Here is a 72,089-nt window from a genome sequence, read left to right as displayed (position 1 = left end):
TGAAAAAACGTATATGTTCTGTAGTACTCAAGTGTTTCTAATGGCATTAAATCGGTTCGCACCATGTGCTTGTTTTTAACATGTTATCAGTAGGCAATACATACGAACTGGTTGATGAGGTCATTGGAAAACACTTATCTTCCTCGATCTTCTACTACAAACATCTTCTGTGGAATAAGTCAGACATAACTGTAAGGAATTAAGTCCTTGTTCTACCCCAGCTGGCACGAGAGGAATATTGACTTTGTTCTTGATGTTTTTGACAACAGGGGTAATATTCTCACATGTGAACCATTTATAAACATTGAAAGAGTTTCCGATACCTTTCAGAGAGTTTATTTCTGTGATCAAAGTCGTTCCCAGTGGTCTAACTACACTAATGAAAACTCATCTTAGCTTTGGTAATGATCACAAAGTTTATATTGTTTAGTTTGTTCCAGTATGTTCTCATTAATACCCGTGTTCTGTTTTGTATGATGTAAGAATGTAAATTGTTGATCTGTATTTTTATTTTATCTATAATAATAAATTAAATACATAAAATTAAATAAATCTATATATAATAAATTAAATAAATTAAATGTCTGTCTCTGAACACGACATGTGTACAACGTCATCTAATATTTACAACGTCATATTCATCATCTCCAGCAGCTCCCCAACATCAATGTACTGTGTGTTAAAATGGCACGTTTCTATATTTGTAGTAGAATATATATATACCAATGTACTGTTTGTAGTAGAATATATATATCAATGTACTGTTTGTAGTAGAAAATATATATATCAATGTACTGTTTGTAGTAGAATATATATATTTCAATGTACTGTTTGTAGTAGAATATATATATATATATATCAATGTACTGTTTGTAGTAGAATATATATATATATATATATATATATATCAATGTACTGTTTGTAGTAGAATATATATATCAATGTACTGTTTGTAGTAGAATATATATATCAACTGTGTGTTAAAATGGCATGTTTCTATATTTGTAGTAGAAATATATATATATATTCTACTACAAACAGTACATTGATATATATATATATATATATATATATATATATATATTACTACAAACATAGAAACGTGCCATTATAACACACAGTACATTGATGTTGGGGAGCTGCTGGAGATGATGAATATGAAGGTGTAAAACATGTAGTGTTTAGAGACAGACACACTTTCCCCAAATTACACGATTAGAGGTCTATTGGTCCTGGCCAAAAGTAGTGCACTAAATAGGGAGTGATTTTGGACACACAATGCATGTCCAGTTCATAGAGATTACATGTTGATGACTACAGTAATATTAATTCATATCACGGCAACACAGACAGCAGTTCAATTATTTTCAGTGGATTTTTTAAAACATTTTTACCTTCATTAACTAGGCAAGTCATTGAAGAACAAATTCTTGTTTTCAATGACTGCCTAGAAAACAGGCTAATATTTCTTCCTTCTGCTACTGAGCAGTTTACAGGCAATTATGGGGACATCTGTCCTTAACAGCATTAGAGGGACAGCCAGACGGACGGACAGCCAGCCAGACGGACAGCCAGACGGCATCTCGATGGAACTATAGAGCCCCATTGTGAGCACAGCTTCCTCTGCAGGCCAGTTAAATATAGTCTCAGTAAGAACATACATTAATGAATACAGTTGGTTTAGGGAACACATTAACATTTACGTCATCTAGCAGATGCTCCGATCCAGAGCGATTTACAGAAGCAATTAGGGAAGGGACTCTTTTTTTTTTTAGCGGGGGGCAGTTGGGGTCTCAACTCACTGTTGACAGTTATAGTAATAGAATACACGAGGTAGAATTTCAACATTTTTATTGTGTATCAGTAGTCACTTAAATTAGCCCATGGCAGCAAAATGTTTTTGTTTGTCAAATTAGTCTAGGGGTCAGCTATCCAAATTTGTAGTACCGGTGGGGGCCCCTTGATCATCAGTAATCATATTGCAGACGCTTGCCTTAACCCTATGGCAAAATGTGTAGAATGGCAGGAAAATACATTCTAAAACTTTAAATGTTTTGTCTTCACTGTTGAAAGGAGGGCGGCTAAAAATGTTTTGGTAAAAAGGTGTGACCCACGACCCACGAGCCACTGCGGCCCCTCCTGATGAGTTCAGTCTTTACGTGGTCCCCCCCATCCCCACCAAAGTTGCCCATCCCTGAATTAGGGAAAAGTGCCTTACTGGCTAAACAGAGGAAGCAGTATCAGAGGAGTCTCAGACACGGAGGAGGAAATTGGAGGCAACATGTAACTCTCTAGGGTAGTTGTATGCACCTGTTTAGAAATACAAAACAACCCACAAAACAGTCTCTCTCTCGCCCTCTCACTGTATACATGCCAGCTAAAGTGGGTGGACAGACACAGACAACGGTCAGAAAACAACGGTCAGTCGTATCATAGCCTATTGAGGTCAATACAGGCTGTTGAGGGGGGAAAGTGCGCAAAAAGTAGGATCATTTAATTCTATATTACTTACATATCGCCTCAGTTTCTTCTCTGGTGGGGACTTTCTCAGCCAGCCTTGGAAGATGATTTCTCCTCCACCGCTCATGCTGAACAAACAACCGCTTCTTCAAAAATCCTGTTCCGGTCTCTAAACCGCTACTGGTGTAATATACTTTCTTTAGTACATAACGAGCCCCGTCCAGTTATTTTAGTCAATGTGGAATGGTCCTATCGGTGCCGGACACTGTTTGGTGCAGTCTGCTGCCCATTTATCTCGTTGGTCTATAGCGCAAGCCCGGCTGGGAGAGAGAGAGAGAGGACGAGATGCTGCCTGACTGCTATTCGTCCTTGGTGTCACGCTCTGTCACCATAACGCACATAACTGAATCCCACCTCTAGCCGGTTCACGGAACCCGGAGCGCATCCACCGATCTCTCGTCCCTCTCTTATCCGGAGTTATTATGCGGCTGTGCTGAGCGGTTAACTAGCATCGATCCCGGCGAGCGGCGGGTGAACTCAACGGCTCCCGGTGATGTAGGAAGTAGTGAAGGGTGTCTCTGCACTTTGTTTTCCAATTCACACCACGCCCACTGAACTACAGGGATGGGCTCCGGGCAAGTAGAGCCGCGCTGGGATGAACAGACAGGAGCTGCGCCTTGGCTTGACGCAGACACAGCTCCTCTCTCTGATCAGCCCAGCGCTGCTGTTCTTGCCCGGAGTCCATTATGCGCTGAAGCAGTCAGACGCTACATAGTGTAGTATAAACGACACACCCACTGGTTGAATCAACAGCGTTTCCACGTCATTTCAACCCCCCCAAAAAATTCTACGCGACGATGTTGAATCAACGTGAACAACTGATTGGATTGAAAAACACATTTTACATCAACATGTGGGAATGTCATATTTTTCTCACTCAACTTTTAACCTAAATCCTGTGACGTTTTTTTTTTTTTTGTTGATTTCACGTTAATTCACTTTAGTCGACAACTCAACCAAATGTAAATCAGAACTAAATGTTGAACTGGTGTCCGTGCCCAGTGGGCAGAGGCAAATTAAATTGCGAACATGTAAACGGGAGTAAACTATAGCAGAAAGACTACGTGTTTGCTTAGAGAAACCGTAATGTAAAAAATTGTCGGTGAATGGAAAGTATGATCTGAGCTGCAATTAATAGGAGTGTAAATAGTACAATTGGTTTCTTCCAACTTTTTATGCATGAAAGTCAAATTAATTAGTAGGCTAATATATGTTACTAAGATAAAATTTGATTCTACTTATAAGTTGAGTTGAGAAACTTGTGGGTTGATTAACTGAGAATCTTTCGTCAGTGACAGAAAGACAAAGATACAGGAAATACAGATTAAGAAAATGAGGAAGAGGTGTGAAAACGCACCATCTAGTGGATAAAAGAGACACTACATAGCTTTGGTCCAGGGCCCGGTTTCCCAAAAGCATCTTAAGGCTAGGTTCATCTGGGCGTTAGTGCATTCCTCTACTAGTGAAGGGACGGGCACTAACGCCCCAGACCAGAACTACCATTCGTCTGGACACAATTACCTAAGAAGGGCCATCATCACATAACTACAGGAACTGGCTGTGAAGTCAAAAGTTAATCGTTCTTCAGCCTTGTTTCGTCATTATAATACAAACAGTAGTGACCTTGTCTGTGCACCTGAAGGACTCTTGGAAACAGTAGTGACCTTGTCTGTGCACCTGAAGGACTCTTGGAAACAGTAGTGACCTTGTCTGTGCACCTGAAGGACTCTTGGAAACAGTAGTGACCTTGTCTGTGCACCTGAAGGACTCTTGGAAACAGTAGTGACCTTGTCTGTGCACCTGAAGGACTCTTGGAAACAGTAGTGACCTTGTCTGTGCACCTGAAGGACTCTTGGAAACAGTAGTGACCTTGTCTGTGCACCTGAAGGACTCTTGGAAACAGTAGTGACCTTGTCTGTGCACCTGAAGGACTCTTGGAAACAGACGTGACCTTGTCTGTGCATCTGAAGGACTCTTGGAAACAGTAGTGACCTTGTCTGTGCACCTGAAGGACTCTTGGAAACAGTAGTGACCTTGTCTGTGCACCTGAAGGACTCTTGGAAACTGTACTAGACTCAATCAACAATACATTGGTCCAACCAACAATATATTGGTCCAATTTACATCAAATCGAATTTGATTTGTCACATACATGTTTAGCAGATGTTATTTGTGGGTTTAGCGAAAAACATTTAAACATATTAGCAGTAGTTTGCAGCGCCCTCAGCTGCAACACACTCGGCACCCCTACTTCCTGCAACGCACTCGGCACCCCTACTTCCTGCAACACACTCGGCACCCCTACTTCCTGCAACACACTCGGCACCCCTACTTCCTGCAACACACTCGGCACCCCTACTTCCTGCAACGCACTCGGCACCCCTACTTCCTGCAACGCACTCGGCACCCCTACTTCTTGCAACGCACTCGGCACCCCTACTTCCTGCAACACACTCGGCACCCCTACTTCCTGCAACGCACTCGGCACCCCTACTTCCTGCAACACACTCGGCACCCCTACTTCTTGCAACGCACTCGGCACCCCTACTTCCTGCAACACACTCGGCACCCCTACTTCCTGCAACGCACTCGGCACCCCTACTTCCTGCAACGCACTCGGCACCCCTACTTCCTGCAACGCACTCGGCACCCCTACTTCCTGCAACGCACTCGGCACCCCTACTTCCTGCAACGCACTCGGCACCCCTACTTCCTGCAACGCACTCGGCACCCCTACTTCCTGCAACGCACTCGGCACCCCTACTTCCTGCAACGCACTCGGCACCCCTACTTCCTGCAACCCACTCGGCACCCCTACTTCCTGCAACCCACTCGGCACCCCTACTTCCTGCAACGCACTCGGCACCCCTACTTCCTGCAACGCACTCGGCACCCCTACTTCCTGCAACGCACTCGGCACCCCTACTTCCTGCAACGCACTCGGCACCCCTACTTCCTGCAACGCACTCGGCACCCCTACTTCCTGCAACGCACTCGGCACCCCTACTTCCTGCAACGCACTCGGCACCCCTACTTCCTGCAACGCACTCGGCACCCCTACTTCCTGCAACGCACTCGGCACCCCTACTTCCTGCAACACACTCGGCACCCCTACTTCCTGCAACACACTCGGCACCCCTACTTCCTGCAACACACTCGGCACCCCTACTTCCTGCAACGCACTCGGCACCCCTACTTCCTGCAACGCACTCGGCACCCCTACTTCCTGCAACGCACTCGGCACCCCTACTTCCTGCAACGCACTCGGCACCCCTACTTCCTGCAACGCACTCGGCACCCCTACTTCCTGCAACGCACTCGGCACCCCTACTTCCTGCAACGCACTCGGCACCCCTACTTCCTGCAACGCACTCGGCACCCCTACTTCCTGCAACGCACTCGGCACCCCTACTTCCTGCAACGCACTCGGCACCCCTACTTCCTGCAACGCACTCGGCACCCCTACTTCCTGCAACGCACTCGGCACCCCTACTTCCTGCAACGCACTCGGCACCCCACCCCTACTTCCTGCAACGCACTCGGCACCCCTACTTCCTGCAACGCACTCGGCACCCCTACTTCCTGCAACGCACTCGGCACCCCTACTTCCTGCAACGCACTCGGCACCCCTACTTCCTGCAACGCACTCGGCACCCCTACTTCCTGCAACGCACTCGGCACCCCTACTTCCTGCAACGCACTCGGCACCCCTACTTCCTGCAACGCACTCGGCACCCCTACTTCCTGCAACGCACTTCCTGCAACGCACCACCCCTACTTCCTGCAACGCACTCGGCACCCCTACTTCCTGCAACGCACTCGGCACCCCTACTTCCTGCAACGCACTCGGCACCCCTACTTCCTGCAACGCACTCGGCACCCCTACTTCCTGCAACGCACTCGGCACCCCTACTTCCTGCAACGCACTCGGCACCCCTACTTCCTGCAACGCACTCGGCACCCCTACTTCCTGCAACGCACTCGGCACCCCTACTTCCTGCAACGCACTCGGCACCCCTACTTCCTGCAACGCACTCGGCACCCCTACTTCCTGCAACGCACTCGGCACCCCTACTTCCTGCAACGCACTCGGCACCCCTACTTCCTGCAACGCACTCGGCACCCCTACTTCCTGCAACGCACTCGGCACCCCTACTTCCTGCAACGCACTCGGCACCCCTACTTCCTGCAACGCACTCGGCACCCCTACTTCCTGCAACGCACTCGGCACCCCTACTTCCTGCAACGCACTCGGCACCCCTACTTCCTGCAACGCACTCGGCACCCCTACTTCCTGCAACGCACTCGGCACCCCTACTTCCCGCGGCTATGCATTTAAACACTATTTTTGACAGTTTCTTATATGAACAACAACAGACAACATTTGATCATTTTAACATTTTATAAATCAAAAAACAGTGACATCTTTCCAAAAAGAATCATCTGACCCCTAATGCAACATACATTGACCCCTACTTCCTGCAACACATTATGCACCCTGCTTTTTCCATGCAACACAGACCAGGTGACCCCTATTGATGTCAGTTGTTAAATCCACTTCAATCAGCTGCAACGCACTCGGAGGACATGTAGATGAATGGGAGGAGACATGTAGATGAACCATGTAGATGACGAATGGGAGCACTGAAGCAACGACATGTAGATGAACCCCTAGACATGTCCTGAAGGGGAGGAGACATGTAGATGAAGGGGAGGAGACATGTAGATGAACCCCTACTTCCTGCAACACAGGAGACATGTGCAGATGAAGGGACCCCTACATTCCTGCAACACACATGTAGATGAAGGGGAGGAGACATGTTGCAAGGGGAGGAGACATGTAGATGAAGCAACCCATGTAGATGAACCCCTACTGTCCTGCAACCCAGGAGACCCCTAGATGAATGGGAGGAGACATGTAGATGAATGGGAGGAGACATGTAGATGAAGGGGAGCACCCCTATTCCTGAATGGGAGGAGACATGTAGATGAAGGGGAGGAGACTCGTTAAAGAACCCCTTTTCCTGCAACGAGACATGGCACCCCTCTTCCTCAGAGGATGAATGGACAAGACAAAATATTTAAGTGCCTGCAACGCATGGCACCCCTACTTCCTGCAACACTCGGCACCCCTACTTCCTGCAACACACTGGGGTTTTCACCCCAACTTCCTGCAACACACTGCTAGACAAATAATTAGGTCAACATGCACCCCTACTTCCTGCAACACACTCGGCACCCCTACTTCCTGCAACATCGGCACCCCTACTTCCTGCAACGCACTCAGCACCCCTACTTCCTGCAACACTGGGCACAGCATCCCTGCAACGCACTCGACCCTACTTCCTGAGTCCATGCCCCCTGGACTTCCTGCAAGACCTTGTAGACCCCATGCCTGCAACACACTCGGCACCCCTACTTCCTGCAACCCACTGGAACCCCTAAAGACCTGCAAGTCACATGCACCCCTATTAATTGAGGCTGTTCTGAAGGCAAAGAGGGTGCAACCCAATATTAGGAAGGTGTTCTTAATTCCTGCAATACTCAGTGGACCCCTAGTTTACAGAACAAGAGCGGGACCCCTATTCTTGGGACATGGAACCCCTACTTCCTGCATGTTGTCGACCCCCAAAACACTTCCTGCAGGTAGCGCTCACCATACCAAACCCACCGTGAGGGACACCCCTACTTCCTGGACAGACAGAATATAGTAGATTACAATATAACAGAATCAAACCGAGGCACCCCTAGAATAGAACCTGCGAGTAGAACTAGAACAGTGTACTTCCTAGAACAGTGTAGAGTAGAATATAACAGTGTAGACAGAATAGAACAGTGTAGAGTAGAATGCAACAGTGTAGAGTAGAATAGAACCTGTGTAGCAGATAGAAAAGTGTAGAGCACAACAGACTAGAACAGTATAGAACATTTAGAACACTATTTTTAGAACAGTTTCTTATATGAACAACAACAGACAAACATTTGATCATTTTAACATTTTATAAATCAAAAAACAGAATGACATCTTTCCAAAAACAGAATCATCAGAATATGACAGTATAGATTAGAACAGTGTAGAACAAAAATTAGAACAGTGCTTTTTCCATGACACAGACAGACCAGGTGAATGATATCATCCCTAGATTGATGTCAGTTGTTAAATCCACTTCAATCAGTGTAGATGAAGGGAGAGACATGTAGATGAATGGGAGGAGACATGTAGATGAATGGGAGGAGACATGTAGATGAATGGGAGGTAGACATGTAGATGAAGGGGAGGAGAACATGTAGATGAACGGGAGGAGACATGTAGATGAAGGGGAGTGAGACATGTAGATGAAGGGGAGGAGACATGTAGATGAAGGGGAGGAGACATGAACAGATGAAGGGGAGGAGACATGTAGATGAATGGGAGGAGACATGTAGAGTGAAGGGGAGGAATAGAACATGTAGATGAATGGGAGGAACACATGTAGATGAACAGTATAGAGGAGAACAGTGTAGAGTAAATAGAACATTTTAAACCTTGAGACAATTGAGACATGGATTGTGTCTGTGTAGAATCAGAGGATGAATGGACAAGACAAAATATTTAAGTGCCTTTGAATAGGGAATGGTATTAGGTGCCAGGAACAGGGTTTGAACAGTGTAAGAACTGCAGACAGTGTAGGGTTTCACACTCAACAGTTTCCTGTGTAGAATCCAGAATGGTCCACCACCCAAAGGACATCCAGCTAGACAACAGTACAAATAATTGGAGTCAACATGGGCCAGCATCCCTGTGGAGTAGAATAGACACCTTGTAGAGTCCATGCCCAGTGTGGAACGTAGAAAGACCTTGTAGAGTCCATGCCCAGTGTGGAGAATAGAACAGAATAGACCTTGTAGAGTCCATGCCAGAACAGTGTGGTAGAATAGAACAGTGTAGAATAGAATAGAACAGTGTAGAGTCCATGCCCCAGATTACAGTGAGGCTGTTCTGAACAGGCAAAGAGGGGTGCAACTCAATATTAGGAAGGTGTTCTTAATGTTTAGAATATAACAGTGGATAGTTTAGAAAGGCAGAGCGGGATAGAACAGTGTAGATGGAATAGAACGTCTTTGATGTTGAATAGAACAAAACACACTGTAGGTAGAATAGAACAGTATAGAAACCCAGTGTAGAACACAACAGAATAGAACAGTATAGAATAGAAATGTGGACAGACAGAATATAGTAGATTACAATATAACAGAATCAAACCGAGTAGAATAGAATAGAACAGTGTAGAGTAGAATAGAACAGTGTAGAGTGTAGAATAGAACAGTGTAGAACAGTAGAATAGAACAGTGTAGAGTAGAATAGAACAGTGTAGAATAGAATAGAAGAGTGTAGAGTAGAATAGAACAGTGTAGAGTATAATATAACAGTGTAGAGTATAATATAACAGTGTAGAGTAGAATAGAACAGTGTAGAGTAGAATAGAAAAGTGTAGAGTAGAACACAACAGAATAGAACAGTATAGAATAGAACAGTGTAGAGTAGAACACAACAGAATAGAACAGTATAGAATAGAACAGTGTAGAACAGAATAGAACAGTGTAGAGTAGAATAGAACAGTGTAGAGTAGAATAGAACAGAATAGAACAGTATAGAATAGAACAGTGTAGAGTAGAACACAACAGAATAGAACAGTATAGAATAGAACAGTGTAGAACAGAATAGAACAGTGTAGAGTAGAATATAACAGTGTAGAGTAGAATAGAATAGTGTAGAGTAGAATAGAACAGTGTAGAGTAGAATAGAACAGTGTAGAGTAGAATAGAACAGTGTAGAGTAGAATAGAACAGTGTAGAGTAGAATAGAATAGTGTAGAGTAGAATAGAACAGTGTAGAGTAGAATAGAATAGTGTAGAGTAGAATAGAACAGTGTAGAGTAGAATAGAACAGTGTAGAGTAGAACACAACAGAATAGAACAGTATAGAACAGTGTAGAGTAGAACACAACAGAATAGAACAGTATAGAATAGAACAGTGTGGAGTAGAATAGAACAGTGTAGAGTAGAATAGAACAGTGTAGAGTAGAATAGAACAGTGTAGAGTAGAATAGAACAGAATAGAACAGTGTTGAGTAGAATAGAACAGTGTAATAGAACAGTATAGAATATAACAGTGTAGAGTAGACAGAACAGAATAGAACAGTATAGAATAGAACAGTGTAGAGTAGAATAGAACAGTGTAGAGTAGAATAGAACAGTAGAATAGAACAGTGTAGAGTAGAATAGAACAGTGTAGATAGAACAGTGTAGAGTAGAATAGAACAGAATAGAACAGTGTAGAGTAGAATAGAACAGTGTAGAGTAGAATAGAACAGTGTAATAGAATAGAACAGTATAGAATAGAACAGTGTAGAGTAGAATAGAACAGAATAGAACAGTGTAGAGTAGAATAGAACAGTGTAGAGTAGAATAGAACAGTGTAGAGTAGAATAGAACAGTGTAGAGTAGAATAGAACAGAATAGAACAGTGTAGAATAGAACAGAATAGAACAGTGTAGAATAGAACAGTGTGAGAGACAGAACAGTGTAGAGTAGAATAGAACAGAATAGAACAGTGTAGAGTAGAATAGAACAGAACAGTGTAGTAGTAGAATAGAACAGTGTAGAGTAGAATAGAACAGTAGAATAGAACAGTGTAGAGTAGAATATAACAGTGTAGAGTAGAACCGTAGAATAGAACAGTGTAGAGTAGAATAGAACAGTGTAGAATAGAATAGAACAGTGTAGAGTAGAATAGAACAGAACAGTGTAGAGTAGAATAGAACAGAATAGAACAGTGTAGAGTAGAATAGAACAGAACAGTGTAGAACAGTGTAGAGTAGAATAGAACAGTGTAGAGTAGAATAGAATAGTGTAGAGTAGAATAGAACAGTGTAGAGTAGAATAGAACAGTGTAGAGTAGAACACAACAGAATAGAACAGTATAGAACAGTGTAGAGTAGAACACAACAGAATAGAACAGTATAGAATAGAACAGTGTGGAGTAGAATAGAACAGTGTAGAGTAGAATAGAACAGTGTAGAGTAGAATAGAACAGTGTAGAGTAGAATAGAACAGAATAGAACAGTGTAGAGTAGAATAGAATAGAACAGTATAGAATATAACAGTGTAGAACACAACAGAATAGAACAGTATAGAATAGAACAGTGTAGAGTAGAATAGAACAGTGTAGAGTAGAATAGAACAGAATAGAACAGTGTAGAGTAGAATAGAACAGTGTAGAGTAGAATAGAACAGAATAGAACAGTATAGAATAGAACAGTGTAGAGTAGAATAGAACAGAATAGAACAGTATAGAATAGAACAGTGTAGAGTAGAATAGAACAGAATAGAACAGTATAGAGTAGAATAGAACAGTGTAGAGTAGAATAGAACAGAATAGAACAGTGTAGAGTAGAATAGAACAGTGTAGAGTAGAATAGAACAGTGTAGAGTAGAATAGAACAGTGTAGAGTAGAATAGAACAGTGTAGAGTAGAATAGAACAGAATAGAACAGTGTAGAGTAGAATAGAACAGTGTAGAGTAGAATAGAACAGAATAGAACAGTGTAGAGTAGAATAGAACAGTGTAGAGTAGAATAGAACAGAACAGTGTAGAGTAGAATAGAACAGAACAGTGTAGAGTAGAATAGAACAGTGTAGAGTAGAATAGAACAGTGTAGAGTAGAATAGAACAGTGTAGAGTAGAACAGCATAGAACAGTGTAGAGTAGAATAGAACAGAATAGAACAGTGTAGAGTAGAATAGAACAGAATAGAATAGAACAGTGTAGAATAGAACAGTGTAGAGTAGAATAGAACAGTGTAGAGTAGAATAGAACTGTGTAGAGTAGAATAGAACAGTGTAGAGTGGAATAGAACAGTGTAGAGTAGAATAGAACAGAATAGAACAGTGTAGAGTAGAATAGAACAGAATAGAACAGTGTAGAATAGAACAGTGTAGAATAGAATAGAACAGAATAGAACAGTGTAGAGTAGAATAGAACAGTGTAGAGTAGAATAGAACAGTGTAGAGTAGAATAGAACAGTGTAGAATAGAATAGAACAGTGTAGAGTAGAATAGAACAGTGTAGAGTAGAATAGAACAGAATAGAACAGTGTAGAGTAGAATAGAACAGTGTAGAATAGAACAGTGTAGAGTAGAATAGAACAGTGTAGAGTAGAATAGAACAGTGTAGAGTAGAATAGAACAGTGTAGAATAGAACAGTGTAGAGTAGAATAGAACAGTGTAGAATAGAACAGTGTAGAGTAGAATAGAACAGTGTAGAGTAGAATAGAACAGTGTAGAATAGAACAGTGCAGAATAGAACAGTGTAGAGTAGAATAGAACAGTGTAGAGTAGAATAGAACAGAATAGAACAGTGTAGAGTAGAATAGAACAGAATAGAACAGTGTAGAATAGAACAGTGTAGAGTAGAATAGAACAGTGTAGAGTAGAATATAACAGTGTAGAATAGAACAGTGTAGAGTAGAATAGAACAGAATAGAACAGTGTAGAATAGAACAGTGTAGAGTAGAATAGAACAGTGTAGAATAGAACAGAACAGTGTAGAGTAGAATAGAACAGAATAGAACAGTGTAGAGTAGAATAGAACAGAATAGAACAGTATAGAATAGAACAGTGTAGTAGAATAGAACAGAATAGAACAGTGTAGAACACAACAGAATAGAACAGAACAGTGTGGAGTAGAACACAACAGAATAGAACAGTATAGAATAGAATAGAACAGTGTAGAGTAGAACACAACAGAATAGAACAGTATAGAAAAGAACAGTGTAGAGTAGAACACAACAGAATAGAACAGTATAGTATAGAATAGAACAGTGTAGAGCAGAATAGAACAGTGTAGAGCAGAATAGAACCGTATAGAATAGAACAGTGTAGAGTAGAATAGAACAGTGTAGAGTAGAATAGAACAGTGTAGAGTAGAAAGGAGTAGAAAATAAAGTACTTTATTATAAGCAAACATAGTTACACAATTTGAACACGTATAGAATTAAAATGCTCTTACCATCCGTATGTCTCATCCAAACCAGCCCTAAAGAAGACGCATGTCGTGTGTTTAACAGACGAGCAATTACAAGCAAATTGTGTCGATTCCATGTGTACATATTAATGACTATGTCGTGTAAATATATATACTCAATATTCCACTTTTCAAATGTCTGTCTGTTGTATTGCAAATATATGTATGTAATTTTATAGTTTATATTTATTGGACATGAAATGCGGTTTGTGTATTTCTTAGAAGATGTTTTTGTTTTATCTGAAAGTTGTAAAAGACTTATTTCTGTGTTCCTACTGTGCCAGACGTGTCCTCAGTAGGTCCAGTCTCTCCTCTCTCAGAGAACCTCCACACATCTCTCCTACTCCGGGGACTAATAGGTCTACTGCTGCTGCCTGGGGAGGTACACACACACAGGTACACACACACAGGTACACACACAGAGGTACACACAGGTACACACAGGTACACACAGGTACACACAGGTACACACACACACACACACACACACACACACACACACACACACACACACACACACACACACACACACACACACACACACACACACACACACACACACACACACACACACACACACACACACACACACACACACACACACAACTGGGTGACTAAAGGACTGTCATCTTTTCCACTAAACCGTAAGGAGATGACTGTGCAAATGCAAGTGTGAAAGAAAGAACATTTAAAATTACAGATGACACTGGTTCAACTGACATGACCCGGAACCGGTTCAACTGACATGACCCGGAACCGGTTCAACTGACATGACCAGTTCTACTGACATGACCCGGAACCGGTTCAACTGACATGATTGGTTCAACTGACATGACCAGTTCTACTGACATGACCCGGAACCGGTTCAACTGACATGACCGGTTCAACTGACATGACCCGAACCGGTTCAACTGACATGACCCGGAACCGGTCCAACTGACATGACCGAACCGGTTCAACTGACACGACCGGAACCGGTTCAACTGACATGACCGGAACCGGTTCAACTGACATGACCGGTTCAACTGACATGACCGGGAACCGTTCAACTGACATGACCGGGAACCGGTTCAACTGACATGACCGGGAACCGTTCAACTGACATGACCGGGAACCGTTCAACTGACATGACCGGAACCGGTTCAACTGACATGACCCGGAACCGGTTCAACTGACATGACCGGAACCGGTTCAACTGACATGACCGGAACCGGTTCAACTGACATGACCGGTTCAACTGACAAGACCCGGAACCGGTTCAACTGACATGACCCGGGAACCGGTTCAACTGACATGACCGGTTCAACTGACATGACTGGTTCTACTGACATGACCGGAACCGGTTCAACTGACATGACCGGTTCAACTGACATGACCCGGAACCGGTTCAACTGACATGACCCGGAAACGGTTCAACTGACATGACCCGGAACCGGTTCAACTGACATGACCGGTTCAACTGACATGACACGGAACCGGTTCAACTGACATGACCGGTTCAACTGACATGACCGGAACCGGTTCAACTGACATGACACGGAACCGGTTCATCTGACATGACCAGAACCGGTTCAACTGACATGACACGGAACCGGTTCATCTGACATGACCAGAACCGGTTCAACTGACATGGCCGGAACCGGTTCAACTGACATGACCGAACCGGTTCAACTGACATGACCCGGAACCGGTTCAACTGACATGACCCGGAACCGGTTCAACTGACATGACCCGGAACCGGTTCAACTGACATGACCCGGAACCGGTTCAACTGACATGACCCGGAACCGGTTCAACTGACAGGACCCGGAACCGGTTCAACTGACATGACCGGTTCAACTGACAGGACCGGAACCGGTTCATCTGACATGACCCGGAACCGGTTCAACTGACATGACCCGGAACCGGTTCAACTGACATGACCCGGAACCGGTTCAACTGACATGACCCGGAACCGGTTCAACTGACATGACCCGGAACCGGTTCAACTGACATGACCGGAACCGGTTCATCTGACATGACCGAACCGGTTCTACTGACATGAACGGAACCGGTTCAACTGACATGACCCGGAACCGGTTCAACTGACATGACCGGAACCGGTTCATCTGACATGACCGGAACCGGTTCTACTGACATGAACGGAACCGGTTCAACTGACATGACCGGAACCGGTTCAACTGACATGACCCGGAACCGGTTCAACTGACATGACCGGAACCGGTTCAACTGACATGACCCGGAACTGGTTCAACTGACATGACCGGTTCAACTGACATGACCGGTTCAACTGACATGACCGGAACCGGTTCAACTGACATGACCGGAACCGGTTCAACTGACATGACCCGGAACCGGTTCAACTGACATGACCGGAACCGGTTCAACTGACATGACCGGAACCGGTTCAACTGACATGACCGGAACCGGTTCAACTGACATGACCCGGAACCGGTTCAACTGACATGACCAGTTCTACTGACATGACCGGAACCGGTTCAACTGACATGACAGGTTCTACTGACATGACCGGAACCGGTTCAACTGACATGACCCGGAACTGGTTCAACTGACATGACTGGTTCTACTGACATGACCGAACCGGTTCAACTGACATGACCCGGAACTGGTTCAACTGACATGACCGGTTCAACTGACATGACCGGAACCGGTTCAACTGACATGACTGGTTCTACTGACATGACCGGAACCGGTTCAACTGACATGACCCGGAACTGGTTCAACTGACATGACCGGAACCGGTTCAACTGACATGACCGGAACCGGTTCAACTGACATGACCGGAACCGGTTCAACTGACATGACCGGAACCGGTTCAACTGACATGACACGGAACCGGTTCAACTGACATGACCGGTTCAACTGACATGACACGGAACCGGTTCATCTGACATGACCGGTTCAACTGACATGACACGGAACCGGTTCATCTGACATGACCAGAACCGGTTCAACTGACATGACTGGAACCGGTTCAACTGACATGACCGGAACCGGTTCAACTGACATGACCGGTTCAACTGACATGACCGGAACCGGTTCAACTGACATGACCGGTTCAACTGACATGACCGGTACCGGTTCAACTGACATGACCCGGAACCGGTTCAACTGTCATGACCCGGGAACCAGTTCAACTGTCATGACCCGGGAACCGGTTCAACTGACATGACCGGAACCGGTTCAACTGACATGACCCGGGAACCAGTTCAACTGTCATGACCCGGAACCGGTTCAACTGTCATGACCGGTTCAACTGACATGACCCGGGAACCGGTTCAACTGACATGACCGGAACCGGTTCAACTGACATGACCGGTTCAACTGACAAGACCCGGAACCGGTTCAACTGTCATGACCCGGGAACCGGTTCAACTGACATGACCGGTTCAACTGACACCGAACCGGTTCAACTGACATGACCCGGAACCGGTTCAACTGTCATGACCGGTTCAACTGACATGACCCGGAACCGGTTCAACTGTCATGACCCGTTCTACTGACATGACCCGGAACCGGTTCAACTGTCATGACCGGTTCAACTGACATGACCCGGAACCGGTTCAACTGACATGACCCGGAACCGGTTCAACTGACATGACCCGGAACCGGTTCAACTGACATGACCCGGAACCGGTTCAACTGACATGACCCGGGAACCGGTTCAACTGACATGACCGGAACCGGTTCAACTGACATGACCGGTTCAACTGACATGACCTGGAACCGGTTCAACTGTCATGACCGGTTCAACTGACATGACCCGGGAACCGGTTCAACTGACATGACCGGAACCGGTTCAACTGACATGACCGGTTCAACTGACAAGACCCGGAACCGGTTCAACTGTCATGACCCGGGAACCGGTTCAACTGTCATGACCGGTTCAACTGACATGACCCGGAACCGGTTCAACTGTCATGACCGGTTCAACTGACATGACCCGGAACCGGTTCAACTGTCATGACCGGTTCAACTGACATGACCCGGAACCGGTTCAACTGTCATGACCCGTTCTACTGACATGACCCGGAACCGGTTCAACTGTCATGACCGGTTCAACTGACATGACCCGGAACCGGTTCAACTTCAACTGACATGACCCGGAACCGGTTCAACTGTCATGACCGGTTCAACTGACATGACCCGGAACCGGTTCAACTGACATGACCCGGAACCGGTTCAACTGACATGACCGGTTCAACTGACATGACCGGAACCGGTTCAACTGACCATACAACTTTGATAGGTGAAACAATGTTTTAACTATGGAGTGGAGTTAGTTTTATTTAACCAGGTGACTCATTAACAACACATTCTCTATTATAATAACAACCTGATGTGTTGTTCAGAACTAGACCGATCTCCATGTGCTACATGACCTTACAGTGTGTAGAGGCTGGTCCTGGTTGTCTCGTGTGTAGAAGGGCTTCAGGTCATAGGGATAATCTGTGACGAAGAGAGGAACATCGCCACAATGTTTCACCAGGTACTTCTCATGCTCTGTCTGCAAGTCAGAGCCCCACTGATAAAGGGGGGGAGGGAGGAAAGGAGGAGAGAGGGAGGGAGGGAGGAGAGAGGGAGACAAAAGGGGGAAGAGAATCAGTAAAGAGGGAGGGAGGGAGGGAGGGAGGGAGGGAGGGAGGGAGGGAGGGAGGGAGGGAGGGAGGGAGGGAGGGAGGGAGGGAGAGAGAGGGAGGGAGGGAGAGAGGGAGGGAGGGAGGGAGGGAGGGAGGGAGGGAGGGAGGGAGGGAGGGAGGGAGGGAGGGAGGGAGGGAGGGAGGGAGAGAAAAGGGGGAAGAGAATCAGAAAAAGAGGGAGGGAGAGGAAGGTAGGGAGGGAGGGAGGGAGGGAGGGAGGGAGGGAGGGAGGGAGGGAGGGAGGGAGGGAGGGAGGGAGGGAGGGAGGAGAGACAAAAGGGGAAGAGAATCAGAAAAAGAGGGAGGGAGGAAAGGAGGAGAGAGGGAGGGAGGGAGGGAGGGAGAGAGGGAGGGAGGGAGGGAGACAAAAGGGGAAGAGAATCAGAAAAAGAGGGAGGGAGAGGAAGGTAGGGAGGGAGGGAGAGAGGTGGGGTAGAGTGAGAAGGGGAGAGAGGGAAGGAGTAAGAGGCAGAAAGAGAATGAGAGATTAAAGGTTTGACCCCACACATGCCTGAACATGTAGAATCTCAGGTGTGAAAATAGAATCAGGTTGACACCGTACAGAATACACAGGGTACAACATTCTAGAAAATAGCTCTACTGACCATCTGTTATTAAGAGGCTACAGCTATCTCCTTCTGAAAGAGGCTACAGTTATCTCCTTCTGAAAGAGGCTACAGTTATCTTCTTCTGACAGAGGCTACAGCTATCTTCTTCTGACAGAGGCTACATCTATCTCCTTCTGACAGAGGCTACAGTTATCTCCTTCTGAAAGAGGCTACAGCTATCTCCTTCTGACAGAGGCTACAGCTATCTCCTTCTGAAAGAGGCTACAGCTATCTCCTTCTGAAAGAGGCTACAGCTATCTCCTTCTGACAGAGGCTACAGCTATCTCCTTCTGAAAGAGGCTACAGCTATCTCCTTCTGAAAGAGGCTACAGCTATCTCCTTCTGACAGAGGCTACCGCTATCTCCTTCTGAAAGAGGCTACAGCTATCTCCTTCTGAAAGAGGCTACAGCTATCTCCTTCTGACAGAGGCTACAGCCATCTCCTTCTGAAAGAGGCTACAGCTATCTCCTTCTGAATGAGGCTACAGTTATCTCCTTCTGAAAGAGGCTACAGTTATCTCCTTCTGACAGAAGCTACAGCTATCTCCTTCTGAAAGAGGCTACAGCTATCTCCTTCTGACAGAGGCTACAGCTATCTCCTAAAAGAGGCTACAGCTATCTCCTTCTGAAAGAGGCTACAGTTATCTCCTTCTGACAGAGGCTACAGCTATCTCCTTCTGAAAGAGGCTACAGCTATCTCCTTCTGACGGAGGCTACAGCTATCTCCTTCTGACAGAGGCTACAGCTATCTCCTTCTGACAGAGGCTACAGCTATCTCCTTCTGACAGAGGCTACAGCTATCTCCTTCTGACAGAGGCTACAGTTATCTCCTTCTGAAAGAGGCTACAGCTATCTCCTTCTGAAAGAGGCTACAGTTATCTCCTTCAAACAGATGCTACAGCTATCTCCTTCTGACAGAGGCTACAGCTATCTCCTTCTGACAGAGGCTACAGCTATCTCCTTCTGACAGAGGCTACAGCTATCTCCTTCTGACAGAGGCTAGTTATCTCCTTCTGACAGAGGCTATAGCTATCTCCTTCTGAAAGAGGCTACAGCTATCTCCCTCTGAAAGAAGCTACACTTTAATCATTCTGAAAGAGGCTGCATCATTCTCCTGAAAGAGGCTACAGTTATCTCCTTCTGAAAGAGGCTACAGTTATCTCCTTCTGAAAGAGGCTACAGTTATCTCCTTCAAACAGAGGCTACAGCTATCTCCTTCTGACAGAGGCTACAGCTATCTCCTTCTGACAGAGGCTACAGCTATCTCCTTCTGACAGAGGCTACAGCTATCTCCTTCTGACAGAGGCTACAGCCATCTCCTTCTGAAAGAGGCTACAGCTATCTCCTTCTGAATGAGGCTACAGTTAAATCCTTCTGACAGAGGCTACAGCTATCTCCTTCTGACAGAGAATACAGCCATCTCCTTCTGACAGAGGCTACAGTTATCTCCTTCTGAAAGAGGCTACAGTTATCTCCTTCTGACAGAGGCTACAGCTATCTCCTTCTGAAAGAGGCTACAGTTATCTCCTTCTGACAGAGGCTACAGCTATCTCCTTCTGAAAGAGGCTACAGTTATCTCCTTCTGAAAGAGGCTACAGTTATCTCCTTCTGACAGAAGCTACAGCTATCTCCTTCTGAAAGAGGCTACAGCTATCTCCTTCTGACAGAGGCTATAGCTATCTCCTTCTGAAAGAGGCTACAGCTATCTCCCTCTGAAAGAAGCTACAGTTATCTCCCTCTGAAAGAGGCTACACTTTAATCATTCTGAAAGAGGCTGCATCATTCTCCTGAAAGAGGCTACAGTTATCTCCCTCTGAAAGAGGCTACAGTTATCTCCCTCTGAAAGAGGCCACAGTTATCTCCCTCTGAAAGAGGCTACAGCTATCTCCTTCTGAAAGAGGCTACAGCTATCTCCCTCTGAAAGAGGCTACAGCTATCTCCCTCTGAAAGAAGCTACAGTTATCTCCCTCTGAAAGAGGCTACAGTTATCTCCCTCTGAAAGAGGCTAGAGCTATCTCCTTCTGAAAGAGGCTACAGCTATCTCCTTCTGAAAGAGGCTACAGCTATCTCCTTCTGAAAGAGGCTACATCATTCTCCTGAAAGAGGCTAGTTATCTCCCTCTGAAAGAGGCTACAGTTATCTCCCTCTGAAAGAGGATAGAGCTGTACTCTACTTACATCTGTTTTGAAAGCAAATGTCTTGGAGCTGCTGTTGAGGATGTTTATGGCTTCTGTGTAGGTTATCCTGAAGCAAAGAGATATACCAACAACAGTACTAATGATCATTATGTAATCACTGCATATTAATGATCCTTGTGTAATCGTTAAATATCAATGATCAACATGTTATCGTAAAATAAATTGCTAATTAATTACTTAAAAATCATACAATGTGATTTCCTGGATTTTTGTTTTAGATTCCGTCTCTCACAGTTGAAGTGTACCTATGATAGAAATTACAGACCTCTACATGCTTTGTAAGTAGGAAAACCTGCAAAATCGGCAGTGTATCAAATACTTGTTCTCCCCACTGTATCAGTACATACGATATCAACCCAGAGTATATCAACCCAGAGTATATCAACCCAGAGTATATCATCCCAGAGTATAAACCCAGAGTATAAACCCAGAGTATATCAACCCAGAGTATATCAACCCAGAGTATATCATCCCAGAGTATAAACCCAGAGTATAAACCCAGAGTATATCAACCCAGAGTATATCATCCCAGAGTATAAACCCAGAGTATATCAACCCAGAGTATATCAACCCAGAGTATATCATCCCAGAGTATAAACCCAGAGTATAAACCCAGAGTATATCAACCCAGAGTATATCAACCCAGAGTATATCATCCCAGAGTATAAACCCAGAGTATATCAACCCAGGGTATATCAACCCAGAGTATATCATCCCAGAGTATATCAACCCAGAGCATATCATCGCAGAGTATAAACCCAGAGTATATCAACCCAGAGTATATCATCCCAGAGTATATCAACCCAGAGTATATCAACCCAGAGTATATCAACCCAGAGTATATTAACCTAGAGTATATTAACCTAGAGTATATCAACCCAGAGTATATTAATCTAGAGTATATCATCCTAGAGTATATCAACCCAGAGTATATTAACCTAGAGTATATCATCCTAGAGTATATCAACCCAGAGTATATTAACCTAGAGTATATCATCCTAGAGTATATCAACCTAGAGCATATTAACCTAGAGTATATCAACCTAGAGTATATTAACCCAGAGTATATAATCCCAGAGTATATCGGACTGCTTTTTCTCTATCGCTTCACTGGATTCCTACCGCAAGCTCTGGACCATTACACCGGATCATCGCAGCTAGCTAGCTGCAACCGAGTGGCTACTGCTGGCTAACGCCTCTGTTCCAAAGCTAGCATCAGTTAGCATTGAGCTTGCCTCGAGCTAGGCTCATCTCCCGGCTACCCGAAGAGGTCTATCAGCTAATTCTTGGGCTACAATACCTCTTTTGCCTGGACCCTTTATTGCCGACACGGAGCCCCATCATGACTGGTCTGCCGACGTAATCGTCCGAGGTGGTTTCAACAGGCTCTTCCGTTGCGACGTCCCTGGAGGATCATCTGCCAGCTAGCTGTCTGAATCCCTGTGTCTCCAGCTCGCCTAGCATAGTAGCGACTACCGAACGTCTCCCTGACTTACCTAGTGCTGCTATGATCACTCGGCTACACATGCCTCTCCCTTATGCCAATATTTTTTTAAAATTTATTTTACCTTTATTTAAAAAGGCAAGTCAGTAAAAATTAAGAACAAATTCTTATTTTCAATGACGGCCTAGGAACAGTGGGTCAGGGGCAGAACGACAGTTCGTTGCTAGTCCAACGCTATAACCACTAGGCTACCTGCCGCCCCCCAAGACTTCGGCGATGTCATTTACAAAATAGCCGCCAACACTCTACTAAGCAAATTGGATGCAGTCTATCACAGAGCCATGCGTTTTGTCACCAAAGCCCCATATACTACCCACCACTGAGACCTGTATGCTCTAGTCGGCTGGCTCTCGCTACATATTCGTCTCCAAACCCACTGGCTCCAGGTCATCTATAAGTCTTTGCTAGGTAAATCCCCGCCTTATCTCTGCTCACTGATCACCATAGCAACACCCACCCGTAGCACGCGCTCCAGCAGGTATATCTCACTGGTCATCCCCAAAGTCAACACCTCCTTTGGACGCCTTTCCTTCCAGTTCCCTGCTGCCAATGACTGGAACGAATTGCAATAATCACTGAAGCTGGAGACTTATATCTCCCTCACTAACTTAAAGCATCAGCTGTCAGAGCAGCTTACCGATCACTGTACCTGTAAATAGCCCACTTGTAAATAGCCCATCTGTAAATAGCCCATCTGTAAATAGCCCACTTGTAAATAGCCCATCTGTAAATAGCCCATCTGTAAATAGCCCATCTGTAAATAGCCCACTTGTACTTGTAAATAGCCCATCTGTAAATAGCTCATATTGTTTTTTTTTTGTTTATTTGCTCTTCTGCAACCCAGTATCCCATCTGTCTACTTGCACATCGTCATCTGCAAATCTATTCACTCCAGTGTTAATGCTAAATTGTAATTATTTCACCTCTATGGCCTATTTATTGCCTTACCTCCCTAATCTTACTTCATTTTGCACACACTGTATATACATTTTTCTATTGTATGTTTGTTTGTATGTGTAACTCTGTGTTGTTGTTTGTGTCACACTGCTTTGCTTTATCTTGGCCAGGTAAATAGCCCAGTTATAAATGAGAACTTGGTTAAATAAAAATACACACTAAATATCTGTAGGTCAAATGGGGGAGAGGCGTCTGTGCCGCGAGGTGTTGCTTGATCTGTTTCTTTTAAACCAGGTTTGCTGTTTATTTGAGCAATATGAGATGGAAGGAAGAAGAAGGGAGTTCCATGCAGTCATGGCTCTGTGTAATACTGTATGTTTCCCTGGGGACTGTGATTGAATTTGTTCTGGACCTGGGGACTGTGAAAAGACCCCTGGTGGCATGTCTGGTGGGGTAAGTGTGTTCTGGACCTGGGGACTGTGAAAAGACCCCTGGTGGCATGTCTGGTGGGGTAAGTGTGTTCTGGACCTGGGGACTGTGAAAAGACCCCTGGTGGCATGTCTGGTGGGGTAAGTGTGTTCTGGACCTGGGGACTGTGAAAAGACCCCTGGTGGCATGTCTGGTGGGGTAAGTGTGTGTTTCAGTGCTGTGTGTAAGTTGACTATGCAAACAATTAGGAATTTTTAACACATTAATGTTTCTTATAAAAAAGAGGTACTGATGCAGTCAGTCTCTCCTCAACTCTTAGCCAAGAGAGACTGAGACATGCATAGTATTTATATAAGCCTTCTGATTACCATGAAGAGCAAGACGTGCCGCTCTGTTCTGGACCAGCTGCAGCTTAACTAGGTCTTTCTTTGCAGCACTGGACCACATGCCTGGACGATAATCACGTTTAGACAACACTAGAGCCTGCAGAACTTGCTTTTTGGAGTGTGGTGTCAAAAAAGCAGAGCATCTTTTTGTTACAGACAGATCTCTCCCCATCTTTACAACCATTGAATCTATATGTTTTGACTAGAACAGTTTCCAATCTAAGGTAACACCAAGTCATTTAGTCTCCTCAACTTGTTCAACAGCCACACCATTCATTATCAGATTCAGCTGGGGTCTAGAACTTAGGGAATGATTTGTACCAAATACAATGCTCTTAGTTTTAGAGATGTTCAGGACCAGTTTATTACTGGCCACCCATTCCAAAACAGACTGCAACTCTAAGGGTTTCAGTGACTTCATTAGCTGTGGTTGCTGATGTGTATCTGCTTGAGTCATCAGCATATGTGGACACACAGGCTTTGTTTAATGCCAGTGGCAGGTCATTGGTAAAAATAGAAAAGAGTAGAGGGCCTAGAGAGCTGCCCTGTGGTACACCACACTTTACATGTTTGACATTAGAGAAGCTTCCATTAAAGAAAACCCTTTGAGTTGTATTAGATAGATAGCTCTGAATCCACAATATGGCAGAGGTTGAAAAGCCACAACACAAGTTCTCAACAACAGGTTAAGGTCAATAATATCAAAGGCTGCACTGAAATCTAACCGTATTGCTCCCACGATCTTATTTTTATCAATTTCTTTCAACCAATCATCAGTGATTTGTGTCAGTGCAGTACACGTTGAATGCCCTTCTCTATAAGCATGCTGCAAGTCTGTAGAACAAAGTTCTACAGTATTAGTAAACATGTGATCAATACATGTGAATGATGTTGTTTCTGTAGTGTTTGTAAACACCCTGGTAGGTTGATTAATAACCTGAACCAGATTACAGACACTGGTTACAGTGAGAAGCTTCCTCTTGAGTGGGTTGATTAATAACCTGAACCAGATTACAGACACTGGTTACAGTGAGAAGCTTCCTGTTGAGTGGGTTGATTAATAACCTGAACCAGATTACAGACACTGGTTACAGTGAGAAGCTTCCTGAAAGTAGGTTGATTAATAACCTGAACCAGATTACAGACGCTGGTTACAGTGAGAAGCTTCCTGTTGAGTGGGTTGATTAATAACCTGAACCAGATTACAGACACTGGTTACAGTGAGAAGCTTCCTCTTGAGTGGGTTGATTAATAACCTGAACCAGATTACAGACACTGGTTACAGTGAGAAGCTTCCTGTTGAGTAGGTTGATTAATAACCTGAACCAGATTACAGACACTGGTTACAGTGAGAAGCTTCCTGTTGAGTAGGTTGATTAATAACCTGAACCAGGTTACAGGCACTGGTTACAATGAGAAGCTTCCTGTTGAGTAGGTTGATTAATAACCTGAACCAGATTACAGACGCTGGTTACAGTGAGAAGCTTCCTCTTGAGTGGGTTGATTAACAACCTGAACCAGATTACAGACACTGGTTACAGTGAGAAGCTTCCTGTTGAGTGGGTTGATTAATAACCTGAACCAGATTACAGACACTGGTTACAGTGAGAAAGAAGCTTCCTCTTGAGTGGGTTGATTAATAACCTGAACCAGATTACAGACACTGGTTACAGTGAGAAGCTTCCTGTTGAGTGGGTTGATTAATAACCTGAACCAGATTACAGACACTGGTTACAGTGAGAAGCTTCCTGTTGAGTAGGTTGATTAATAACCTGAACCAGATTACAGACACTGGTTACAGTGAGAAGCTTCCTGTTGAGTAGGTTGATTAATAACCTGAACCAGATTACAGGCACTGGTTACAATGAGAAGCTTCCTGTTGAGTAGGTTGATTAATAACCTGAACCAGATTATAGGCACTGGTTACAATGAGAAGCTTCCTGTTGAGTGGGGTTGATTAACAACCTGAACCAGATTACAGACGCTGGTTACAGTGAGAAGCTTCCTCTTGAGTGGGTTGATTAACAACCTGAACCAGATTACAGACACTGGTTACAGTGAGAAGCTTCCTGTTGAGTGGGTTGATTAACAACCTGAACCAGATTACAGACACTGGTTACAGTGAGAAAGAAGCTTCCTCTTGAGGGGACAGCTTGATGAAAACCAGTCAGCATTCCACTGTTAGTCTACACCTGCTGTTTACCAAGGACCCATCAGTCAGCATTTCACTGTTAGTCTACACCTGTTGTTTACCAAGGACCCATCAGTCAGCATTTCACTGTTAGTCTACACCTGTTGTTTACCAAGGACCCTTCAGTCAGCATTTCACTGTTAGTCTACACCTGTTGTTTACCAACCCATTTCAGCATTTCACTGTTAGTCTACACCTGTTGTTTACCAAGGACCCATCAGTCAGCATTTCACTGTTAGTCTTTCACACCTGTTGTTTACCCATCAGTCAGCATTTCACTGTTAGTCTACACCTGTTGTTTACCAAGGACCCATCAGTCAGCATTTCACTGTTAGTCTACACCTGTTGTTTACCAAGGACCCATCAGTCAGCATTTCACTGTTAGTCTACACCTGTTGTCTACCAAGGACCCATCAGTCAGCATTTCACTACACCTGTTGTTTACCAAGGACCCATCAGTCAGCATTTCACTGTTAGTCTACACCTGTTGTTTACCAAGGACCCATCAGTCAGCATTTCACTAGTCTACACCTGTTGTTTACCAAGGACTACACCTGTTGTTTATTCAGTCAGCATTTCACTGTTAGTCTACACCAGTTGTTTACCAAGCATTTCACTGTTAGTCTACACCTGTTGTTTACCAAGGATTTCACCCTAGTCTAGTCAGCATTTCACTGTTAGTCTACACCTGTTGTTTACCAAGGACCCTTCAGTCAGCATTTCACTGTTGGTCTACACCTGTTGTTTACCAAGGACCCATCAGTCAGCATTTCACTGTTAGTCTACACCTGTTGTTTACCAAGGACCCATCAGTCAGCATTTCACTGTTAGTCTACACCTGTTGTTTACCAAGGACCCATCAGTCAGCATTTCACTGTTAGTCTACACCTGTTGTTTACCAAGCATGTGACATTTGATTTGATTTAGATTGGTAGAGGTGAGACATGACCCATAAGGCATCCTATTCCCTATACAGTGCACTACTACCCTATGGGTCCTGGTCAAAATATGTGCACTATGTAGGGAATAGGGAGACATTTGGGACACATTAAAGCTGGCATAATCATGACACACACTTACACATTAAACCTCTTCTTCATCATTAGATCCACACAGTCCTTGGGAGAAATAGAGGAAACAGAATGATCTCTAGTTTAGGTCAATAGGGTGTGTGGGGGGGGGGGGTTCAAGGTTCATTCAATATGTTCAGAGAATATGCATGGTATTGCGTTTTAGATATTTTCTGGTGTCTCACCCTGTATCCAGGTGACACATGTTTGTGATATAAAGCCACATCTTCAGGACACTGAGATAGGAGATGTTCTGTTGTAGACCTGAACAAGTCTTCCATCACCTGAAGAGGGAAGGACACATGTCATTTAGTCAGGTCTAGAAGGAGTTAATGTCATTTAGTCAGGTCTAGAAGGAGTTAATGTCATTTAGTCAGGTCTAGAAGGAGTTAATGTCATTTAGTCAGGTCTAGAAGGAGTTAATGTCATTTAGTCAGGTCTAGAAGGAGTTAATGTCATTTAGTCAGGTCTAGAAGGAGTTAATGTCATTTAGTCAGGTCTAGAAGGAGTTAATGTCATTTAGTCAGGTCTAGAAGGAGTTAATGTCATTTAGTCAGGTCTAGAAGGAGTTCATGTCATTTAGTCAGATCTAGAAGGAGTTAATGTCATTTAGTCAGGTCTAGAAGGAGTTAATGCAGAGTCATTTAGTCAGGTCTAGGAGTTCATGTCATTTAGTCAGGTCGAGAAGGAGTTAATGTCATTTAGTCAGGTCTAGAAGGAGTTCATGTCATTTAGTCAGGTCGAGAAGGAGTTAATGTCATTTAGTCAGGTCTAGAAGGAGTTAATGTCATTTAGTCAGGTCTAGAAGGAGTTAATGCAGAGTCATTTAGTCAGGTCTAGAAGGAGTTCATGTCATTTAGTCAGGTCGAGAAGGAGTTAATGTCATTTAGTCAGGTCTAGAAGGAGTTAATGCAGAGTCATTTAGTCAGGTCTAGAAGGAGTTAATGTCATTTAGTCAGGTCTAGAAGGAGTTAATGTCATTTAGTCAGGTCTAGAAGGAGTTAATGTCATTTAGTCAGGTCTAAAAGGAGTTAATGTCATTTAGGCAGGTCTAAAAGGAGTTAATGTCATTTAGTCAGGTCTAGAAGGAGTTAATGCAGAGTCATTTAGTCAGGTCTAAAAGGAGTTAATGTCATTTAGTCAGGTCTAGAAGGAGTTAATGCAGAGTCATTTATTCAGGTCTAGAAGGAGTTAATGTCATTTAGTCAGGTCTAGAAGGAGTTAATGTCATTTAGTCAGGTCTAGAAGGAGTTAATGCAGAGTCATTTAGTCAGGTCTAGAAGGAGTTAATGCAGAGTAATTTAGTCAGGTCTAGAAGGAGTTCATGCAGAGTCATTTAGTCAGGTCTAGAAGGAGTTAATGTCATTTAGTCAGGTCTAGAAGGAGTTAATGCAGAGTAATTTAGTCAGGTCTAGAAGGAGTTCATGCAGAGTCATTTAGTCAGGTCTAGAAGGAGTTAATGTCATTTAGTCAGGTCTAGAAGGAGTTAATGCAGAGTCATTTAGTCAGGTCTAAAAGGAGTTAATGTCATTTAGTCAGGTCTAGAAGGAGTTAATGCAGAGTCATTTAGTCAGGTCTAAAAGGAGTTAATGTCATTTAGTCAGGTCTAGAAGGAGTTAATGCAGAGTCATTTAGTCAGGTCTAGAAGGAGTTAATGTCATTTAGTCAGGTCTAGAAGGAGTTAATGTCATTTAGTCAGGTCTAGAAGGAGTTAATGTCATTTAGTCAGGTCTAGAAGGAGTTAATGTCATTTAGTCAGGTCTAGAAGGAGTTAATGTCATTTAGTCAGGTCTAGAAGGAGTTAATGCAGAGTCATTTAGTCAGGTCTAGAAGGAGTTAATGTCATTTAGTCAGGTCTAGAAGGAGTTAATGCAGTCATTTAGTCAGGTCTAGAAGGAGTTAATGCAGTCATTTAGTCAGGTCGAGAAGGAGTTAATGCAGAGTCATTTAGTCAGGTCTAGAAGAAGACCGGGTAATGCTGATGAATTTAGTCAATTGGGACTAGGACACAAGTTAATGCAGAGTCATTTAGTCAATCAGGTCTAGAAGAAGACCATATATCAACAATGGATCAAACTGATGGGAACCCCCAGCCGTATCAAACCTCTCCTCTGGAACCCCAGCCGTATCAAACCTCTCCTCTGGAACCCCAGCCGTATCAAACCTCTCCTCTGGAACCCCAGCCGTATCAAACCTCTCCTCTGGAACCCCAGCCGTATCAAACCTCTCCTCTGGAACCCCAGCCGTATCAAACCTCTCCTCTGGAACCCCAGCCGTATCAAACCTCTCCTCTGGAACCCCAGCCGTATCAAACCTCTCCTCTGGAACCCCAGCCAAACCTCTCCTCTGGAACCCCAGCCGTATCAAACCTCTCCTCTGGAACCCCAGCCAAACCTCTCCTCTGGAACCCCAGCTCAAACCTCTCCTCTGGAACCCCAGCCGTATCAAACCTCTCCTCTGGAACCCCAGCCGTATCAAACCTCTCCTCTGGAACCCCAGCTGTTCAAACCTCTCCTCTGGAACCCCAGCCGTATCAAACCTCTCCTCTGGAACCCCAGCCGTATCAAACCTCTCCTCTGGAACCCCAGCCGTATCAAACCTCTCCTCTGGAACCCCAGCCGTATCAAATCTCTCCTCTGGAACCCCAGCCGTATCAAACCTCTCCTCTGGAACCCCAGCCGTATCAAATCTCTCCTCTGGAACCCCAGCCGTATCAAACCTCTCCTCTGGAACCCCAGCCGTATCAAACCTCTCCTCTGGAAACCCAGCTGTGAGTGAGGAGAGGTTTGGAACAGCTGGGGGTTCCCGAGGAGAGATTTGGAACAGCTGGGGGTTCCAGAGGAGAGGTTTGGAACAGCTGGGGGTTCCAGAGGAGAGGTTTGGAACAGCTGGGGGTTCCAGAGGAGAGGTTTGGAACAGCTGGGGGTTCCAGAGGAGAGGTTTGGAACAGCTGGGGGTTCCAGAGGAGAGGTTTGGAACAGCTGGGGGTTCCAGAGGAGAGGTTTGGAACAGCTGGGGGTTCCAGAGGAGAGATTTGGAACAGCTGGGGGTTCCCGAGGAGAGGTTTGGAACATCTGGGGGTTCCAGAGGAGTTGTTTGAAAACCACTACTCTAGTGACTGTGTGAAGGAGATCTCTGCCTCCACCATGTACTGTAGAGTTTTACAAGTTAGAAAACGTTTTATATAAGGGGACTTATATTCCATACCTTCATTAGATCCTGGAGTGACTGTGTGAAGGAGATCTCTGCCTCCACCATGTAGAACTCAGCCAGGTGACGTCTGCTCTGAGAGTTCTCTGCTCGGAACGTTGGTCCAAAAGTGTACACTCCAGGAAACGCCCTGGAAGAGACGTAGAACACACAAAGTATAAATACTGCATTCGTACAATACTCTCTCTGGATCTTATGAATGAGTGAGTGAGTGAGTGAGTGAGTGAGTGAGTGAGTGAGTGAGTGAGTGAGTGAGTGAGTGAGTGGGTGAGTGAGTGAGTGAGTGGGTGGGTGGGTGAGCGACCAAAAGACTGACTGAATGAAAGCATGGTACTGAGTTCCAGCATCTCCTCACCCAGCCATGACCTCCAGATGCAGCTGCCCAGAGACAGTCAGGTACGCTGGGACAGAGAAGAAGTGTTGGGGCCCTTCCTCATCCTGGTTCTTCACCTGACCTGCAGGCTGAGGGAAGATGGAAGACACATGAATCCTTCTCTTTACAATAACAACCAGATGTTCAAACAAAATTATTATGCGGAGGCTTTATTTACTGCACCATTTTGTTGTCGGACAGATCAGAATTGTAATTCTCACCTCAACCTGGAAGAGCTCTCCTGCTCCTTCACAGTCATTAGAGGTGAGGACTGGGGTGTGGACCTGAATAAAGCCCTTCTCCTGCAACAACACAGACATTATCATCCAGACTGGGGTGTGGACCTGAATAAAGCCCTTCTCCTGCAACAACACAGACATTATCATCCAGACTGGGGTGTGGACCTGAATACAGCCCTTCTCCTGCAACAACAACAACAACACAGACATTATCATTCAGACTGGGGTGTGGACCTGAATACAGCCCTTCTCCTGCAACAACACAGACATTATCATCCAGACTGGGGTGTGGACCTGAATAAAGCCCTTCTCCTGCAACAACACAGACATTATCATCCAGACTGGGGTGTGGACCTGAATACAGCCCTTCTCCTGCAACAACAACAACAACAACAGACATTATCATCCAGACTGGGGTGTGGACCTGAATAAAGCCCTTCTCCTGCAACAACAACAACAACACTGACATTATCACCCAGACTGGGGTGTGGACCTGAATACAGCCCTTCTCCTGCAACAACAACAGACATTATCACCCAACAACAACACTGACATTATCACCCAACAACAACACTGACATTATCACCCAACAACAACACAGACATTATCATCCAGACTGGGGTGTGGACCTGAATAAAGCCCTTCTCCTGCAACAACACAGACATTATCATCCAGACTGGGGTGTGGACCTGAATAAAGCCCTTCTCCTGCAACAACACAGACATTATCATCCAGACTGGGGTGTGGACCTGAATACAGCCCTTCTCCTGCAACAACAACAACAACACAGACATTATCATCCAGACTGGGGTGTGGACCTGAATACAGCCCTTCTCCTGCAACAACAACACAGACATTATCATCCAGACTGGGGTGTGGACCTGAATAAAGCCCTTCTCCTGCAACAACACAGACATTATCATCCAGACTGGGGTGTGGACCTGAATACAGCCCTTCTCCTGCAACAACACAGACATTATCATCCAGACTGGGGTGTGGACCTGAATACAGCCCTTCTCCTACAACAACACAGACATTATCATCCAGACTGGGGTGTGGACCTGAATACAGCCCTTCTCCTGCAACAACACAGACATTATCATCCAGACTGGGGTGTGGACCTGAATAAAGCCCTTCTCCTGCAACAACACAGACATTATCATCCAGACTGGGGTGTGGACCTGAATAAAGCCCTTCTCCTGCAACAACACAGACATTATCATCCAGACTGGGGTGTGGACCTGAATAAAGCCCTTCTCCTGCAACAACACAGACATTATCATCCAGACTGGGGTGTGGACCTGAATACAGCCCTTCTCCTGCAACAACAACAACACAGACATTATCACCCAGACTGGGGTGTGGACCTGAATACAGCCCTTCTCCTGCAACAACAACAACAACAGACATTATCATCCAGACTGGGGTGTGGACCTGAATAAAGCCCTTCTCCTGCAACAATGACATTTCACACTATTGGGTCATCTTGGATATTTTATTTTCACATTGTACTTTCCCGACATGGTTCCAGCACCAACGGTGGATGAGAAGACCAGACCAGACCGGCCCGGCAAAGCCTGGCTTGGGACAGTAGTGTGAAAAGGATATGAGTTGGTATAACAATGATATTCTATGCAAAGCCAACTGACATTTAATCCTGAGGTGCTGACCTGTTCACCGGACGTGCTACCTGTCCCAGACCTGCTGTTTTCAACTCTCTAGAGATAGCAGGAGTGGTAGAGATACTCTGAATGATCGGCTATGAAAAGCCAACTGATATTTACTCCTGAGGTGCTGACTTGCTGCACCCTCAACAACTACTGTGATTATTATTACTATTTGACCCTGCTGGTCATTTATGAACATTTGAACATCTTGGTCATGTTCTGTTATAATCTCCACCCAGCACAGCCAGAAGAGGACTGGCCACCGCTCATAGCCTGGTTCCTCTCTAGGTTTATAATCTCCACCCAGCACAGCCAGAAGAGGACTGGCCACCCCTCATAGCCTGGTTCCTCTCTAGGTTTATAATCTCCACCCAGCACAGCCAGAAGAGGACTGGCCACCCCTCATAGCCTGGTTCCTCTCTAGGTTTATAATCTCCACCCAGCACAGCCAGAAGAGGACTGGCCACCCCTCATAGCCTGGTTCCTCTCTAGGTTTATAATCTCCACCCAGCACAGCCAGAAGAGGACTGGCCACCCCTCATAGCCTGGTTCCTCTCTAGGTTTATAATCTCCACCCAGCACAGCCAGAAGAGGACTGGCCACCGCTCATAGCCTGGTTCCTCTCTAGGTTTATAATCTCCACCCGGCACAGCCAGAAGAGGACTGGCCACCCCTCATAGCCTGGTTCCTCTCTAGGTTTATAATCTCCACCCAGCACAGCCAGAAGAGGACTGGCCACCCCACATAGCCTGGTTCCTCTCTAGGTTTCTAGAGTTTTTCCTAGCCACCGTGCTTCTACACCTGCATTGCTTGCTGTTTGGGGTTTTAGAAGGGCTTTATAATACATTTGATTGATTGATATTCTAGTCTACTGGTCTAACATTGGTCTCATCTCACCTTGAAATATTGCTGTATAGCAGTGGTGGCTTCGCTGCGTATTCTCAGCAGAGAACTGAAGGCGTTGGTTTTACACCTCAAGTGAGGAAACTGACGGATGTATTCCAGACCATGTTTCTCCTTGATCTTAAAGGGGAAGTCCTGAAACAACAGAGCATGAGAAAGGTTATATATTTACATTCTCCAACCACATCTATCTGGTTATATATTTACATTCTCCAACCACATCTATCTGGTTATATATTTACATTCTCCAACCACATCTATCTGGTTATATATTTACATTCTCCAACCACATCTATCTGGTTATATATTTACAGGTTATATTTTACATAACCACATCTATTTACATTCTCCAACCACATCTATCTGGTTATATATTTACCACAGGTTACATTCTCCAACCACATCAATCAGGTTATATATTTACATTCTCCAACCACATCTATCAGGTTATATATTTACATTCTCCAACCACATCTATCTGGTTATATATTTACCATTCATTCTCCAACCACATCAATCAGGTTATATATTTACATTCTCCAACCACATCTATCAGGTTATATATTTACATTCTCCAACCACATCTATCTGGTTATATATTTACATTCTCCAACCACATCTATCTGGTTATATATTTACCACAGGGTTACATTCTCCAACCACATCAATCAGGTTATATATTTACATTCTCCAACCACATCTATCAGGTTATATATTTACATTCTCCAACCACATCTATCTGGTTATATTTTACATTCTCCAACCACATCTATCTGGTTATATATTTACCACAGGGTTACATTCTCCAACCACATCAATCAGGTTATATATTTACATTCTCCAACCACATCTATCAGGTTATATATTTACATTCTCAACCACATCTATCTGGTTATATATTTACCACAGGGTTACATTCTCCAACCACATCAATCAGGTTATATATTTACATTCTCCAACCACATCTATCAGGTTATATATTTACATTCTCCAACCACATCTATCTGGTTATATATTTACATTCTCCAACCACATCTATCTGGTTATATATTTACCACAGGGTTACATTCTCCAACCACATCTATCTGGTTATATATTTACATCTAACCACATCTATCTGGTTATATATTTACATTCTCCAACCACATCTATCAGGTTATATATTTACATTCTCCAACCACATCAATTAGGTTATATATTTACCACAGGGTTACAGGGTTATATATTTACATTCTCCAACCACATCAATTAGGTTATATATTTACCACAGGGTTACATTCTCCAACCACATCTATCTGGTTATATATTTACATTCTCCAACCACATCTATCTGGTTATATATTTACATTCTCCAACCACATCTATCTGGTTATATATTTACCACAGGGTTACATTCTCCAACCACATCTATCTGGTTATATATTTACATTCTCCAACCACATCTATCTGGTTATATATTAACCACAGGGTTACATTCTCCAACCACATCTATCAGGTTATATATTTACATTCTCCAACCACATCTATCTGGTTATATATTTACCACAGGGTTACATTCTCCAACCACATCAATTAGGTTATATATTTACCACAGGGTTACATTCTCCAACCACATCTATCAGGTTATATATTTACCACAGGGTTACATTCTCCAACCACATCTATCAGGTTATATATTTACCACAGGGTTACATTCTCCAACCACATCAATTAGGTTATATATTTACATTCTCCAACCACATCTATCTGGTTATATATTTACATTCTCCAACCACATCTATCTGGTTATATATTTACATTCTCCAACCACATCTATCTGGTTATATATTTACCACAGGGTTACATTCTCCAACCACATCAATCTGGTTATATATTTACATTCTCCAACCACATCAATTAGGTTATATATTTACCACAGGGTTACATTCTCCAACCACATCTATCTGGTTATATATTTACATTCTCCAACCACATCAATCAGGTTATATATTTACCACAGGGTTACATTCTCAACCACATCAATTAGGTTATATATTTACCACAGGGTTACATTCTCCAACCACATCAATTAGGTTATATATTTACCACAGGGTTACATTCTCCAACCACATCAATCAGGTTATATATTTACCACAGAGTTACATTCTCCAAACACATCAATCAGGTTATCATTCTCCAAACACATCAATCAGGTTATATATTTACCACAGGGTTACATTCTCCAACCACATCAATCAGGTTATATATTTACCACAGAGTTACATTCTCCAACCACATCTATCAGGTTATATATTTACCACAGGGTTACATTCTCCAACCACATCAATCAGGTTATATATTTACCACAGAGTTACATTCTCCAAACACATCAATCAGGTTATATATTTACCACAGGGTTACATTCTCCAACCACATCAATCAGGTTATATATTTACATTCTCCAACCACATCAATCAGGTTATATATTTACCACAGGGTTACATTCTCCAACACATCTATCTGGTTATATATTTACCACAGGGTTACATTCTCCAACCACATCAATTAGGTTATATATTTACCACAGGGTTACATTCTCCAAACACATCAATCAGGTTATATATTTACCACAGGGTTACATTCTCCAACCACATCTATCTGGTTATATATTTACCATTACTTCTCAACCACATCTATCTGGTTATATATTTACCACAGGGTTACATTCTCCAACCACATCAATCAGGTTATATATTTACATTCTCCAACCACATCAATTAGGTTATATATTTACCAACCACATTCTCCAAACACATCTATCTGGTTATATATTTACCACAGGGTTACATTCTCCAACCACATCAATCAGGTTATATATTTACCACAGGGTTACATTCTCCAACCACATCAATTAGGTTATATATTTACCACAGGGTTACATTCTCCAAACACATCAATCAGGTTATATATTTACCACAGGGTTACATTCTCCAACCACATCTATCTGGTTATATATTTACCACAGGGTTACATTCTCCAACCACATCAATCAGGTTATATATTTACCACAGGGTTACATTCTCCAACCACATCTATCAGGTTATATATTTACCACAGGGTTACATTCTCCAACCACATCTATCTGGTTATATATTTACCACAGGGTTACATTCTCCAACCACATCTATCAGGTTATATATTTACCACAGGGTTACATTCTCAACCACATCAATCAGGTTATATATTTACATTCTCCAAACACATCAATCAGGTTATATATTTACCACAGGTTATTCTCCAACCACATCTATCTGGTTATATATTTACCACAGGGTTACATTCTCCAACCACATCTATCTGGTTATATATTTACATTCTCCAAACACATCAATCAGGTTATATATTTACCACAGGGTTACATTCTCAAGCACATCTATCTGGTTATATATTTACCACAGGGTTACATTCTCCAACCACATCAATCAGGTTATATATTTACCACAGGGTTACATTCTCCAACCACATCTATCAGGTTATATATTTACCACAGGGTTACATTCTCCAACCACATCTATCTGGTTATATCTGGGTTACATTCTCCAACCACATCAATCAGGTTATATATTTACCACAGGGTTACATTCTCCAACCACATCAATAGGTTATATATTTACTTACATTCTCCAACCACATCAATTAGGTTATATATTTACCACAGGGTTACATTCTCCAACCACATCAATCAGGTTATATATTTACCACAGGGTTACATTCTCCAACCACATCTATCTGGTTATATATTTACCACAGGGTTACATTCTCCAACCACATCTATCTGGTTATATATTTACCACAGGGTTACATTCTCCAAACACATCTATCAGGTTATATATTTACATTCTCCAACCACATCTATCAGGTTATATATTTACATTCTCCAAACACATCTATCTGGTTATATATTTACATTCTCCAACCACATCAATCAGGTTATATATTTACCACAGGGTTACATTCTCCAACCACATCTATCTGGTTATATATTTACATTCTCCAACCACATCTATCAGGTTATATATTTACATTCTCCAACCACATCTATCAGGTTATATATTTACCACAGGGTTACATTCTCCAACCACATCTATCTGGTTATATATTTACCACAGGGTTACATTCTCCAACCACATCTATCTGGTTATATATTTACATTCTCCAACCACATCTATCAGGTTATATATTTACATTCTCCAACCACATCAATCAGGTTATATATTTACCACAGGGTTACATTCTCCAACCACATCTATCTGGTTATATATTTACCACAGGGTTACATTCTCCAACCACATCTATCTGGTTATATATTTACCACAGGGTTACATTCTCCAACCACATCTATCTGGTTATATATTTACCACAGGGTTACATTCTCCAACCACATCAATCAGGTTATATATTTACCACAGGGTTACATTCTCCAACCACATCAATCAGGTTATATATTTACCACAGGGTTACATTCTCCAACCACATCAATCAGGTTATATATTTACCACAGGGTTACATTCTCCAACCACATCTATCTGGTTATATATTTACCACAGGGTTACATTCTCCAACCACATCAATCAGGTTATATATTTACCACAGGGTTACATTCTCCAACCACATCAATTAGGTTATATATTTACCACAGGGTTACATTCTCCAACCACATCAATCAGGTTATATATTTACCACAGGGTTACATTCTCCAACCACATCTATCTGGTTATATATTTACATTCTCCAACCACATCAATCAGGTTATATATTTACATTCTCCAACCACATCTATCTGGTTATATATTTACATTCTCCAACCACATCTATCTGGTTATATATTTACATTCTCCAACCACATCTATCAGGTTATATATTTACATTCTCCAACCACATCTATCTGGTTATATATTTACATTCTCCAACCACATCTATCTGGTTATATATTTACATTCTCCAACCACATCTATCAGGTTATATATTTACCACAGGGTTACATTCTCCAACCACATCTATCTGGTTATATATTTACCACAGGGTTACATTCTCCAACCACATCTATCAGGTTATATATTTACCACAGGGTTACATTCTCCAACCACATCTATCTGGTTATATATTTACATTCTCCAACCACATCTATGTGGTTATATATTTACCACAGGGTTACATTCTCCAACCACATCAATCAGGTTATATATTTACCACAGGGTTACATTCTCCAACCACATCTATCTGGTTATATATTTACCACAGGGTTACATTCTCCAACCACATCTATCTGGTTATATATTTACCACAGGGTTACATTCTCCAACCACATCTATCTGGTTATATATTTACCACAGGGTTACATTCTCCAACCACATCTATCTGGTTATATATTTACATTCTCCAACCACATCAATTAGGTTATATATTTACCACAGGGTTACATTCTCCAACCACATCTATCTGGTTATATATTTACATTCTCCAACCACATCAATTAGGTTATATATTTACCACAGGGTTACATTCTCCAACCACATCAATTAGGTTATATATTTACCACAGGGTTACATTCTCCAATCACATCAATTAGGTTATATATTTACCACAGGGTTACATTCTCCAACCACATCAATCAGGTTATATATTTACCACAGAGTTACATTCTCCAAACACATCAATCAGGTTATATATTTACATTCTCCAAACACATCAATCAGGTTATATATTTACATTCTCCAACCACATCTATCAGGTTATATATTTACATTCTCCAAACACATCTATCTGGTTATATATTTACATTCTCCAACCACATCAATCAGGTTATATATTTACCACAGGGTTACATTCTCCAACCACATCTATCTGGTTATATATTTACATTCTCCAACCACATCAATCAGGTTATATATTTACCACAGGGTTACATTCTCCAACCACATCTATCTGGTTATATATTTACATTCTCCAACCACATCAATCAGGTTATATATTTACCACAGGGTTACATTCTCCAACCACATCAATCAGGTTATATATTTACCACAGGGTTACATTCTCCAACCACATCTATCTGGTTATATATTTACCACAGGGTTACATTCTCCAACCACATCAATCAGGTTATATATTTACCACAGAGTTACATTCTCCAAACACATCAATCAGGTTATATATTTACATTCTCCAAAACATCAATCAGGTTATATATTTACCACAGGGTTACATTCTCCAACCACATCAATCAGGTTATATATTTACCACAGAGTTACATTCTCCAACCACATCTATCAGGTTATATATTTACCACAGGGTTACATTCTCCAACCACATCAATCAGGTTATATATTTACCACAGAGTTACATTCTCCAAACACATCAATCAGGTTATATATTTACCACAGGGTTACATTCTCCAACCACATCAATCAGGTTATATATTTACCACAGAGTTACATTCTCCAACCACATCTATCTGGTTATATATTTACCACAGGGTTACATTCTCCAACCACATCAATCAGGTTATATATTTACATTCTCCAACCACATCAATCAGGTTATATATTTACCACAGGGTTACATTCTCCAAACACATCTATCTGGTTATATATTTACCACAGGGTTACATTCTCCAACCACATCAATTAGGTTATATATTTACCACAGGGTTACATTCTCCAAACACATCAATCAGGTTATATATTTACCACAGGGTTACATTCTCCAACCACATCTATCTGGTTATATATTTACCACAGGGTTACATTCTCCAACCACATCTATCTGGTTATATATTTACCACAGGGTTACATTCTCCAACCACATCAATCAGGTTATATATTTACATTCTCCAACCACATCAATTAGGTTATATATTTACCACAGGGTTACATTCTCCAAACACATCTATCTGGTTATATATTTACCACAGGTTACATTCTCCAACCACATCAATCAGGTTATATATTTACCACAGGGTTACATTCTCCAACCACATCAATTAGGTTATATATTTACCACAGGGTTACATTCTCCAAACACATCAATCAGGTTATATATTTACATTCTCCAACCACATCTATGTGGTTATATATTTACCACAGGGTTACATTCTCCAACCACATCAATCAGGTTATATATTTACCACAGGGTTACATTCTCCAACCACATCTATGTGGTTATATATTTACATTCTCCAACCACATCTATCAGGTTATATATTTACCACAGGGTTACATTCTCCAACCACATCAATCAGGTTATATATTTACCACAGGGTTACATTCTCCAACCACATCTATCAGGTTATATATTTACATTCTCCAACCACATCTATCAGGTTATATATTTACCACAGGGTTACATTCTCCAACCACATCTATCTGGTTATATATTTACCACAGGGTTACATTCTCCAACCACATCTATCAGGTTATATATTTACCACAGGGTTACATTCTCCAACCACATCAATCAGGTTATATATTTACATTCTCCAAACACATCAATCAGGTTATATATTTACCACAGGGTTACATTCTCCAACCACATCTATCTGGTTATATATTTACCACAGGGTTACATTCTCCAACCACATCTATCTGGTTATATATTTACATTCTCCAACCACATCTATCAGGTTAAATATTTACCACAGGGTTACATTCTCCAACCACATCTATCTGGTTATATATTTACCACAGGGTTACATTCTCCAACCACATCAATCAGGTTATATATTTACCACAGGGTTACATTCTCCAACCACATCTATCAGGTTATATATTTACATTCTCCAACCACATCTATCTGGTTATATATTAACCACAGGGTTACATTCTCCAACCACATCTATCAGGTTATATATTTACATTCTCCAACCACATCTATCTGGTTATATATTTACCACAGGGTTACATTCTCCAACCACATCAATTAGGTTATATATTTACCACAGGGTTACATTCTCCAACCACATCTATCAGGTTATATATTTACCACAGGGTTACATTCTCCAACCACATCAATTAGGTTATATATTTACCACAGGGTTACATTCTCCAACCACATCAATCAGGTTATATATTTACCACAGGGTTACATTCTCCAACCACATCTATCAGGTTATATATTTACATTCTCCAACCACATCTATCAGGTTATATATTTACATTCTCCAACCACATCTATCAGGTTATATATTTACATTCTCCAACCACATCAATCAGGTTATATATTTACCACAGGGTTACATTCTCCAACCACATCTATCTGGTTATATATTTACCACAGGGTTACATTCTCCAACCACATCTATCTGGTTATATATTTACATTCTCCAACCACATCTATCAGGTTATATATTTACATTCTCCAACCACATCTATCAGGTTATATATTTACCACAGGGTTACATTCTCCAACCACATCTACCTGGTTATATATTTACATTCTCCAACCACATCTATCAGGTTATATATTTACATTCTCCAACCACATCAATCAGGTTATATATTTACCACAGGGTTACATTCTCCAACCACATCTATCTGGTTATATATTTACCACAGGGTTACATTCTCCAACCACATCTATCTGGTTATATATTTACCACAGGGTTACATTCTCCAACCACATCTATCTGGTTATATATTTACCACAGGGTTACATTCTCCAACCACATCAATCAGGTTATATATTTACCACAGGGTTACATTCTCCAACCACATCAATCAGGTTATATATTTACCACAGGGTTACATTCTCAACCACATCAATCAGGTTATATATTTACCACAGGGTTACATTCTCCAACCACATCTATCTGGTTATATATTTACCACAGGGTTACATTCTCCAACCACATCAATCAGGTTATATATTTACCACAGGGTTACATTCTCCAACCACATCAATTAGGTTATATATTTACCACAGGGTTACATTCTCCAACCACATCAATCAGGTTATATATTTACCACAGGGTTACATTCTCCAACCACATCTATCTGGTTATATATTTACATTCTCCAACCACATCAATCAGGTTATATATTTACATTCTCCAACCACATCTATCTGGTTATATATTTACATTCTCCAACCACATCTATCTGGTTATATATTTACATTCTCCAACCACATCTATCAGGTTATATATTTACATTCTCCAACCACATCTATCTGGTTATATATTTACATTCTCCAACCACATCTATCTGGTTATATATTTACATTCTCCAACCACATCTATCAGGTTATATATTTACCACAGGGTTACATTCTCCAACCACATCTATCTGGTTATATATTTACCACAGGGTTACATTCTCCAACCACATCTATCTGGTTATATATTTACCACAGGGTTACATTCTCCAACCACATCTATCTGGTTATATATTTACCACAGGGTTACATTCTCCAACCACATCTATCTGGTTATATATTTACCACAGGGTTACATTCTCCAACCACATCTATCTGGTTATATATTTACCACAGGGTTACATTCTCCAACCACATCTATCTGGTTATATATTTACCACAGGGTTACATTCTCCAACCACATCTATCTGGTTATATATTTACCACAGGGTTACATTCTCCAACCACATCTATCTGGTTATATATTTACATTCTCCAACCACATCAATCAGGTTATATATTTACATTCTCCAACCACATCTATCTGGTTATATATTTACATTCTCCAACCACATCTATCAGGTTATATATTTACATTCTCCAACCACATCTATCTGGTTATATATTTACATTCTCCAACCACATCTATCTGGTTATATATTTACATTCTCCAACCACATCTATCAGGTTATATATTTACCACAGGGTTACATTCTCCAACCACATCAATCAGGTTCTATATTTACCACAGGGTTACATTCTCCAACCACATCTATCTGGTTATATATTTACCACAGGGTTACATTCTCCAACCACATCAATCAGGTTATATATTTACATTCTCCAACCACATCTATCAGGTTATATATTTACATTCTCCAACCACATCTATCAGGTTAAATATTTACATTCTCCAACCACATCTATCAGGTTATATATTTACATTCTCCAACCACATCTATCAGGTTATATATTTACATTCTCCAACCACATCTATCTGGTTATATATTTACATTCTCCAACCACATCTATCTGGTTATATATTTACCACAGGGTTACATTCTCCAACCACATCTATCAGGTTATATATTTACCACAGGGTTACATTCTCCAACCACATCTATCAGGTTATATATTTACATTCTCCAACCACATCTATCTGGTTATATATTTACATTCTCCAACCACATCTATCTGGTTATATATTTACCACAGGGTTACATTCTCCAACCACATCTATCTGGTTATATATTTACCACAGGGTTACATTCTCCAACCACATATATCAGGTTATATATTTACATTCTCCAACCACATCAATCAGGTTATATATTTACCACAGGGTTACATTCTCCAACCACATCTATCAGGTTATATATTTACATTCTCCAACCACATCTATCTGGTTATATATTTACATTCTCCAACCACATCTATGTGGTTATATATTTACATTCTCCAACCACATCTATCTGGTTATATATTTACCACAGGGTTACATTCTCCAACCACATCTATCTGGTTATATATTTACATTCTCCAACCACATCTATCAGGTTATATATTTACATTCTCCAACCACATCTATCAGGTTATATATTTACATTCTCCAACCACATCTATCAGGTTATATATTTACATTCTCCAACCACATCTATCAGGTTATATATTTACATTCTCCAACCACATCTATCAGGTTAAATATTTACATTCTCCAACCACATCTATCAGGTTATATATTTACATTCTCCAACCACATCTATCAGGTTATATATTTACCACAGGGTTACATTCTCCAACCACATCTATCTGGTTATATATTTACCACAGGGTTACATTCTCCAACCACATCTATCAGGTTATATATTTACATTCTCCAACCACATCTATCTGGTTATATATTTACCACAGGGTTACATTCTCCAACCACATCTATCTGGTTATATATTTACCACAGGGTTACATTCTCCAACCACATCTATCAGGTTATATATTTACATTCTCCAACCACATCAATCAGGTTATATATTTACCACAGGGTTACATTCTCCAACCACATCTATCAGGTTATATATTTACATTCTCCAACCACATCTATCTGGTTATATATTTACATTCTCCAACCACATCTATGTGGTTATATATTTACATTCTCCAACCACATCTATCTGGTTATATATTTACCACAGGGTTACATTCTCCAACCACATCTATCTGGTTATATATTTACATTCTCCAACCACATCTATCAGGTTATATATTTACATTCTCCAACCACATCTATCAGGTTATATATTTACATTCTCCAACCACATCTATCTGGTTATATATTTACATTCTCCAACCACATCTATCAGGTTATATATTTACATTCTCCAACCACATCTATCTGGTTATATATTTACATTCTCCAACCACATCTATCTGGTTATATATTTACATTCTCCAACCACATCTATCTGGTTATATATTTACCACAGGGTTACATTCTCCAACCACATCTATCTGGTTATATATTTACATTCTCCAACCACATCTATCTGGTTATATATTTACCACAGGGTTACATTCTCCAACCACATCTATCTGGTTATATATTTACCACAGGGTTACATTCTCCAACCACATCTATCTGGTCAGCCTGCAGTTCCACGTCCTGCTTGCGGCTGGGACTGGTGACCAGGATTCCTGAGATCTCCACAGCACTCCCAAACGTCAGCAGTCTGGAGAAGAAGAACCAACCAGGAAAGAACAGAGAAGTGATAATCAAGTCAATGAAAATGACTCATGACAGGTAATAATATAGTAATATATCACATAACTACACAAGTCACTTCAACCCGAAGGGAAGAGGGTGTTATGGGCCCTGGTCTAAAACAGGGAAGAGGGTGTTATGGGCCCTGGTCTAAAACAGGGAAGAGGGTGTTATGGGCCCTGGTCTAAAGTAGTACACTATACAGGGAAGAGGGTACTATGGGCCCTGGTCTAAAGTAGTACACTATACAGGGAAGAGGGTACTATGGGCCCTGGTCTAAAGTAGTGCACTATACAGGGAAGAGGGTGCTATGGGCCCTGGTCTAAAGTAGTGCACTATACAGGGAAGAGGGTACTATGGGCCCTGGTCTAAAGTAGTACACTATACAGGGAAGAGGGTGCTATGGGCCCTGGTCTAAAGTAGTGCACTATACAGGGAAGAGGGTGTTATGGGCCCTGGTCTAAAGTAGTGCACTATACAGGGAAGAGGGTACTATGGGCCCTGGTCTAAAGTAGTACACTATACAGGGAAGAGGGTGCTATGGGCCCTGGTCTAAAGTAGTGCACTATACAGGGAAGAGGGTACTATGGGCCCTGGTCTAAAGTAGTACACTATACAGGGAAGAGGGTGCTATGGGCCCTGGTCTAAAGTAGTACACTATACAGGGAAGAGGGTGCTATGGGCCCTGGTCTAAAGTAGTGCACTATACAGGGAAGAGGGTGTTATGGACCCTGGTCTAAAGTAGTACACTATACAGGGAAGAGGGTGCTATGGGCCCTGGTCTAAAGTAGTGCACTATACAGGGAAGAGGGTGCTATGGGCCCTGGTCTAAAGTAGTGCACTATACAGGGAAGAGGGTGCTATGGGCCCTGGTCTAAAGTAGTACACTATACAGGGAAGAGGGTGTTATGGGCCCTGGTCTAAAGTAGTACACTATACAGGGAAGAGGGTGTTATGGGCCCTGGTCTAAAGTAGTGCACTATACAGGGAAGAGGGTGCTATGGGCCCTGGTCTAAAGTAGTGCACTATACAGGGAAGAGGGTGCTATGGGCCCTGGTCTAAAGTAGTACACTATACAGGGAAGAGGGTGCTATGGGCCCTGGTCTAAAACAGGGAAGAGGGTGTTATGGGCCCTGGTCTAAAGTAGTGCACTATACAGGGAAGAGGGTGTTATGGGCCCTGGTCTAAAACAGGGAAGAGGGTGTTATGGGCCCTGGTCTAAAGTAGTGCACTATACAGGGAAGAGGGTGTTATGGACCCTGGTCTAAAGTAGTACACTATACAGGGAAGAGGGTGCTATGGGCCCTGGTCTAAAGTAGTGCACTATACAGGGAAGAGGGTGCTATGGGCCCTGGTCTAAAGTAGTACACTATACAGGGAAGAGGGTGTTATGGGCCCTGGTCTAAAACAGGGAAGAGGGTGTTATGGGCCCTGGTCTAAAGTAGTACACTATACAGGGAAGAGGGTGCTATGGGCCCTGGTCTAAAGTAGTGCACTATACAGGGAAGAGGGTGCTATGGGCCCTGGTCTAAAGTAGTACACTATACAGGGAAGAGGGTGTTATGGGCCCTGGTCTAAAGTAGTACACTATACAGGGAAGAGGGTGCTATGGGCCCTGGTCTAAAGTAGTACACTATACAGGGAAGAGGGTGTTATGGACCCTGGTCTAAAGTAGTGCACTATACAGGGAAGATGGTGCTATGGGCCCTGGTCTAAAACAGGGAAGAGGGTGCTGTGGGCCCTGGTCTAAAGTAGTGCACTATACAGGGAAGAGGGTGCTATGGGCCCTGGTCTAAAGTAGTACACTTTACAGGGAAGAGGGTGCTATGGGCCCTGGTCTAAAGTAGTGCACTATACAGGGAAGAGGGTGCTATGGGCCCTGGTCTAAAGTAGTGCACTATACAGGGAAGAGGGTGCTATGGGCCCTGGTCTAAAACAGGGAAGAGGGTGTTATGGGCCCTGGTCTAAAGTAGTACACTATACAGGGAAGAGGGTGCTATGGGCCCTGGTCTAAAGTAGTGCACTATACAGGGAAGAGGGTGTTATGGGCCCTGGTCTAAAGTAGTGCACTATACAGGGAAGAGGGTGCTATGGGTCCTGGTCTAAAGTAGTACACTATACAGGGAAGAGGGTGCTATGGGCCCTGGTCTAAAGTAGTACACTATACAGGGAAGAGGGTGCTATGGGCCCTGGTCTAAAGTAGTACACTATACAGGGAAGAGGGTGCTATGGGCCCTGGTCTAAAGTAGTACACTATACAGGGAAGAGGGTGCTATGGGCCCTGGTCTAAAGTAGTACACTATACAGGGAAGAGGGTGCTATGGGTCCTGGTCTAAAGTAGTACACTATACAGGGAAGAGGGTGTTATGGGCCCTGGTCTAAAGTAGTACACTATACAGGGAAGAGGGTGCTATGGGCCCTGGTCTAAAACAGTAGTACACTAACAGGGAAGAGGGTGCTATGGGCCCTGGTCTAAAGTAGTGCACTATACAGGGAAGAGGGTGCTATGGGCCCTGGTCTAAAACAGGGAAGAGGGTGCTATGGGCCCTGGTCTAAAGTAGTGCACTATACAGGAAGAGGGTGCTATGGGCCCTGGTCTAAAGTAGTACACTATACAGGGAAGAGGGTGCTATGGGCCCTGGTCTAAAACAGGGAAGAGGGTGCTATGGGCCCTGGTCTAAAGTAGTACACTATACAGGGAAGAGGGTGTTATGGGCCCTGGTCTAAAGTAGTACACTATACAGGGAAGAGGGTGCTATGGGCCCTGGTCTAAAGTAGTACACTATACAGGGAAGAGGGTGCTATGGGTCCTGGTCTAAAGTAGTACACTATACAGGGAAGAGGGTGCTATGGGTCCTGGTCTAAAGTAGTACACTATACAGGGAAGAGGGTGCTATGGGTCCTGGTCTAAAGTAGTACACTATACAGGGAAGAGGGTGCTATGGGTCCTGGTCTAAAACAGGGAAGAGGGTGCTATGGGCCCTGGTCTAAAGTAGTACACTATACAGGGAAGAGGGTGCTATGGGTCCTGGTCTAAAGTAGTACACTATACAGGGAAGAGGGTGCTATGGGCCCAAGTCTAAAACAGGGAAGAGGGTGCTATGGGTCCTGGTCTAAAGTAGTGCACTATACAGGGAAGAGGGTGCTATGGGCCCTAGTCTAAAGTAGTACCCTATACAGGGAAGAGGGTGCTATGGGTCCTGGTCTAAAGTAGTACACTATACAGGGAAGAGGGTGCTATGGGTCCTGGTCTAAAGTAGTACACTATACAGGGAAGAGGGTGTTATGGGCCCTGGTCTAAAGTAGTACACTATACAGGGAAGAGGGTGCTATGGGCCCTGGTCTAAAGTAGTGCACTATACAGGGAAGAGGGTGTTATGGGCCCTGGTCTAAAGTAGTACACTATACAGGGAAGAGGGTGCTATGGGCCCTGGTCTAAAGTAGTACACTATACAGGGAAGAGGGTGCTATGGGCCCTGGTCTAAAGTAGTACACTATACAGGGAAGAGGGTGTTATGGGTCCTGGTCTAAAGTAGTGCACTATACAGGGAAGAGGGTGCTATGGGCCCTGGTCTAAAACAGGGAAGAGGGTGCTATGGGTCCTGGTCTAAAGTAGTACACTATACAGGGAAGAGGGTGCTATGGGCCCTGGTCTAAAGTAGTACACTATACAGGGAAGAGGGTGTTATGGGCCCTGGTCTAAAGTAGTACACTATACAGGGAAGAGGGTGCTATGGGCCCTGGTCTAAAGTAGTGCACTATACAGGGAAGAGGGTGCTATGGGCCCTGGTCTAAAGTAGTGCACTATACAGGGAAGAGGGTGCTATGGGCCCTGGTCTAAAGTAGTACACTATACAGGGAAGAGGGTGCTATGGGCCCTGGTCTAAAGTAGGAAGAGGGTGCACTATACAGGGAAGAGGGTGCTATGGGCCCTGGTCTAAAGTAGTACACTATACAGGGAAGAGGGTGCTATGGGCCCTGGTCTAAAGTAGTACACTATACAGGGAAGAGGGGTGCTATGGGCCCTGGTCTAAAGTAGTACACTATACAGGGAAGAGGGTGCTATGGGCCCTGGTCTAAAGTAGTACACTATACAGGGAAGAGGGTGCTATGGGCCCTGGTCTAAAGTAGTACACTATACAGGGAAGAGGGTGCTATGGGCCCTGGTCTAAAGTAGTACACTATACAGGGAAGAGGGTGTTATGGGTGCTATGGGCCCTGGTCTAAAGTAGTGCACTATACAGGGAAGAGGGTGCTATGGGCCCTGGTCTAAAGTAACATACAGGGAAGAGGGTGCTATGGGCCCTGGTCTAAAGTAGTACACTATACACTATACAGGGAAGAGGGTGCTATGGGCCCTGGTCTAAAGTAGTACACTATACAGGAAGAGGGTGCTATGGGCCCTGGTCTAAAGTAGTACACTATACAGGGAAGAGGGTGCTATGGGCCCTGGTCTAAAGTAGTACACTATACAGGGAAGAGGGTGTTATGGGCCCTGGTCTAAAGTAGTACACTATACAGGGAAGAGGGTGCTATGGGCCCTGGTCTAAAGTAGTACACTATACAGGGAAGAGGGTGTTACCCTGGTCAAAACAGGGAAGAGGGTGCTATGGGCCCTGGTCTAAAGTAGTACACTATACAGGGAAGAGGGTGCTATGGGCCCTGGTCTAAAGTAACAGGGAAGAGGGTGCTATGGGCCCTGGTCTAAAGTAGTGCACTATACAGGGAAGAGGGTGCTATGGGCCCTGGTCTAAAGTAGTGCACTATACAGGGAAGAGGGTGCTATGGGCCCTGGTCTAAAGTAGTGCACTATACAGGGAAGAGGGTGCTATGGGCCCTGGTCTAAAGTAGTACACTATACAGGGAAGAGGGTGCTATGGGCCCTGGTCTAAAGTAGTACACTATACAGGGAAGAGGGTGCTATGGGCCCTGGTCTAAAGTAGTACACTATACAGGGAAGAGGGTGCTATGGGCCCTGGTCTAAAGTAGTACACTATACAGGGAAGAGGGTGCTATGGGCCCTGGTCTAAAGTAGTACACTATACAGGGAAGAGGGTGCTATGGGCCCTGGTCTAAAGTAGTACACTATACAGGGAAGAGGGTGTTATGGGCCCTGGTCTAAAGTAGTACACTATACAGGGAAGAGGGTGTTATGGGCCCTGGTCTAAAGTAGTACACTATACAGGGAAGAGGGTGCTATGGGCCCTGGTCTAAAACAGGGAAGAGGGTGTTATGGGCCCTGGTCTAAAACAGGGAAGAGGGTGCTATGGGCCCTGGTCTAAAGTAGTGCACTATACAGGGAAGAGGGTGCTATGGGCCCTGGTCTAAAACAGGGAAGAGGGTGCTATGGGCCCTGGTCTAAAGTAGTGCACTATACAGGGAAGAGGGTGCTATGGGCCCTGGTCTAAAGTAGTGCACTATACAGGGAAGAGGGTGTTATGGGCCCTGGTCTAAAGTAGTACACTATACAGGGAAGAGGGTGCTATGGGCCCTGGTCTAAAGTAGTGCACTATACAGGGAAGAGGGTGCTATGGGCCCTGGTCTAAAGTAGTACACTATACAGGGAAGAGGGTGCTATGGGCCCTGGTCTAAAGTAGTACACTATACAGGGAAGAGGGTGTTATGGGCCCTGGTCTAAAACAGGGAAGTGCACTATACAGGGAAGAGGGTGCTATGGGCCCTGGTCTAAAGTAGTACACTATACAGGAAGAGGGTGCTATGGGCCCTGGTCTAAAGTAGTACACTATACAGGGAAGAGGGTGTTATGGGCCCTGGTCTAAAGTAGTACACTATACAGGGAAGAGGGTGTTATGGGCCCTGGTCTAAAGTAGTACACTATACAGGGAAGAGGGTGCTATGGGCCCTGGTCTAAAGTAGTACACTATACAGGAAGAGGGTGTTATGGGCCCTGGTCTAAAACAGGGAAGAGGGTGCTATGGGCCCTGGTCTAAAGTAGTACACTGCTATGGGCCCTGGTCTAAAACAGGGAAGAGGGTGCTATGGGCCCTGGTCTAAAGTAGTGCACTATACAGGGAAGAGGGTGCTATGGGCCCTGGTCTAAAGTAGTACACTATACAGGGAAGAGGGTGCTATGGGCCCTGGTCTAAAACAGGGAAGAGGGTGCTATGGGCCCTGGTCTAAAGTAGTACACTATACAGGGAAGAGGGTGTTATGGGCCCTGGTCTAAAGTAGTACACTATACAGGGAAGAGGGTGCTATGGGCCCTGGTCTAAAGTAGTACACTATACAGGGAAGAGGGTGCTATGGGCCCTGGTCTAAAACAGGGAAGTGCTATGGGCCCTGGTCTAAAGTAGTGCACAGGGAAGAGGGTGCTATGGGCCCTGGTCTAAAACAGGAAGAGGGTGCTATGGGCCCTGGTCTAAAGTAGTGCACTATACAGGGAAGAGGGTGCTATGGGCCCTGGTCTAAAGTAGTACACTATACAGGGAAACGGGCCCTGGTCTACAGGGAAGAGGGTGCTATGGGCCCTGGTCTAAAGTAGTACACTATACAGGGAAGAGGGTGCTATGGGCCCTGGTCTAAAGTAGTACACTATACAGGGAAGAGGGTGTTATGGGCCCTGGTCTAAAGTAGTACACTATACAGGGAAGAGGGTGCTATGGGCCCTGGTCTAAAGTAGTACACTATACAGGGAAGAGGGTGCTATGGGCCCTGGTCTAAAGTAGTACACTATACAGGGAAGAGGGTGTTATGGGCCCTGGTCTAAAACAGGGAAGAGGGTGCTATGGGCCCTGGTCTAAAAGTGCACTATACAGGAAGAGGGTGCTATGGGCCCTGGTCTAAAACAGGGAAGAGGGTGCTATGGGCCCTGGTCTAAAGTAGTGCACTATACAGGGAAGAGGGTGCTATGGGCCCTGGTCTAAAGTAGTACACTATACAGGGAAGAGGGTGCTATGGGCCCTGGTCTAAAACAGGGAAGAGGGTGCTATGGGCCCTGGTCTAAAGTAGTACACTATACAGGGAAGAGGGTGCTATGGGCCCTGGTCTAAAACAGGGAAGAGAGGGTGCTATGGGCCCTGGTCTAAAGTAGTACACTATACAGGGAAGAGGGTGCTATGGGCCCTGGTCTAAAGTAGTGCACTATACAGGGAAGAGGGTGCTATGGGCCCTGGTCTAAAGTAGTACACTATACAGGGAAGAGGGTGCTATGGGCCCTGGTCTAAAGTAGTGCACTATACAGGGAAGAGGGTGTTATGGGCCCTGGTCTAAAGTAGTACACTATACAGGGAAGAGGGTGTTATGGGCCCTGGTCTAAAGTAGTACACTATACAGGGAAGAGGGTGCTATGGGCCCTGGTCTAAAGTAGTACACTATACAGGGAAGAGGGTGTTATGGGCCCTGGTCTAAAACAGGGAAGAGGGTGCTATGGGCCCTGGTCTAAAGTAGTGCACAGGGAAGAGGGTGCTATGGGTCCTGGTCTAAAGTGGTACACTATACAGGGAAGAGGGTGCTATGGGCCCTGGTCTAAAGTAGTACACTATACAGGGAAGAGGGTGTTATGGGCCCTGGTCTAAAGTAGTACACTATACAGGGAAGAGGGTGCTATGGGTCCTGGTCTAAAGTAGTGCACTATACAGGGAAGAGGGTGCTATGGGCCCTGGTCTAAAACAGGGAAGAGGGTGCTATGGGTCCTGGTCTAAAGTAGTGCACTATACAGGGAAGAGGGTGCTATGGGCCCTGGTCTAAAGTAGTGCACACTATACAGGGAAGAGGGTGCTATGGGCCCTGGTCTAAAGTAGTACACTATACAGGGAAGAGGGTGCTATGGGCCTGGTCTAAAAGTAGGGAAGAGGGAAGAGGGTGCTATGGGCCCTGGTCTAAAGTAGTACACTATACAGGGAAGAGGGTGCTATGGGCCCTGGTCCCTAAAGTAGTGCACTATACAGGAAGAGGGTGTTATGGGCCCTGGTCTAAAGTAGTACACTATACAGGGAAGAGGGTGCTATGGGCCCTGGTCTAAAGTAGTACACTATACAGGGAAGAGGGTGTTATGGGCCCTGGTCTAAAACAGGGAAGAGGGTGCTATGGGCCCTGGTCTAAAGTAGTGCACTATACAGGGAAGAGGGTGCTATGGGCCCTGGTCTAAAACAGGGAAGAGGGTGCTATGGGCCCTGGTCTAAAGTAGTGCACTATACAGGGAAGAGGGTGCTATGGGCCCTGGTCTAAAGTAGTACACTATACAGGGAAGAGGGTGCTATGGGCAGGGAAGAGGGTGCTATGGGCCCTGGTCTAAAGTAGTACACTATACAGGGAAGAGGGTGTTATGGGCCCTGGTCTAAAGTAGTACACTATACAGGGAAGAGGGTGTTATGGGCCCTGGTCTAAAGTAGTACACTATACAGGGAAGAGGGTGTTATGGGCCCTGGTCTAAAGTAGTACACTATACAGGGAAGAGGGTGCTATGGGCCCTGGTCTAAAGTAGTACACTATACAGGGAAGAGGGGTGCTATGGGCCCTGGTCTAAAGTAGTGCACTATACAGGGAAGAGGGTGCTATGGGCCCTGGGAAGAGGGTCTAAAGTAGTGCACTATACAGGGAAGAGGGTGCTATGGGCCCTGGTCTAAAGTAGTACACTATACAGGGAAGAGGGTGCTAAAACAGGGAAGAGGTGCTATGGGCCCTGGTCTAAAGTAGTACACTATACAGGGAAGAGGGTGCTATGGGCCCTGGTCTAAAGTAGTACACTATACAGGGAAGAGGGTGCTATGGGCCCTGGTCTAAAGTAGTACACTATACAGGGAAGAGGGTGCTATGGGCCCTGGTCTAAAGTAGTACACTATACAGGGAAGAGGGTGCTATGGGCCCTGGTCTAAAGTAGTACACTATACAGGGAAGAGGGTGCTATGGGCCCTGGTCTAAAGTAGTACACTATACAGGGAAGAGGGTGCTATGGGCCCTGGTCTAAAGTAGTACACTATACAGGGAAGAGGGTGCTATGGGCCCTGGTCTAAAGTAGTACACTATACAGGGAAGAGGGTGCTATGGGCCCTGGTCTAAAATGGGCCCTGGTCACAGGGAAGAGGGTGCTATGGGCCCTGGTCTAAAGTAGTACACTATACAGGGAAGAGGGTGCTATGGGCCCTGGTCTAAAGTAGTACACTATACAGGGAAGAGGGTGCTATGGGCCCTGGTCTAAAGTAGTACACTATACAGGGAAGAGGGTGCTATGGGCCCTGGTCTAAAGTAGTGCACTATACAGGGAAGAGGGTGCTATGGGCCCTGGTCTAAAGTAGTACACTATACAGGGAAGAGGGTGCTATGGGCCCTGGTCTAAAGTAGTACACTATACAGGGAAGAGGGTGCTATGGGCCCTGGTCTAAAGTAGTGCACTATACAGGGAAGAGGGTGCTATGGGCCCTGGTCTAAAGTAGTACACTATACAGGGAAGAGGGTGCTATGGGCCCTGGTCTAAAGTAGTACACTATACAGGGAAGAGGGTGTTATGGGCCCTGGTCTAAAGTAGTACACTATACAGGGAAGAGGGTGTTATGGGCCCTGGTCTAAAGTAGTACACTATACAGGGAAGAGGGTGTTATGGGCCCTGGTCTAAAGTAGTACACTATACAGGGAAGAGGGTGCTATGGGCCCTGGTCTAAAGTAGTACACTATACAGGGAAGATGGGTGGAAGAGGGTGCTATGGGCCCTGGTCTAAAGTAGTGCACTATACAGGGAAGAGGGTGCTATGGGCCCTAAAACAGGGAAGAGGGTGGGCCCTGGTCTAAAGTAGTGCACTATACAGGGAAGAGGGTGCTATGGGCCCTGGTCTAAAGTAGTACACTATACAGGGAAGAGGGGGTGGGAAGAGGGTGCTATGGGCCCTGGTCTAAAGTAGTACACTATACAGGGAAGAGGGTGCTATGGGCCCTGGTCTAAAACAGGGGGTGCTATGGGCCCTGGTCTAAAGTAGTACACTATACAGGGAAGAGGGTGCTATGGGCCCTGGTCTAAAGTAGTGCACTATACAGGGAAGAGGGTGCTATGGGCCCTGGTCTAAAGTAGTACACTATACAGGGAAGAGGGTGCTATGGGCCCTGGTCTAAAGTAGTACACTATACAGGGAAGAGGGTGCTATGGGCCCTGGTCTAAAGTAGTACACTATACAGGGAAGAGGGTGTTATGGGCCCTGGTCTAAAGTAGTACACTATACAGGGAAGAGGGTGCTATGGGCCCTGGTCTAAAGTAGTACACTATACAGGGAAGAGGGTGTATGGGCCCTGGTCTAAAAGAGGTGCACTATACAGGGGGAAGAGGGTGCTATGGGCCCTGGTCTAAAGTAGTACACTATACAGGGAAGAGGGTGCTATGGGCCCTGGTCTAAAGTAGTACACTATACAGGGAAGAGGGTGCTATGGGCCCTGGTCTAAAGTAGTACACTATACAGGGAAGAGGGTGCTATGGGCCCTGGTCTAAAGTAGTACACTATACAGGGAAGAGGGTGCTATGGGCCCTGGTCTAAAGTAGTACACTATACAGGGAAGAGGGTGTTATGGGCCCTGGTCTAAAGTAGTACACTATACAGGGAAGAGGGTGCTATGGGCCCTGGTCTAAAGTAGTACACTATACAGGGAAGAGGGTGCTATGGGCCCTGGTCTAAAGTAGTGCACTATACAGGGAAGAGGGTACTATGGGCCCTGGTCTAAAGTAGTACACTATACAGGGAAGAGGGTGCTATGGGCCCTGGTCTAAAGTAGTGCACTATACAGGGAAGAGGGTGCTATGGGCCCTGGTCTAAAGTAGTGCACTATACAGGGAAGAGGGTGCTATAATAAAAGGTAGCCTTCAGGTACATCCTCACCTGTGGTTGAGCTCTGAGCTGGCCACTACCTGTAGAGACTGAAGGGAGCTCCCGTCATTCACATGGAGGAACAGATTCTCCTTCTGGGGTCTCACAGAGCGAACCCAGCCCTAGGATATCAGAGAGACGGTATATTACAGTACATTATAGACTTTTTTGTTGAATTTTACCCCCTTTTTCTCCCCAATTTCATAGTATCCAATTATTTGTAGTTACTATCTTGTCTCATCGCTACAACTCCCGGGAGAGACGAAGGTCGAAAGTCATGCGTCCTCCGAAACACAACCCAACCAAGCCGCACTGCTTAACACAGCCCGCATCCAACTCGGAAGACAGCCGCACCAATGTGTCGGAGAAAACAACGTCAACCTGGCGACCTTGGCTAGCGCGCACTGTGCCCGGCCCGCCACAGGAGTCGCTGGTGCGCGATGAGACAAGGACATCCCTACCGGCCGAACCCTCGCGAACCCAGAGTCTCTGGTGGCACAGCTAGCGCTGCGATGCAGTGCCTTAGACCACTGCGCCACCTGGGAGGCCACATTATAGACTTTGACCAGTTCAGCCGTAGGATATCAGGGGGACACAGTGGTGTAAAGTACTTAAAAATAAAAATAGTACTACTGAAGTCATTTTTGGGGGGGGTATCTGTACTTTACTTTTGATATTTTGACAACTTTTACTTTACTACATTCCAAGAGAAAATAATGTACTTTCTACTCCTTACATTTTCCTTGACACCCAAAATAACTCATTACATTTTGAATGCTTAGCAGGACAGTAAAATGGTCCAATTCACACACACTGTAAATGCTATGTGGTGGAGTGTGACCCTGGCTACCTGTAAATAAAACAGAAAGACATCTGGTTTTATTAATACTTTCTCTTTTGATACTTAAGTATATTTTAGCAATTAAATATACTTTTGATACTTAAGTATATTTCAAACCAAATACTTTGGCTTTTACTCAAGTAGTATTGTATATCACTGGGTGACTTTCACTTGACTCATTTTCTATTAAGGTATTTTTACTTTTACTCAAGTATGACAACTGCGTTTTAAAACGACAACATTTTAGTCATTTACAGGATTCATCTTAAAGATAGCTAGTTAGGTGGGACAACCACAAATCACAGGCATAGACAATACATTTCTTCACCACAGGAGGGACAGTACATTACACTATCGATACACTTTGACCAACCCGGTCCTGAGTGAAATAGCTAAATACAGTAGTCTGTAATTAACCTTTCAGAAATGAAGTTACAAATGTAATATTTGGAAATGACAGTAGCAGTGATGCACACTGAGCAGCAGAGCTCTGAGGGTCATTCATTCATTCACTTCTCATTCATTCATTCATGACCGTGTTTTATTTAACATTTAACAAGGCATGTCAGTTGAGAATAAATTCTTCATTTACAATGACGGTCTACCGTAGACACAATTACAATACCTGCACTTTGATTTTTGTTCCCACTTCTAAATGTGAGATTGCCTCGCATATTCTGAGCTTTCTGGGTGTCTCCTGGCAGTAATATCGAAGGCTTTGCCACATTCCAAGAGCTGCTTCAGACAACCACAACCTATTAGCCGGCAACATTGTTACTATATGCCTCTAAATGTCGACGTTGAACAAATAAATAGTTTAGTTACAGACGCTATATTATGCAATATGGAGCTACAATTACTCAAATACAAAAGAGGTAGACGAGTTCTTCATTATGACGGTTAAATTCAGTTTATAAAACACTAGTTGACATTCACGTTGTCCCGTGTATCCTGGTTGAAGATCACTTCCCGTCTGTGTCTCTGGCTATTGGTGCTCCTTCTTCTTCGTCCTCTTCTATGTGGTTGAACGACGGTTGGCTATTGGTGCTCCTTCTTCTTCGTTTTCTTCTATGTGGTTGAACGACGGTTGGCTATTGGTGCTCCTTCTTCTTCGTTTTCTTCTATGGGGTTGAACGGCGGTTGGCTATTGGTATGACTGTGCTGAACCGTGTGGTACTGGTCCATGACCAGAGACGTGACCGGGAAAAAACGTCCCGTCTCTAAATCTGCACCGTTTATGTTGTCAACAAGGCAGCATCACAGATTGAACAATGACACAGATATTTCACCGGATTGTAAATTTTTTTTTTAAAGCATCCGCTTGACATTTCCAATCACTAGCAAATTATGGTCGTGAGAGGAAGCCAAGTGACGGGAAGTGGGAGGAGATATAACGAGATGGATTTTTATCGATATTCTTCAAATTTTCTCATCGACGAAACATTTGATCTCAATACAGTTTTCTGTTCACAAAACTAGAATATGTTGCAAAAGAGTGGATCAAGTTTGGTAGGCCTTACCTCTAGACAACGTTTTTTCTTTAATGTCGTTGATTAGGAGTGCAAAGGTGAAATTAGTTATGGCACACGCGCTATTTACAGAGTAGGCGTTCCCTAACGGAAATATGGAACTGTCTGCTAGAACGGGCCAATAGAATCTCGCTAGCTCGTTTATGGCTCTGCCCACTATGACTCATTTGTTTCCGTTTGAAACGACAGGTGATGGTCTATCTCGGTTTATTTATAAAAATCTTTGTCAGCATAGTGCATCGTCCAGAAACATACAATCCCTTTTCCGTCAAATATATGTTTGAATTTTTTCAAACTCGTTTCAGTTTGGAAGTAAAATCACTTTTCCATGTGAAAACCGCGGGGTTTTCATAAAGGTTTATTTATACACACACTTCTAACCATACTCATCGTGCTTAATTACGTCACTGTTCTTTTGACCTCATGCCAAAGAGGAAGCTCGGTTCCAAAACGAATGCGATCAACTTTCACCATGTTAAAACACCTCTAATCGGGCACCCTGGCAAGATCAATCGAATCCCCTCAATCTCCCTACGAATTTGACTCGTGCTCTTATTCCTTCTGGTAGATGTAGTTCCTTATTTAAAGGACAAAGAGGTCAAAATAACACATCACACTAAAATAATTGAATAATTTGTATAAATTATTTCAATTACATTGAATGTACTGTCTTTGATGTGATCCAAATAAAACAATTTGTTCACTAACATTTTATGGGGATTTTACATTTCTGAAATGACCGCAGAGAACATGATTAAATACACTGTGTGTTACTGCAGTATATTCCTCCTGGAAGTGATGCTTTCTTTATTTGCCATTGGCTATGGCAACTCAATGTCGCATTTGTTTCCCGCTCTCTGACCTCTGACCTGTGTCTGTGATTTGATATTTCCCGAATCCTCATGAAGGCAGATGATGTAGGACGTTAATGTAACAGTATAACTTTAGACCGTCCCCTCGCCCCATACCCGGGCGCGAACCGGGGACCCTCTGCACACATCAACAACAGTCACCCTCGAAGCATCGTTAGCGCGCACCACGGCTAACTAAGCTAGCCGTTTGACATCCGTTACATTAACAATAATAATGTAGGTGTCTAATACACAGTTATAAAGGACGAAAATAGACTCAGGGGATGTGGGGACATGTTGTTATTATTTATATATTTTATCGGGGGGTGTCGGGGGCCCCCCAGATGTAATGTAAGAATGGGTGTCGGGGGCCCCCCAGATGTAATGTAAGAATGGGTGTCGGGGGCCCCCCAGATGTAATGTAAGAATGGGTGTTGGGGGCCCCCCAGATGTAATGTAAGAATGGGTGTCGGGGGCCCCCCAGATGTAATGTAAGAATGGGTGTCGGGGGCCCCCCAGATGTAATGTAAGAATGGGTGTTGGGGGCCCCCCAGATGTAATGTAAGAATGGGTGTCGGGGGGCCCCAGATGTAATGTAAGAATGGGTGGAGGAAGGTGCCCCCAGATGTAATGTAAGAATGGGTGTCGGGGGCCCCCCAGATGTAATGTAAGAATGGGTGTTGGGGGCCCCCCAGATGTAATGTAAGAATGGGTGTCGGGGGCCCCCAGATGTAATGTAAGAATGGGTGTTGGGGGCCCCCAGATGTAATGTAAGAATGGGTGGAGGGAGGTGCCCCCAGATGTAATGTAAGAATGGGTGTCGGGGGCCCGCCAGATGTAATGTAAGAATGGGTGTTCGGGGCCCCCCAGATGTAATGTAAGAATGGGTGTCGGGGCCCCCCCAGATGTAATGTAAGAATGGGTGGAGGGAGTTGCCCCCAGATGTAATGTAAGAATGGGTGGAGGGAGGTGCCCCCCAGATTTAATGTAAGAATGGGTGGAGGAAGGTGCCCCCAGATGTAATGTCAGAATGAGTGGAGGGAGGTGCCCCCCAGATGTAATGTAAGAATGGGTGGAGGAAGGTGCCCCCAGATGTAATGTAAGAATGGGTGGAGGAAGGTGCCCCCCAGATGTAATGTAAGAATGGGTGGAGGAAGGTGCCCCCAGATGTAATGTAAGAATGGGTGGAGGAAGGTGCCCCCAGATGTAATGTAAGAATGGGTGGAGGAAGGTGCCCCCAGATGTAATGTAAGAATGGGTGGAGGAAGGTGCCCCCAGATGTAATGTAAGAATGGGTGGAGGAAGGTGCCCCCAGATGTAATGTAAGAATGGGTGGAGGAAGGTGCCCCCAGATGTAATGTAAGAATGGGTGGAGGAAGGTGCCCCCAGATGTAATGTAAGAATGGGTGGAGGAAGGTGCCCCAGATGTAATGTAAGAATGGGTGGAGGAAGGTGCCCCAGATGTAATGTAAGAATGGGTGGAGGAAGGTGCCCCCAGATGTAATGTAAGAATGGGTGGAGGGGAGGTGCCCCCAGATGTAATGTAAGAATGGGTGGAGGAAGGTGCCCCCAGATGTAATGTAAGAATGGGTGGAGGAAGGTGCCCCCAGATGTAATGTAAGAATGGGTGGAGGAAGGTGCCCCAGATGTAATGTAAGAATGGGTGGAGGAAGGTGCCCCCAGATGTAATGTAAGAATGGGTGGGGAGGTGCCCCCAGATGTAATGTAAGAATGGGTGGAGGAAGGCGCCCCAGATGTAATGTAAGAATGGGTGGAGGAAGGTGCCCCCAGATGCAATGTAAGAATGGGTGGAGGAAGGTGCCCCAGATGCAATGTAAGAATGGATGGAGGAAGGTGCCCCAGATGTAATGTAAGAATGGGTGGAGGAAGAATGGGTGGAGGATGTAATGTGCCCCCAGATGTAATGTAAGAATGGGTGGAGGAAGGTGCCCCCAGATGTAATGTAAGAATGGGTGGAGGAAGGTGCCCCAGATGTAATGTAAGAATGGGTGGAGGAAGGTGCCCCCAGATGCAATGTAAGAATGGGTGGAGAAGGTGCCCCCAGATGCAATGTAAGAATGGATGGAGGAAGGTGCCCCCAGATGTAAAATAAGAATGGGTGGAGGGAGTGCCCCCAGATGTAATGTAAGAATGGGTGGAGGAAGGTGCCCCCAGATGTAATGTAAGAATGGGTGGAGGAAGGTGCCCCAGATGTAATGTAAGAATGGGTGGAGGGAGGTGCCCCCAGATGTAATGTAAGAATGGGTGGAGGAAGGTGCCCCCAGATGTAATGTAAGAATGGGTGGAGGAAGGTGCCCCCAGATGTAAGAATGGGTAAGAATGAGGAAGGTGCCCCAGATGTAATGTAAGAATGGGTGGAGGGAGGTGCCCCCAGATGTAATGTAAGAATGGGTGGAGGGAGGTGCCCCCAGATGTAATGTAAGAATGGGTGGAGGAAGGTGCCCCCAGATGTAATGTAAGAATGGGTGGAGGAAGGTGCCCCCAGATGTAATGTAAGAATGGGTGGAGGAAGGTGCCCCCAGATGTAATGTAAGAATGGGTGGAGGGAGGTGCCCCAGATGTAATGTAAGAATGGGTGGAGGAAGGTGCCCCCAGATTTAATGTAAGAATGGGTGGAGGAAGGTGCCCCAGATGTAATGTAAGAATGGGTGGAGGGAGGTGCCCCAGATGTAATGTAAGAATGGGTGGAGGAAGGTGCCCCAGATGTAATGTAAGAATGGGTGGAGGAAGGTGCCCCCAGATGTAATGTAAGAATGGGTGGAGGAAGGTGCCCCCAGATGTAATGTAAGAATGGGTGGAGGAAATGGGTGCCCCCAGATGTAATGTAAGAATGGGTGGAGGGGTGGAGGAAGGTGCCCCCAGATGTAATGTAAGAATGGGTGGAGGGAGGTGCCCCCCAGATGTAATGTAAGAATGGGTGGAGGAAGGTGCCCCCAGATGTAATGTAAGAATGGGTGGAGGAAGGTGCCCCCAGATGTAATGTAAGAATGGGTGGAGGAAGGTGCCCCCAGATGTAATGTAAGAATGGGTGGAGGAAGGTGCCCCCAGATGTAATGTAAGAATGGGTGGAGGAAGGTGCCCCCAGATGTAATGTAAGAATGGGTGGAGGAAGGTGCCCCCAGATGTAATGTAAGAATGGGTGGAGGGAGGTGCCCCCAGATGTAATGTAAGAATGGGTGGAGGAAGGTGCCCCCAGATGTAATGTAAGAATGGGTGGAGGAAGGTGCCCCCCAGATGTAATGTAAGAATGGGTGGAGGAAGGTGCCCCCCAGATGTAATGTAAGAATGGGTGGAGGAAGGTGCCCCCAGATGTAATGTAAGAATGGGTGGAGGAAGGTGCCCCAGATGTAATGTAAGAATGGGTGGAGGAAGGTGCCCCCAGATGTAATGTAAGAATGGGTGGAGGAAGGTGCCCCCAGATGTAATGTAAGAATGGGTGGAGGAAGGTGCCCCCAGATGTAATGTAAGAATGGGTGGAGGAAGGTGCCCCCAGATGTAATGTAAGAATGGGTGGAGGAAGGTGCCCCCAGATGTAATGTAAGAATGGGTGGAGGGAGGTGCCCCCCAGATGTAATGTAAGAATGGGTGGAGGAAGGCGCCCCCAGATGTAATGTAAGAATGGTGGAGGAAGGTGCCCCCAGATGCAATGTAAGAATGGGTGGAGGAAGGTGCCCCCAGATGCAATGTAAGAATGGATGGAGGAAGGTGCCCCCAGATGTAATGTAAGAATGGGTGGAGGAAGAATGGGTGGAGGAAGGTGCCCCCAGATGTAATGTAAGAATGGGTGGAGGGAGGTGCCCCCAGATGTAATGTAAGAATGGGTGGAGGAAGGTGCCCCCAGATGTAATGTAAGAATGGGTGGAGGAAGGTGCCCCCAGATGCAATGTAAGAATGGGTGGAGGAAGGTGCCCCCAGATGCAATGTAAGAATGGATGGAGGAAGGTGCCCCCAGATGTAATGTAAGAATGGGTGGAGGGAGGTGCCCCCAGATGTAATGTAAGAATGGGTGGAGGAAGGTGCCCCAGATGTAATGTAAGAATGGGTGGAGGAAGGTGCCCCAGATGTAATGTAAGAATGGGTGGAGGGAGGTGCCCCCAGATGTAATGTAAGAATGGGTGGAGGGAGGTGCCCCCCAGATGTAATGTAAGAATGGGTGTTGGGGGCCCCCGGATGTAATGTAAGAATGGGTGGAGGAAGGTGCCCCAGATGTAATGTAAGAATGGGTGGAGGAGGTGCCCCCAGATGAATGTAAGAATGGGTGGAGGGAGGTGCCCCCAGATGTAATGTAAGAATGGGTGGAGGAAGGTGCCCCCAGATGTAATGTAAGAATGGGTGGAGGAAGGTGCCCCCAGATGTAATGTAAGAATGGGTGGAGGAAGGTGCCCCCAGATGTAATGTAAGCATGGGTGGAGGAGGTGCCCCCAGATTTAATGTAAGAATGGGTGGAGGAAGGTGCCCCAGATGTAATGTAAGAATGGGTGGAGGGAGGTGCCCCAGATGTAATGTAAGAATGGGTGGAGGAAGGTGCCCCAGATGTAATGTAAGAATGGGTGGAGGAAGGTGCCCCAGATGTAATGTAAGAATGGGTGGAGGGAGGTGCCCCCAGATGTAATGTAAGAATGGGTGGAGGAAGGTGCCCCCAGATGTAATGTAAGAATGGGTGGAGGGAGGTGCCCCAGATGTAATGTAAGAATGGGTGGAGGAGGTGCCCCCAGATTTAATGTAAGAATGGGTGGAGGAAGGTGCCCCCAGATGTAATGTAAGAATGGGTGGAGGAAGGTGCCCCAGATGTAATGTAAGAATGGGTGGAGGGAGGTGCCCCCAGATGTAATGTAAGAATGGGTGGAGGAAGGTGCCCCCAGATGTAATGTAAGAATGGGTGGAGGAAGGTGCCCCCAGATGTAATGTAAGAATGGGTGGAGGGAGGTGCCCCCCAGATGTAATGTAAGAATGGGTGGAGGAAGGCGCCCCCAGATGTAATGTAAGAATGGGTGGAGGAAGGTGCCCCCAGATGCAATGTAAGAATGGGTGGAGGAAGGTGCCCCAGATGCAATGTAAGAATGGATGGAGGAAGGTGCCCCAGATGTAATGTAAGAATGGGTGGAGGAAGAATGGGTGGAGGAAGGTGCCCCCAGATGTAATGTAAGAATGGGTGGAGGGAGGTGCCCCCCAGATGTAATGTAAGAATGGGTGGAGGAAGGTGCCCCCAGATGTAATGTAAGAATGGGTGGAGGAAGGTGCCCCAGATGCAATGTAAGAATGGGTGGAGGAAGGTGCCCCCAGATGCAATGTAAGAATGGATGGAGGAAGGTGCCCCCAGATGTAATGTAAGAATGGGTGGAGGAAGGTGCCCCCCAGATGTAATGTAAGAATGGGTGGAGGAAGGTGCCCCCCAGATGTAATGTAAGAATGGGTGGAGGAAGGTGCCCCCAGATGTAATGTAAGAATGGGTGTTGGGGGCCCCCAGATGTAATGTAAGAATGGGTGGAGGAAGGTGCCCCCAGATGTAATGTAAGAATGGGTGGAGGGAGGTGCCCCCAGATGTAATGTAAGAATGGGTGGAGGAAGGTGGCCCCAGATGTAATGTAAGAATGGGTGGAGGGAGGTGCCCCCCAGATGTAATGTAAGAATGGGTGGAGGAAGGTGCCCCCAGATGTAATGTAAGAATGGGTGGAGGAAGGTGCCCCCAGATGTAATGTAAGAATGGGTGGAGGAAGGTGCCCCCAGATGTAATGTAAGAATGGGTGGAGGAAGGTGCCCCCAGATGTAATGTAAGAATGGGTGGAGGGAGGTGCCCCCCAGATGTAATGTAAGAATGGGTGGAGGAAGGTGCCCCCAGATGTAATGTAAGAATGGGTGGAGGGAGGTGCCCCCAGATGTAATGTAAGAATGGGTGGAGGGAGGTGCCCCCCAGATTTAATGTAAGAATGGGTGGAGGAAGGTGCCCCCAGATGTAATGTAAGAATGGGTGGAGGAAGGTGCCCCCAGATGTAATGTAAGAATGGGTGGAGGGAGGTGCCCCCAGATGTAATGTAAGAATGGGTGGAGGAAGGTGCCCCAGATGTAATGTAAGAATGGGTGTAGGAAGGTGCCCCCAGATGTAATGTAAGAATGGGTGGAGGAAGGTGCCCCAGATGTAATGTAAGAATGGGTGGAGGAAGGTGCCCCCAGATGTAATGTAAGAATGGGTGGAGGGAGGTGCCCCCCAGATGTAATGTAAGAATGGGTGGAGGAAGGCGCCCCCAGATGTAATGTAAGAATGGGTGGAGGAAGGTGCCCCCAGATGCAATGTAAGAATGGATGGAGGAAGGTGCCCCCAGATGTAATGTAAGAATGGGTGGAGGAAGAATGGGTGGAGGAAGGTGCCCCCAGATGTAATGTAAGAATGGGTGGAGGGAGCAGATGTAATGTAAGAATGGGTGGAGGAAGGTGCCCCCAGATGTAATGTAAGAATGGGTGGAGGAAGGTGCCCCAGATGCAATGTAAGAATGGATGGAGGAAGGTGCCCCCAGATGTAATGTAAGAATGGGTGGAGGAAGGTGCCCCAGATGTAATGTAAGAATGGGTGGAGGAAGGTGCCCCAGATGCAATGTAAGAATGGATGGAGGAAGGTGCCCCAGATGTAATGTAAGAATGGGTGGAGGAAGGTGCCCCAGATGTAATGTAAGAATGGGTGGAGGGGGTGCCCCCAGATGTAATGTAAGAATGGGTGGAGGAAGGTGCCCCAGATGTAATGTAAGAATGGGTGTTGGGGGCCCCCAGATGTAATGTAAGAATGGGTGGAGGAAGGTGCCCCAGATGTAATGTAAGAATGGGTGGAGGGAGGTGCCCCCAGATGTAATGTAAGAATGGGTGGAGGAAGGTGCCCCAGATGTAATGTAAGAATGGGTGGAGGGAGGTGCCCCCAGATGTAATGTAAGAATGGGTGGAGGAAGGTGCCCCCAGATGTAATGTAAGAATGGGTGGAGGAAGGTGCCCCCAGATGTAATGTAAGAATGGGTGGAGGAAGGTGCCCCAGATGTAATGTAAGAATGGGTGGAGGGAGGTGCCCCAGATGTAATGTAAGAATGGGTGGAGGGAGGTTCCCCCAGATTTAATGTAAGAATGGGTGGAGGAAGGTGCCCACAGATGTAATGTAAGAATGGGTGGAGGGAGGTGCCCCCAGATGTAATGTAAGAATGGGTGGAGGAAGGTGCCCCCAGATGTAATGTAAGAATGGGTGGAGGAAGGTGCCCCAGATGTAATGTAAGAATGGGTGGAGGAAGGTGCCCCCAGATGTAATGTAAGAATGGGTGGAGGAGGTGCCCCCAGATGTAATGTAAGAATGGGTGGAGGAAGGTGCCCCAGATGTAATGTAAGAATGGGTGGAGGAAGGTGCCCCAGATGTAATGTAAGAATGGGTGGAGGGAGGTGCCCCCAGATGTAATGTAAGAATGGGTGGAGGAAGGTGCCCCAGATGTAATGTAAGAATGGGTGGAGGGAGGTGCCCCCCAGATTTAATGTAAGAATGGGTGGAGGAAGGTGCCCCCAGATGTAATGTAAGAATGGGTGGAGGAAGGTGCCCCCAGATGTAATGTAAGAATGGGTGGAGGAAGGTGCCCCCCAGATGTAATGTAAGAATGGGTGGAGGAAGGTGCCCCCAGATGTAATGTAAGAATGGGTGGAGGAAGGTGCCCCCAGATGTAATGTAAGAATGGGTGGAGGAAGGTGCCCCAGATGTAATGTAAGAATGGGTGGAGGAAGGTGCCCCCAGATGTAATGTAAGAATGGGTGGAGGAAGGTGCCCCCAGATGTAATGTAAGAATGGGTGGAGGAAGGTGCCCCCAGATGTAATGTAAGAATGGGTGGAGGAAGGTGCCCCAGATGCAATGTAAGAATGGGTGGAGGAAGGTGCCCCAGATGTAATGTAAGAATGGGTGGAGGAAGAGATGGTAAGAATGGAGGAAGGTGCCCCAGATGTAATGTAAGAATGGGTGGAGGGAGGTGCCCCCAGATGTAATGTAAGAATGGGTGGAGGAAGGTGCCCCCAGATGTAATGTAAGAATGGGTGGAGGAAGGTGCCCCAGATGTAATGTAAGAATGGGTGGAGGAAGGTGCCCCCAGATGTAATGTAAGAATGGGTGGAGGAAGGTGCCCCCAGATGTAATGTAAGAATGGGTGGAGGAAGGTGCCCCCAGATGTAATGTAAGAATGGGTGTGGAGATGTAATGTAAGAATGGGTGGAGGAAGGTGCCCCCAGATGTAATGTAAGAATGGGTGGAGGAGGTGCCCCCAGATGTAATGTAAGAATGGGTGGAGGAAGGTGCCCCCAGATGTAATGTAAGAATGGGTGGAGGAAGGTGCCCCCAGATGCAATGTAAGAATGGATGGAGGAAGGTGCCCCCAGATGTAATGTAAGAATGGGTGGAGGAAGAATGGGGGTGGAGGAAGGTGCCCCCAGATGTAATGTAAGAATGGGTGGAGGGAGCAGATGTAATGTAAGAATGGGTGGAGGAAGGTGCCCCCAGATGTAATGTAAGAATGGGTGGAGGAAGGTGCCCCCAGATGTAATGTAAGAATGGGTGGAGGAAGGTGCCCCCAGATGCAATGTAAGAATGGGTGGAGGAAGGTGCCCCCCAGATGTAATGTAAGAATGGGTGTAGGAAGGTGCCCCCAGATGTAATGTAAGAATGGGTGGAGGGAGGTGCCCCCAGATGTAATGTAAGAATGGGTGGAGGAAGGTGCCCCCAGATGTAATGTAAGAATGGGTGGAGGAAGGTGCCCCAGATGCAATGTAAGAATGGGTGGAGGAAGGTGCCCCAGATGTAATGTAAGAATGGGTGGAGGAAGAATGGGTGGAGGAAGGTGCCCCCAGATGTAATGTAAGAATGGGTGGAGGGAGGTGCCCCCAGAATGTAAATGTAAGAATGGGTGGAGGAAGGTGCCCCCAGATGTAATGTAAGAATGGGTGGAGGAAGGTGCCCCCAGATGTAATGTAAGAATGGGTGGAGGAAGGTGCCCCAGATGTAATGTAAGAATGGGTGGAGGAAGGTGCCCCCAGATGCAATGTAAGAATGGATGGAGGAAGGTGCCCCAGATGTAATGTAAGAATGGGTGGAGGAAGAATGGGTGGAGGAAGGTGCCCCCAGATGTAATATAAGAATGGGTGGAGGAAGGTGCCCCCAGATGTAATGTAAGAATGGGTGGAGGAAGGTGCCCCCAGATGTAATGTAAGAATGGGTGGAGGAAGGTGCCCCCAGATGCAATGTAAGAATGGATGGAGGAAGGTGCCCCAGATGTAATGTAAGAATGGGTGGAGGAAGAATGGGTGGAGGAAGGTGCCCCCAGATGTAATGTAAGAATGGGTGGAGGGAGGTGCCCCCAGATGTAATGTAAGAATGGGTGGAGGAAGGTGCCCCCAGATGTAATGTAAGAATGGGTGGAGGAAGGTGCCCCAGATGTAATGTAAGAATGGGTGGAGGAAGGTGCCCCAGATGTAATGTAAGAATGGGTGGAGGGAGGTGCCCCCAGATTTAATGTAAGAATGGGTGGAGGAAGGTGCCCCAGATGCAATGTAAGAATGGGTGGAGGAAGGTGCCCCAGATGTAATGTAAGAATGGGTGGAGGAAGGTGCCCCCAGATGTAATGTAAGAATGGGTGGAGGAAGGTGCCCCCAGATGTAATGTAAGAATGGGTGGAGGAAGGTGCCCCCAGATGCAATGTAAGAATGGGTGGAGGAAGGTGCCCCCCAGATGTAATGTAAGAATGGGTGTAGGAAGGTGCCCCCCAGATGAGGTAGGTAGTCTTGTGGTTAGAGTGTAGAGGAGGCAGGCAGCCTAGTGGTTAGAGTTTAGAGGAGGCAGGTAGTCTAGTGGTTAGAGGAGGCAGGGTAGTCTAGTGGTTAGAGGAGGCAGGGTAGCCTAGTGGTTAGAGGAGGCAGGTAGCCTAGTGGTTAGAGGAGGCAGGGTTGCCTAGTGGTTAGAGGAGGCAGGTAGCCTAGTGGTTAGAGGAGGCAGGTAGCCTAGTGGTTAGAGGAGGCAGGGTTGCCTAGTGGTTAGAGGAGGCAGGTAGCCTCGTGGTTAGAGGAGGCAGGTAGCCTAGTGGTTAGAGGTTGGCGTGCCTAGTCGTTAGAGGCAGGCAGCCTAGTGGTTAGAGGAGGCAGGTAGCCTAGTGGTTAGAGGTTGGCGTGCCTAGTTGTTAGAGGCAGGCAGCCTAGTGGTTAGAGGAGGCAGGTAGCCTAGTGGTTAGAGGAGGCAGGTAGCCTAGTGGTTAGAGGAGGAAGGTAGCCTAGTGGTTAGAGGAGGCAGGTAGCCTAGTGGTTAGAGGAGGAAGGTAGCCTAGTGGTTAGAGGTTGGCAGGTAGCCTAGTGGTTAGAGGTTGGCGTGCCTTGTGTATTATTCATATATGCCTTGAAACTGCCCTGTGCAGTTAAACATGTGATTTTGCTGTATTTTCTTTAAATACTAACTGCTCATTTGGGAAGAAAGACTCCTCTGTGGAGGCTCCATATCTATATCATCTACAGGTCCTCTGTTGAGGCTCCATATCTATATAATCTACAGGTCCTCTGTGGAGGCTCCATATCTATATAATTACAGGTCCTCTGTAGTGGCTCCATATCTATATAATTACAGGTACTCTGTGGAGGCTCCATATCTATATAATCTACAGGTCCTCTGTAGTGGCTCCATATATATATAATTACAGGTCCTCTGTGGTGCATCCATATCGATATAATCTACAGGTCCTCTGTGGAGGCTCCATATCTATATAATCTAAAGGTCCTCTGTTGAGGCTCCATATCTATATAATCTACAGGTCCTCTGTGGAGGCTCCATATCTATATAATATAAAATAATAATATATGCCATTTAGCAGACGCTTTTATCCAAAGCGACTTACAGTCATGTGTGCATACATTCTACGTATGGGTGGTCCCGGGAATCGAACCCACTACCGTGGCGTTACAAGCGCCATGCTCTACCAACTGAGCTACAGAAGAACCACAGGTCCTCTGTTGAGGCTCCATATCTATATAATCTACAGGTCCTCTGTGGAGGCTCCATATCTATATAATCTACTGGTCCTCTGTTGAGGCTCAATATCTATATAATCTACAGGTCCTCTGTGGAGGCTCCATATCTATATAATCTACAGGTCCTCTGTGGAGGCTCCATATCTATGTAATTACAGGTCCTCTATTGAGGCTCCATATCTATATAATCTGCAGGTCCTCTGTGGAGGCTCCAAATCTATATAATTACAGGTCCTCTGTGGAGGCTCCATATCTATATAATCTGCAGGTCCTCTGTAGTGGCTCCATATCTATATAATTACAGGTCCTCTGTGGAGGCTCCATATCTATATAATCTACAGGTCCTCTGTGGAGGCTCCGTATCTATATAATCTACAGGTCCTCTGTTGAGGCTCCATATCTATATAATTTAAGGGTCCTCTGTGGAGGCTCCATATCTATATAATCTACAGGTCCTCTGTGGAGGCTCCATATCTATATAATCTACAGGTCCTCTTTGGAGGCTCCATATCTATATAATCTACAGGTCCTCTGTGGAGGCTCCATATCTATATAATTACAGGTCCTCTGTTGAGGCTCCATATCTATATAATTACAGGTCCTCTGTGGAGGCTCCATATCTATATAATTACAGGTCCTCTGTGGAGGCTCCATATCTATATAATTACAGGTCCTCTGTGGAGGCTCCATATCTATATAATTACAGGTCCTCTGTGGAGGCTCCATATCTATATAATTACAGGTCCTCTGTGGAGGCTCCATATCTATATAATTACAGGTCCTCTGTTGAGGCTCCATATCTATATAATTACAGGTCCTCTGTGGAGGCTCCATATCTATATAATCTACAGGTCCTCTTTGGAGGCTCCATATCTATATAATCTACAGGTCCTCTGTGGAGGCTCCATATCTATATAATTACAGGTCCTCTGTGGAGGCTCCATATCTATATAATTACAGGTCCTCTGTGGAGGCTCCATATCTATATAATTACAGGTCCTCTGTGGAGGCTCCATATCTATATACTCTACAGGTCCTCTGTGGAGGCTCCATATCTATATAATTACAGGTCCTCTGTGGAGGCTCCATATCTATATAATTACAGGTCCTCTGTGGAGGCTCCATATCTATATAATTACAGGTCCTCTGTGGAGGCTCCATATCTATATAATTACAGGTCCTC

At 44.8% G+C, this 72,089-nt stretch overlaps 1 protein-coding gene across 3 annotated transcripts; it reads right to left on the bottom strand.

Annotated features, from left to right (window-relative positions):
- Positions 1-13,421: 13,421 nt before the first annotated feature.
- nars2 (asparaginyl-tRNA synthetase 2, mitochondrial) lies at positions 13,422-59,044 on the bottom strand. Of its 3 annotated transcripts, none has more exons than XM_052468718.1 (13): positions 59,012-59,044; positions 56,663-56,772; positions 45,693-45,813; positions 33,917-34,057; positions 31,335-31,475; positions 31,096-31,202; positions 30,738-30,870; positions 27,716-27,814; positions 27,541-27,578; positions 21,033-21,099; positions 17,995-18,132; positions 13,863-13,960; positions 13,422-13,598 (listed from the first exon to the last, which is right to left on the bottom strand). In XM_052468718.1, exons 5-13 carry the CDS (start codon positions 31,437-31,439, stop codon positions 13,568-13,570), a joined length of 816 nt encoding a protein of 271 aa, XP_052324678.1. In that variant the 5' UTR covers positions 31,440-31,475; positions 33,917-34,057; positions 45,693-45,813; positions 56,663-56,772; positions 59,012-59,044; the 3' UTR covers positions 13,422-13,567. The 3 variants fall into 3 exon arrangements, with proteins under 3 accessions (XP_052324678.1, XP_052324676.1, XP_052324677.1); XM_052468716.1 differs by lacking the exon at positions 59,012-59,044 and adding an exon at positions 58,117-58,761; XM_052468717.1 differs by lacking the exon at positions 59,012-59,044 and adding an exon at positions 58,117-58,753 and having other exon boundaries at positions 31,335-31,415.
- Positions 59,045-72,089: the final 13,045 nt, after the last annotated feature.

This window comes from Oncorhynchus keta, chromosome 18 (genome assembly GCF_023373465.1).
Source record: "Oncorhynchus keta strain PuntledgeMale-10-30-2019 chromosome 18, Oket_V2, whole genome shotgun sequence".
NCBI classification, from domain to species: Eukaryota; Metazoa; Chordata; class Actinopteri; order Salmoniformes; family Salmonidae; genus Oncorhynchus; species Oncorhynchus keta.
This window is presented reverse-complemented; position numbering and strand designations above follow the sequence as displayed.

Bases quoted from the DNA above. Each gene is read 5' to 3' on its own strand.
- nars2 (XM_052468716.1), bottom strand. From the start codon at position 58,263: ATGTTGCCGGCTAATAGGTTGTGGTTGTCTGAAGCAGCTCTTGGAATG. The intron at 31,476-33,916 runs GTGAGATGAGAC...GTGTTGTTGCAG, and splicing joins CTATACAGCAATATTTCAAG to GAGAAGGGCTTTATTCAGGT. The intron at 27,815-30,737 runs GTATGGAATATA...TTCCCTCTTCAG, and splicing joins CACTCCAGGATCTAATGAAG to GTGATGGAAGACTTGTTCAG.